Genomic DNA, 67257 nt, shown 5'->3' on the forward strand with positions numbered 1-67257 from the left:
CAATGGACTTTGGCAAGGAATAATCCCTGGGAAAAGCAGGAGTTTTTCCCTTTAACCCGTTTATACCAGCAGAAAAGAGCCACGTGCCGGGGGTAGAAGGGGCAGAAACCCCCACTGGGTGTGATGTTCCCATGATATCTGATGATGTGTTGCCCCAAAACGTGTCAGAGGCAGAAGGAAGCTCTTCAAACCCCACTTGCCTCTCATAAGGCTGGGATGAGGGTGATGATTTCTGCAGAGCCAAATGACCTTTTGCTTTCTTCTACGCCAGTTACTGGCAGTGATCCCAAGCAGCAGCTCTCCTGGTCCCTGTTTCGGGCTGTAGCCTGGTCGGAGCCAGCGCTGAAGGGCAGTAACTCGCTTTGGGATGATGGATGGTACCACTGGGGTGCTCTGCTCTGTGCTTTGCAGCTCCTTTGCACGCCGCCGCAGGGCTCCGGCTGCCTCCCGGATCCCGGAATCTCACCGGAAAATTCAATACTGAAGTTCTGTGGCAGCTCCTGCTTCCACCTCCGCTCTGGAGCAGGAGCTGGGCACGCTGCCCGTTAGTGAGTGTCATTTATGGACAGAGCGAAGGCTCTGGATGCTGTACCCGTGTGCTCTTCTGCAGCACTGGGATTCGCAGTGAGGCTGCCCGGGGGGATCCAAAGGGGTTGTGGATGTTGGGATCACGTTGGAATCCATCAGAACCCAGGTGAACTGCGCAGGAGGCGGCGTTTCCTGTGCATGGGTCAGTCAGCATCATGTTCAGTGGTTGCACCAGAAGCCAAACGTGGGTTTACACTGGAAAACAAGAGCTACGAGTAAATATTTGGGCTGTTCTGGCAGCAGGGATTGGGGAAAACCCTCCTTAGGATGGCAATGATCCAAATGAGCCGATGTTTAACCCACGGCACTAGGCATCCCTCCCAGCTCATGATGAATACATGGGATATCCGGGGCGCGTTTGAGGAAGGTGATGCCATCAGCCTGGGCTGGTTGTTCCCCTGATCACACCAAACCCAACAAACAAGCTCATACCAACATTAATAGCAGTGGGGAGTGAGGTTTGGCTTTGAGCGTCCCCTTTAGCCCAGGAGCCAACATGTCTGTTTGCTCCCTGCTGGAGTTAATCAGTAGCTGGGGAGCACAGAGAGCCTGGCCCCGGTCCCATGGGAAGAGCCTGTTCCACCCGGGAACATCCTTCTCCTGCTTTCTCCTGTGGTCATTTACTTCCCACCATTAACAGCAGAATTAGCCCCTGATTCCGGCTTGCTCATAGCTTCTGGGGAGCTGCCTGGCGAGGCTCCTGCTCGCGTCTGGAGGCCCCAGGACCATTATCTGCTATTGATGGCAATAGGCTTTGATTTATAGACACTTCTCAAGCTGCAAAGGTGGGTGCTGAGGGGTGAATTACTGCCTCAGCACCTACAGAGGAAGCACCTCTCCCTGCCCCCCGCCTCAGCTGAGCTTCAACTCCAATTTTGAAGGGATTTAGCACCCAGTGTTCCCAGATTAAAGCTCAACAGCCCCTGGAGAAAGGGACTTTCCCCCCAGTATGCTGGTTATGCCAAGCCTCTGCTTCAGGGGGGTGTTTGGAAAGGACCCTGGGGTGGGATCTGGGGTGTTCTGCAGGGTGCAGGGCTCCTGCCTGGCCCCTGGTCCATCATCTCCCAGCCTTCATGTCCCTCTCCATCATTTCCCAGTCCTTTATCTCCCTGTCATTCATTTCCCAGTCCTCCGTGTCCATTGTCCATTATTTCCCTGTTCGCTGCCGTCTGGTCCTTTGTCTCCCTGTCCACCCTCTCCTGCCCATCATCTTGTCCATCATCTCCTGTCCTCCACCTCCCTGTCAGTTGTCTTCCAGTCCGTTATCTTGTGACCCATCACCTTCCTGTCCATCATCACCTGCCCCGTTTCCCTGCCCATCACCTCTGGTCCCGTCCCCGTGTCCATCACCCCCTGCCCATCACCTCTGGTCCCGTCCCCGTGTCCATCACCATCTGCCCATCACCTCCCGGCTGCTCTCCCCTCCCACCCCCGACGGTACCATAAAGGGGTCCCCAAGCCCCTTGAGCCCTCGGGGGGAGGCTCCGCCACGCCCGGGCCCCGCTTTAACCATGCCCGGGGGCGGTGGCTCTGCGGGGCGGGACGCTGGGGGCGGCCCCGGGCACGGCCCCCCCCGGGGCGGCGGCGGGAGCAGCGGGAGCAGCGGCAGGATGCCGTACGTCCTCATCAGCACGCAGATCCGCTTGGTGAGTGCGGGCCCCGCACGGGACGGGGCGGCCGCGCTGAGCCCCCCGAGAGCGGCGGGGACCGCAGCCCCGGGGTGCCGGGGGGTGATGCCCCGACCCCGGTGCCCGCAGGACCAGGGTGCCCCAACCGCCCCCCCCCCCCCCCCGTGCTCGTGAAGGGTGCGGGGCGATGCGGAGCGCCCGGTGCCCGCCGCCGCGGAAGCCCCGTCCGTGCTGCGCAGCGAGATCGCACCTCGGGAACTCGGTGCAGGGGCCCGGGAGCGGCCGCGGAGCTCCGGTCCGAGCGCTGCGCTGAGGGCGCAGCCCTTCAGCCTCTGTGATCCGTATAAAGGAACCGCTCCTGGGTGGTGGGTGCCGCCGGGATGTCCTGCAGGGCTGCGGGAGCCGACAGCCGCCCCTTGCCCGGGGGGGTCCCGAGAGCCCAACGCGAAGGGGCTGAAAGCTGAACGCGGGTGATGTGGTTTTGTGGGAGGAAGGGGGTAACGGTGGGCAAAGCAAACGGACTGGAGAGTGGGAGCTGGGTGAGGGACGGGGTGGGGAGAGAGGGAAGATGTTCTGTTACACAGCTCAAAGAGCAGGGACTTGGGTGCGAGGGGGATGCTGCAGCACTGAAGCATCCATTGGCAGCAGTGTTTGGCACCATACACGTCCATGAAGTGACTACAGAGACAGAGGAAGCTCCGCTTGGTTGGGGGCCATCGAACCTTAGGGAAGAGTGTGCAGGAGGGTAGCTGGGCCAGCAGAGCTCAGCATGATCCCCACTGGAGGCTTTGGAAGCTGCGCTTCAGCCGGGCACAGCAAATATCCCCAGCAGAGCCTTGGATTGGAGCCATGGCTTCAAAAAGCACAAAGGGCTTGGCAGGGGCTGGGCTGGGCTGCCTTGCCCCGGCAGCACCACATGGCACCTCTGCCGGGGGTTCGCAGCCTCTTCCTCTGCTCCAGGGCCTTTTCCAGTGCTCCCAGCAGTGGAACGCACCTGGGCTTGTGCAGCTCCAGAGAGCCACAGGGGTGCTGCGAGGGCTGGAGCAGCTCTGCCATGGAGCCAGGCTGAGAGAGCTGGGCTGGGGCAGCCTGGACAAGAGAAGGCTCCTGAAGGGGAGACCTGAGAGCAGCTCCAGTGCCTGAAGGGGCTGCAGGAAAGCTGGAGAGGGGCTTGGGACAAGGGATGTAGGGACAGGCCAAGGGGAATGGCTTGAACCTGCCTGAGGGGAGACTGAGCTGAGCTCTTAGGCAGAAGCTCTTCCCTGGGAGGGTGCTGAGGCGCTGGCACAGGGTGCCCAGAGAAGCTGTGGCTGCCCCATCCCTGGCAGTGTTAAGGCCAGGTTGGACACAGGGCTTGGAGCAAGCTGCTCCGGTGGAAGGGGCTGGGGTTGGAGCTGGAGGAGCTTTGAGGTCCCTCCCAACCCAAAGCAGGCTGGGTTCCGTGGCAATCCCTAACCGGGGCTGTCACAGCAGCGGATTTGCCGATTTTGTCCCTTGTTGCTGTCCCATGGACTGTCCCCAGTGGGTTCCCTCAGGGGTCAAAGCCACCCCAGGCCCTCTCCTGGGGCAGGAAGGTGGCCCCAGCAATCCCCGTCCCAGTAAAGCTCCTCCCGGCACTGTCCTGGGGAGCAGTGGGGAGCTCCCTGACCCGCACGTCGCTCACCAGCTCTGCTGCTTTCCTGCAGGAGGTGGGCCCCACCATGGTGGGCGATGAGCATTCGGATCCCGACCTGATGAGCTTCCTGGGGGCCACGAAGAGGAACATGCTGGGGAACCACTTGTAAGTCCCCCTCTGCCACGTTCCACACTCCCTGCTCCTTATTGCCCCTGAGAACACCCCCCATGGCACACTGAATCCCAAACTGATTCGATGCTGATGGGGCACACTGAATCCCGAACTGATTCGATGCTGATGGGGCACACTGAATCCCAAACTGATTTGATGCTGATGGGGCACACTGAATCCCAAACTGATTCGATGCTGATGGGGCACACTGAATCCCAAACTGATTTGATGCTGATGGGGCACACTGAATCCCAAACTGATTCGATGCTGATGGGACACACTGAATCCCAAACTAATTCGATGCTGATGGGGCACACTGAATCCCGAACTGATTCGATGCTGATGGGGCACACTGAATCCCGAACTGATTCGATGCTGATGGGGCACACTGAATCCCAAACTGATTCGATGCTGATGGGGCACACTGAATCCCGAACTGATTCGATGCTGATGGGACACACTGAATCCCAAACTGATTCGATGCTGATGGGGCACACTGAATCCCAAACTGATTCGATGCTGATGGGGCACACTGAATCCCAAACTGATTCGATGCTGATGGGGCACACTGAATCCCAAACTGATTCGATGCTGATGGGGCCCAGACGTGTCCCTGCTCCTGCCTGTTAACGCTCGCCCAAGGAAACCCTGATATTTCATTTATTCTCTCTTTTCCCTTGCTCTGACCCCGTTTCAGGGCCTCCCTGCCTCCCTCCCCCTCACACCCTGGGATGCAGTCAAGCAGCTGCAGGGAGCACCTGAATCTTCCTGGGTAACTTCATCTGGTCCCTGAAACACAGACATCCACAGGCTCATTCCCAGCCCGAGGCGCTCAGAGGCCAGCAGTGCCCACCCCAGCCTTGCTCTGGCCGTGGCTGTTTTGCTGCCAGCCACCTGCCACCCTTCCCTGCATCCCATCCTACCCCATCCCATCCCATCCCATCCCATCCCGCTCCCCAGGGCCGTTTTGGGTTTCTCCCCATTACAAAGCATCTGAGCCAGTCCCCATCAGATCCCCCCATCAGATCCGACCCTTTGGCCTGTGTGGTCCCAACGGCGCTGGCGCAGGGCCTGGAGCCCAAGTGTGATGGGGAAGGGCTGAGGGAGCTGGGGGGTTCAGTGTGGAGAAGAGAAGGCTCAGGGGGGACCTGATGGCTGCCTCCAAGTGCCTGAGAGGAGGATGGAGCCAGGAGGGGCTGGGCTCTGCTCCCAAGGAACAAGGCTCTCGCTCTCGGTGTTCCTGGAGCTGGGAAAGCCCAGCCGAGGTGGGATCCTTGGGTCCTGCAACACTGAAAGCAGTGTTGGGGGGGGGGGTCAGAGGAAGAGGAGATAATAAATAACAGCCAAAGGCCTCGGTTAGAGAGACCCCTTCCAAAGGCAGCCCCGGGCTCATCCACTCCCCATGGAAGGGCTCGGGATGGGTTCCTGGCCTGAGCCATCCCCACGCTCCTATTCCCAACCCTGCGTGTGGCCGGAGATCGGGAGCGGTGGCAGCTTCGTGCTGCTGCCTGCCCAGGGCTGGGAGGCTGCCAATGGGAGAAGGGAGACCTGGGGCAGGAAAAGAGGCTCCAAGAGGGAAGAAGTGGTGCTGGCTCCTGGGAGAGGGCAGGAAGCCTGGGGCTGGGATGGAAAAGAAAGGCCAAGACGGATGAAACGCTTCCAGCTGAACGCCGCGATTTGCTTGTCTGGGAGACAGGACCCGAGCTTCCCCCGGTGCACTCTGCTCCTTCCCGAGCTCCCTCCCGCCCCGGAGCATCCCGAGCTCGCTCCCGCCCCGGCTGTGCTGTCCAGGGTAACTGCAGCATCCCCACTGCGCGTCTCGCATCCAGTGCTTGGGCAACGGAGGGGGGAGGAAGCAACGCGGCTGGAATGCGGCTGCTGCCGCCTCCCTGCTGCGGGTCCCAGCTCCTGCTCCTGCTCCGGGGCCACATCCCAGCGGGATTCCCCATCCCCTGCCTGCGGCGCTGCACTCACAGCGCACCCGGCTACGGGACGCTGCGGAGCTCGCCCCGCCTGCAGCACCCTGAGCCCCAGAGCCCCGAACCTGACCTCGGAGGGAGCCGGAAGGAAAAGCCCGCAGCAGCGAGGCCCCGCTGGGGCCCCGCAGTGCAGGAGCGAGGCCCGTGATTGCCTCTACCAAGGGGGAGCTTCCCTCTAATGGGCGGGATCCGGTTGTGCGGCTCTGCCCCAGCAAGTGGCACTTGGTCACCCTGAGGGCAGCCGGGCTTCAGCACGGGGCAGCCGGGCTCTGCCCCAGCCTGCCCAGGGCCAGGGATCGAGTACCTGAGCCCCGGCTGCTGCAGGGAAGGGGATGGATCCAGGCACCATCCCCAGCATCTCACAGAACCCCAGCCTGGTTTGTGTTGGAAGGGACCTTAAAGCTCCTCCAGCTCCAACCCCTGCCACGGGCAGGGACCCCTTCCACTGGAGCAGCTTGCTCCAAGCCCCTGTGTCCAACCTGGCCTTGAGCACTGCCAGGGATGGGGCAGCCACAGCTTCTCTGGGCACCCTGTGCCAGCGCCTCAGCACCCTCCCAGGGAAGAGCTTCTGCCTAAGAGCTCAGCTCAGTCTCCCCTCGGGCAGGTTCAAGCCATTCCCCTTGGCCTGTCCCTCCATCCCTTGTCCCAAGCCCCTCTCCAGGTTTCCTGCAGCCCCTTTAGGCACTGAAGCTGCTCTCAGGTCTCCCCTTTCCATCTTTCATACACACTCAGTCAACCATCCTGCACTTAGACTGAATTTACCACTCAGTCTGCTGTGATTAGAAACGTTACGGGTGCTGTTTGATCTTAGATGAAAGGCAGCTCCTTATTCATTACCTGCATCTGGGAGTTGAGGTCTAAAGCACCTAGTGGTGCTTCAGTGTAGCACGGAGGATGCTCCTGCCCATCAATCCCACCCCGTGCACACTCATCCTGTCTCCGGTTCTGGCACATCTGGAGGGCAGGGGGGCAACATGCTCAAGGATGGATGGACTTGAACATCTTGGAGGTCGTTCCCAACCCGGTTGATGCTATGATTCCAGGGATGTGCAGGGGCTGAGTCCTCTCCAAGCTGGGGTGACTCCTCCCTTCCCTGCTGGCATTCAGCTGGGGTGAAGGGCTCTGCAGATGTTCCCAGCTGCTCCATCCCCAGCCACATGGAGACGGCAGCACGCACGATGCTCACCACGTGCAGTCCTTGTGTCCCTCATTGCAGAGCTGTGCTTAAAGCCCTGAGCAGCTCTGCTTCCTTCTGCTTTTAGCTCAGTCACCCCCTTCTGTAGCTCCCACAGGTACCAAACAACCCGGCCCCGTGCCTGCCTCTGCATAATGGGGATCATATTTACCACGTGAATCCGAAGGGTATGTGGCAAGGCTGCTGGAGAAAGCACTGACTTCAAAGGCACTTGTAATAATACCCATTATCTCTTCACCACATCTGTAATTACAGCAAAGTACAGTCTGTCCCGAGAGGCTAAAAAAGAAACCTCTCACATCTTGGTGCTATTTCATGCTTTAAAAGGACTCGGCACCGTCCTTAATGTTTTTTAATCCCAGCAGCAGCCACTTTGGGAATGCTTTTGGGTCTTTTTGTGTTGTTATTGGTATGAAAATTGGTGGAGGGCTTTAAGGTGCCCAAACAAGCTCTCCAATGCTGCTGCAGCCCATCATTATCAGCTTATCTGGCACAGTGAGTCAGGGAAGAGCTACATTATCCTGAACCTTACCCCATCTGCTCGAATCCCGCACCCAGCCATGGTTGGAGGAGCAGGAAGGCTGCCGGCTCCAGCCCTGAAGGTCACACTGGCTGCTTCGGCTCTGCCGCTTCTTCCCCACCGCAGCCTGGTTTGTGCCCATGCTCTGCTCTCCTGCAGTCCCACTTGCTGGATGGTGCAGCCCCAGTGCCCTCAAACCTGTGGAGCAGCGGCCTCGGGAGCAGGCAGAGGGGAAGGCAGCTCCTGCTCCAAACACCTGGAGCCAGCACAACCCCAGAGAAGCAAAACCTGGACAAGGATCCTGAGCGCTGCTTCCTCCTTGCTCCGAACTGCAGGGGCTGAGCAGCTCCAGCTCCTCCTATCTGGCAGCTCAGCGGAGGGCTGAGGATTCCTGCTTTTCAAAGGCCTGGCTGAAGGCAGCACTCCTCCCCAGTCATAGAATAGTCAGGGTTGGAAAGGACCTTAAGATCATCCAGTTCCAACCCCCCTGCCATGGGCAGGGACACCTCACACTAAACCATGGCACCCAAGGCCTCATCCAACCTGGCCTTGAACACTGCCAGGGATGGAGCATTCACAACCTCCCTGGGCAACCCATTCCAGTGCCTCAGCACCCTCACAGGAAAGAATTTCCTCCTTAGATCCAATCTAAACTTCCCCTGTTTCAGTTTGAACCCGTTACCCCTTGTCCTGTCACTGCAGTCCCTAATGAAGAGTCCCTCCCCAGCATCCCTATAGGCCCCCTTCAGACACTGGAAGCTGCTCTGAGGTCTCCCCGCAGCCTTCTCTTCTCCAGGCTGAACAGCCCCAACTTTCTCAGCCTGTCTTCATACAGGAGGTGCTCCAGCCCCTGAGCATCCTCGTGGCCTCCTCTGGACTTGTTCCAACAGTTCCATGTCCTTTTTATGTTGAGGACCCCAGAACTGCATACAATGCTCCAGGTGAGGTCTCAGGAGAGCAGAGCAGAGGGGCAGGATCACCTCCTTGGACCTGCTGGTCACGCTGCTTTGGATGCAGCCCAGGACACGGTTGGTTTCTGGGCTGTGAGCGCACACTGAAGCCGGCTCATGTTCATTTTCTCATCAACCAACACCCCCAAGTCCTTCTCCTTGGGCTGCTCTGAATCTCTTCTCTGCCCAACCTGTAGCTGGGCCTGGGATTGCTCCGACCCAGTCCTCAAATTTCAGGCACAGGCTCTCAAAACCACCCAAGTCGCAGGCAGAACACTGGGGTTTCTTTCCCACTTTGCCAAGTTTATCCTCTTTTTCCATGAATTCCTCGCTGTGAACACTCGTGAACCCTCTCTGGTGCACTTCCAGCCCACTTAACGGAGCAGTGCAAGGCTTTGGTCTCCAAAATACATCTCAGTTTAACGTCACCCTTCCACCTCGGACACGCTTTCCCCTTGGGTGGCAGCCTCAGGGGGCTGACCTTCCCCATCGGGTTAACCCCAACACTGCATCGTGCAGATGATGGGCAGCTCAGTCCTACAGCTGGCCGTGGGTTTGGCAGTCCCTGCCACAAGGGAAGCCTCCCCTGATGTGGTTTCTCCCCCTCCCCTGCTGCAGCTGGGAGTACTACGTGAACGATGCACCGCGCGTCGTCCTCAACAAGCTGGAGAGCCGCGGCTACCGCGTGGTGAGCATGACCGGCGTGGGGCAGACCCTGGTCTGGTGCCTCCACAAGGACTAGCGGGGAAGACTCCGGCGCTGCTCCTGGGGCACAGCCTGCTGGGGCTCATCTCGCCCAGGACTGACGGCAAACATTCCCCTTCATTCCCTTCTGTCCCAGACTCCAGGCACTCGGGCGCAGGGGAGGAGCAGTGAGAGGCAAAACGAGACCCAAGGGGACCTTGCCACCCCTGCCATTAGGCAAGGCGAGGGGCAGGTGAGCCCAGCCCAGTGCAATCAGCCCACAGAGCTGGCTCCATCTCTGCATTGAGCTCAATGGCAGCCTGGCTAACACCATCATCTTTTCACATTTTAATCATGCCCTCTTTAGCATGCACTGGAGGGAGCTTAATACAGACCTGTCTGCTCCTCAGGGCTGAGCTGAGGTCAGGGCATGTCTTCTCCCAGGCCATAGATGCAGCCAAACCTGGGTAGCAAACCAGCTCATCCCCAAAACATGAGCAGGAACAGCAGAACCTACACAGTGCTCCCTGAGCATCCCTTCTTGGGGAGCAGGGCGGTTTCCGTCCCACGTGGGGTTGTGGTCAGGAGCACCATCAAGTGCATCGATGGCCATCTGAGTGTTACACATCATTCCTGAAATAGCCTTAGAGCAGCACAGAAAGGTCTCATGAACACTTCAGGTACAGGTCTGTCTCCCTAGCAGCAGTGCTGGATGGTTTGGGACTGTATCAATCCTGCCGAAGGGGTACCACCAATAAACCATTTCTCTGAAGAGGCCAATGTCTTCCTGTGGGTTGTTTCAAACAGTTGTTGCCAAAGGCTCCTGCAGGAGAGCTCCACTTACACACAGCCATCTCCATCCCACCTCTGGCTCGGCTGCAGTGACTGAGTTTCTGTCCATAGAATCCCAGCCTGGTTTGGGTTGGAAGGGTCCCTAAAGCTCCTCCAGCTCCAACCCCAACCCCTTCCACTGGAGCAGCTTGCTCCAAGCCCCTGTGTCCAACCTGGCCTTGAGCACTGCCAGGGATGGGGCAGCCACAGCTTCTCTGGGCACCCTGTGCCAGCGCCTCAGCACCCTCCCAGGGAAGAGCTTCTGCCTAAGAGCTCATCTCAGTCTCCCCTCGGGCAGGTTAAAGCCATTCCCCTTGGCCTGTCCCTACAGGCCCTTGTCCCAAGCCCCTCTCCAGGTTCCCTGCAGCCCCTTTAGGCACTGGAGCTGCTCTCAGGTCTCCCCTTCAGGAGCCTTCTCTTCTCCAGGCTGCCCCAGCCCAGCTCTCTCAGCCTGTCACCAAGCCCTATTTCTACAACAGCTTTAAAAAAAGGAGGTTTATTGACTTTAAATTAAGCAGCAGCTTTGGAAATGCAGAATGATGGGGTGGGAGAACCCATCCTCTCTCACGTTAGGTGTGAGACTCCTCCTCCTCTTCCCGCTTGAGCCGCTCAATAATCTGCTGCCTCTCTGCTGCTTGGCGCATCCTCATCATCACCAGGCTCTCGTAGTCCCGCTCGGACACCACTGATTCCTGGGGGCAGAAACCAAACACAGACTGTTGAGAACAGCTCCCACGCAGCCCCCCTCCATGAACCACACTCACACCATGAACGTTCGGGGCAGGGGGTCACACTCCTATGAACCACCCCAGAGAAATGGGGCAAGGTGTGAAAGCCACCTGGTCTATAGGAAACAGCCCGAGTCTTAACAGTGCTGCACTGAGGCAGGGAGTGGGACAGATTGAGAGCCCCAGTTACCTGCTTGCAACTGGAGGTACTCCCTGCTCACAACAGGCTTAGAATCATTGAATCCCAGCCTGGTTTGGGTTGAAGGGACCTTAAAGCTCCTCCAGCTCCAACCCCTGCCACGGGCAGGGACCCCTTCCACTGGAGCAGCTTGCTCCAAGCCCCTGTGTCCAACCTGGCCTTGAACACTGCCAGGGATGGGGCAGCCACAGCTTCCCTGGGCACCCTGTGCCAGCGCCTCAGCACCCTCCCAGGGAAGAGCTTCTGCCTTATCTCCAACCTGAACTGCCCATTTCAGTTTAAACCCATCACCCCTTGTCCTGTCACTCCAGTCTGTGATGAAGAGTCCCTCTCCAGCATCCTTGCAGGCCTCTTTAGGCACTGGAAGCTGCTCTGAGGTCTGGAAAGCTGCTCTGAGGCTGGATGGGAAGCATGGCTTTCCCTCACTGGGGCTGGTTATTTTGGATGACGAGCTTGCTCTGCAGGCCCAACACCCGGGCACAAAGTCCAGTGTACACTTCACCCGTTACAAAGGCTAATGCCATAAAAACATCATCATCAAAGCCTTCTGTGGTTTCAGTCATTGCAGTGGCTGCAGCAGGAAAACCAGCAGGGATGCTCCCAAACCTGACCCAAGTGTGGCCGAGTTCTCAAAAGCTCTTGGAGCCTTTTCTTCTGTGTGTGGTGGCAACTGTCATATCAAGCAAGCTGATTGCAGACTCTACCTAATCAATGTAGGCAGCAGATGACAGCAGCTCCTGCAGAGCAAAGCGGTGGGTTTGGCTCTCTGCTTTCAGAAGCCGCTGAACATCAGTAGGTGGCCTGACTACTCTGGATGTATTCAAAGCTCTGCAATGCTTGGAAACATGCAGCTCATTTGCTTGACAGCTCAGGTAGAAATGAAAGCATCTTCAGAGAAGGTGAATGAAAAGAAGTAAATCTCATGTTCATTTTACTACATCTACTGGTGTCTTAGGGACATTTAAACAGCACAGAGAAGGAATGAAAAGGCAATAGAACAGCTCAGTAAGATTCTGCATGAAAATGGGGCAAGTGCAAATTTGCTGTCATGTGCCAGCAAAGCGGCTCCTCCAGCTGCAGTGTCTGGCTGGGAGGAGAAAACAGAAGCCCACAACAGATGAGAAGCTCAGACTGGGAAATGAAGAGACTAGTATGCTGTAATTGGTATCTTAGGAGCTGCATGAATGAAATAACCCCTCAGGACTGCTCAGCACAGGTCTTCAGAGTGTCTGAGCAAGCAGCAGACTCTATCAGCCCTCAGTGGCAGGACTGGGCTGCTTCAAAGTTCCTGGCCACTAACCACAAACACTGTCGCTTGCTGGGCTCAGTGAAGTAACCCGCATGAGGCTCCTGCAGATGAATCACCATCCAAACCTGAACCACCACCTCACACTCTGGATTTACATTTAAAACAGACAAGAGATGATTTCCAGGCTCCTTTGGGAGCTCTGCTCAGACAAGAAGCCAGCAGAAGCGGCAGGAGGGACAGCACCAAGAGAAGGAAGAGTCTGATGCAAGATGGGCTCCGAGTCCATGGTGCCAGCTCTCCAGCAGCCTGGGTGCCGCGGAGGGAGCTCGTGTTCTCCTCGGGAGCGCGTGGGCTGATGCTTTGCCACTCCACACACCTACTTCCTGCAATCCTGGCAATTACCAATAGTGTAAAACCCAGCTTCTGACGTGGCTGACTCAGCAAGGGCTTGGCTCAAAACAAATCCATACGCACAAGGAACTGCAGCCTGGAAGCAGTGACAGGAGGCACATGAAGAGAAAGAGGCGCTGGGGATTTTCGGCGTTCCGGGTCCAATCTGGCTGAACTGTTCCTGGACTTGCTTCTTCCAGCGTCCCGGTGCTGGTGAACGTGGCAGCCTCAGCTCTCCGAGGGCTTCAGCAGTCTCTCCTCTCCGCCTGTTGGACTGAGGTGCTGCTCCACCACAGCGTAAGTCTGGTTTACATTCCATTTTCCTGATGTTTCCCTTTTACACCTGGGTTTTGTCGTGGTTCAGATTCCTCCTGGACTGTTGCTTTGGTTTCCTTCAGCAGGACTGAGTCACCGTCTCCCTTCCCAACCACCCACTGAGATTCTTATACTGTGCCCTGCATGGAGAAGGTGCCTGGTTACCATGGTACCCCAGTGCCCTTCTGTTCTAGATGCTAGATTAAATCTGTTCTCATGGTGACTGTGTGCCTTTGCTATTCTTCACCACTTGTTCCTGCAGCTCAGATTTAGTAAGCTCAGACATCACCATTCCTTCTCCACTGAAGAAGGAGACTCCACTGAAGGAGACTCCTCCATAGCCAAGGCAGGCCAACTGCTCCTTAGCACAGGGAGATAGTGGGAAGTTTGCATTTCCTGCAATACCAGCCTCTCTGTTTTCCTTCCAGCTACAGGAACAGGGACGGAAGAGGTTGTTCCTGTCGTGCCGCCTGCTGCTGATCCTGCGACACAAGTCCAGCACCTGCCTGTGAAGAGTCATCAGTTTCCTCCTGCTCCTCTCATCAGCATGGATACTTGGCGGAGAGGGTCCATTAAATCCACAACGTTCTTCAGACGGTTCTCACTCAGGAGACACAAAAAGCTGGGCAACCAAGTCATCCTCCTTAACCAGAACAGCCACACGCTGGACAGTGATGGACAGTGCCAGAAGAGGGAATGCTTGAGGGATCTGAAGGACAAGTCTGACTACCTGTCATGTCAGAGTGAGCAAAACCTAGCCAAGGCACAAGCTCCCCCCAAGCCTCCCCGGCTGTACCTGGACAGTTCTAGCTGCCCCAACATCATCGACCACACAGATTCTCACTCCAACATCTCCTTTTCTGATGCTACTCAATACCATAAAGCCACTCAAACTCAATTCCACAAGGACCAGGCTACAGACTATGGGACCTCAGAGTCAGGTTCCCAGAACGGCACCACTCTTTCTGACCTGTCTGACCCCTTCCTGTCCTTCAAAGTGGATTTGGGGCTATCGCTTCTCGAGGATGTTCTGCAGACCCTCAGGAAACAGAACCCAAGAGATTATGCCATTTGAAGGTATTTATCATTTAACATATCCCATTTCTTTACTGCTGCTGCCAGTTTCTCCAGTCCTAGCAGGAGGACGCATGCAGCATTCCTGTTGTGTGGCCTGTTTTGTTGTTCTCACCTTACCCATCATAGACTGTCCCTGTTCCTGTCCTTGCCACAGAGTTCTTCGGAGCAGAGCTTGCAGGCTCCTTGCTCAGATGACAGCACTGTCTGCTGGAACCTTGTGGGCAAGGTCCCGTTCTCCACACTGGGAATTCCCTGTTCCTGACTGTGCACCTCCTCCTTGTGGAAGAATGGCATCGTTTGGCAAATGACTCGTTTTGGGGATACGGCTGTGACACTGCAGAGCACGGACAGAAAGGGATATGGCACCATCATCATCTCTGGATAAGCAGGCGGCTTGCAAGGAGACAGTAGCATTGCGTCTCAAAGCCATAGTTACGGCAAGGGTCAGAGACACAAACTGGTCTTTCTTCTCCCACCGCGTTTGGATGTGAATGAAATCAAAGCTGTTCTTCCTTTTTTTCTTCCTTGTGGGTTTCTTTCCCCCTAACTCAAGTGCAGTCGGCCCTCCCAGCCTGGAAACAGGTAAGCATCCACACAGGCTCGTAATACAGCAACAGCAGTTTATTTATCCTACTAGCAGGAGAAGAACTTTCTCTAGCTACTGCTGCTTGAAGCATGCACTGATCTATCAGCTGTACAGATATGGAAGAATAAATGTATCTGTGACTGGAAGCGTCCTGTTGCCTCATTTCATTGGTAGCAAGCCACAAAGAGCTCAGGCACAGAGAGCTCAGGCCCCTTATCTGTAGCCACCAAGATGCACCCTCTGTGGCATTCGAGGCTCTTCTGAGGGTGGGGAAGCAGCATGGCTCTGCTCTCCTGGGCTGGGACTTTATCTTCCCAGGGGATAGGATGGGAAGGGCTCTGCCAAGCTAAAAGCATTTAAGTCAGCATTGGGGCAAACTGTTAAAATGGAATCACTGGGTCACCAATTCTGACCTTTTTCATAGCTAGATTAGATACCAGGGCTCTTAAAGCCTCCAGGCCCCCAGATAACCACAAGCTTTGGAAGCCACCTACAGCAAAGTGCCCAGAGGCATAGCAGAGAATGCACAGATGGCTCTTACATTCCAGATTTACATCAGCCTGTAAAGTCAGATAGCATGAAACCAACTCTATGAAACCTCAAAGGAGCTAGGAGAGATGCAAGAGTGCCAGACAGAGGCTTTCCTCAGCACTTTAATCCAGCTGAATGGGAAGTGCTTCATGCTGTGTGGTGGCAAAACATGCTCTTCACAGCACTGTAGAGCTGCTGTGTGCCTTGAACCTGCTGCAGCAATCAACCAGTCATGGCTCTTAGTAGCCTGGAGTAACGGTGGCCAATCCACAGTGTTTGTAATTCAAGCATAACTCACCTCTTTGGCTCCAGCAGCTCCCCAGGAACTGCTGGACAATGTGAACCCACTGCTGCAGAAGAAAACAAGCCAGTCAAGACCGTGGAGGCCAGTATCTTGTCTCTTACTGGCTCCCCACAGCAGGGCTTCTCAACAGCCAGCCTGGTTTTGACCTGGAAACTGCTTCCAGAGCCCCCCTGCTCCCTGTTAGTGTGTGGCTGCCCTGTAGCTGAGGGCTTTGGGGCTCAGCTCCTGGCTGATTACCCCAGGCAGGGAGCAGACACAGCTCGGAAGCGGATGAGTAGCGAGCGTGTTGCCATGAGAACTGTAGGTCTCCGGCTGGTTTGCGAAGCAGAGCAGGGAGGGAGTTGCACAGAGTGGGAACAAACACGGGGGTGGATTCAGACAAAAATAGGAGCAACCCAGAGGGAGCAGAGGATAGGAAGCGAGGGCAGCTTAAATCAGAATGAGATTAGTGCAGCTTCCACACAAGAGCGTGGCCCCGGTGCCTGGGAAGCCAGGCTGTGTACGAGAGGATGAGGCAGGGAGTATGCTGAGGCAGTGGCAAGAGGTATGAGAGAGCTCATTTTGTATGGTCTAGAATTGAAGAGCTGAGGACAGAGAATCAGTCAACTGGAAGTCCTGGGGTAACGGTTGGACTTGATTTTAAAGGTCTTTTCCAACCTAGCTGATTCTATCATTCTGTGGAAGCACTGCAGCCAAGAGAAGCTCTCACCACATTACAGACTTCAGAAGCATCCCAGTGGAAACAGCAGCAGGATCTGGGGAGGGTCTGGAGTAGGAACCAGGAAAAGGAACCAGAGCAGCTTGGAGATCTCAGTGTGGACAGCAAGACTGCAATGTAACCAGAGGATCTGCAGCTGCCTACAGAAAGCAGCAGCGAAGACAGACAAGTATCAGCAGTGCAATGCCTGGGGAAGGATGCAAGTCACCGGCCACAGCTCCTCACCATTTTGAGAGCTGTATGGGATTGTCAAGGCTGTGTTGGGCAGAAGTGAGTCACCAGCTCCAAGCAGCATGGACACCTTTTGCTGCTGTAGCCTGCTCTCCCTTGTGCTCCACCAAGCTAATCCTCCACAGCAGCAGACGCTGCACTTCCACACTAACAAGCTTTGGTCATGGAAAGAAGCCAAGATCAACCCAGTTAAAACCAGTGCTTTTGAACCTATGGAGGCAAGAATCCACCAGAAGTTCCAATTGTAGCAGCAGCTCTCTTAGGTAGGAACAAGCCAGTTCTCATTCTGAACAATCTAATAAGCTGCTAAAATATTTAGGTAATGAACACACACAAAGCTGATTGAGACACAGGGTAAGGGCACCTGTACAGCATGAGGCAAGAGTCCTCTCTGCAATTAGATCATTCTGATCTTTACACCACAGGGAAGAATGCAGTAAGTATCACGTGGAGTTTGAACTGGAACTCAAATAACCAGCAAAGGATCTCAGGTCCCTTCACAGCCAAAGAATTGCTAACTAGATCAGAAGACACAGAGAGCACAAGGTCAGTTCTGTGCTACAGAGCAAAGTGTGACATAACCTGCTTCAAAAGAAGCAGACACACCTCCCACTCCAGAAAGCCACCAAGAGCAAGGGGTAACAGAGTCAACAAGCTGCTGCAACACCTTCTCAGCCTGGTTTCTACCTTTCAACGACCACGTTATTGCCTTCCATGTGTTTTGTGATTGGAATACATTCACTACTCAAGAGCAACAGCTTCAGAGGGATTTCTTGTGAAATAAAGAAGCAGCAGCTAAGAGTTAACACACACCTTGCACTCAAAGTAGCCACATGAATAAAGAGGACCAAAACCAGGCAATGAGGTCTCTATGTAGGTATATAACTGCTTTCTCTTCCATCTTGTAGACCCTGAGAATAGATATTTCCTTTCAGCACTGAAATTTCATCCTCTTGGGAATGCAGTGAGTAACCAAGCCTCCCTAAAGAAGCCTTCTAGAAGACCCATTTCAACCAGCTGTCAGCCAAAGAATTCCCACAAATGACATTGGTAAAAATTCCCCAAGAACAGCATTAGAGGCTTTGGCTGAGCAAGGAACCTCCTTGGGCATCACTTTGAAGAGAGACTGTGTGAAGATCGAGGTATCCAAATACTCGTGTTCTCAGTGTGCTGCTTACTCAGGCAAGAGGTCCTCCAAAAATGCCACTGCTTCAGCACAAAAGGGTCAGAGGTACCAGAGAAGGGGGCTTTGCATTAAGAGTTTCTTATCAGCTCTGCTGGGAATCAACATCTCGCCACCAATGCAAAGCACACTGTGAAGTGTAGGCTGCTATAGAAACAGGTTTAGGTAACAGCAGCCTGTGCTGTGTCTCCTTACCTGGGAAGTCGTGGGGTCACCACTGCTGTCAGGGATGGTGCTGGGACTGTTCTGGGGCTGGCCCTCCAGCCAGGAAAGCTTGAGAGGATTATTTATCAGGCCAACTTCATTCTTCACAGCCATCTCCTGACAATGAAAACAGCCATTGAGGATAGCCACCCCCACCTGAATTTCAGACCCCACTCCCTCCCGGGTCACCAACAACCATTAAATTCCATCTCAGCCTGGCAGCAAGGGCAAGCAGGGCACAACCAGCACTGATTTCCCAGCCGCCCTACATGAGGGACACCCTTTAGGGTCTGTATTTGCATTAAATATAGAACATATCGCTGCTGGTACTTTTGATAAACAGGTCACAGGGTCAGAGACAACCCTGAGGGGTTGCCTTAATTATATGGATATATGAGTGAAAGAAAGGTGACAAGGGATAGACACTCTTGTACAGTGAAGTTTAAGTTAAGGGTAACTGATGACTTCTGTTTCCACAGCCACATGAATTATTGTAACTCCCAGTGAATCAAGACATTTTCCTTTCTTTGAAACAAATGCCTGATATAACCTCTAAAACTCCTGAAGCCCGTTCCCACAATAGGTAGTTCACCTTCAGTGAGAGCTGGTTGAACAGCTCAGTGCCTGCTTTTTGAAGCAGTGCTTCTTCCCTCAGCCTTTTCCACACACAACCTGCTTGTTTATGTGCATGACCCGCTCTGGGTTTGTGCCTCCAGCTTTGCCACTCCCTTCAGGCATCTGTACCTTTAGACTCTCATTACTCTTCCTCAGTGCCTTAATGACAAGGCAGCGTCTGGAGGCTGTCAGCTCGCCAAGCCTTCCCTCCTGCAGCACCCCTTCTTGCCCACTGTCAGCCACACACATCCGGGGGCTCTGCCAGACTTACAGCAGCCTTAACCGTAGCAAATTCCACAACTGCACTCCCAGTCTTCCTGCTGGAGATCACCAAGTTGAGCACATCACCATACTGGTAAGACAAAGACAGAAAGACAGGTTAATTGCAGACCCAAGAGATGAAAGCAAAGGGAAAACGTGTTTTCTCAGACATGAGGCTTGAGCTGTCACCATTTCTGTCTTGCAGGATGCTCCCACAGATCCCAAGCTGTCATAATTTCTGCCCCTCCAGGAAATAGTTCTGGGGAGGAATGGAGCTCCACACTTTGCTTCCAGCAAGCCCCAGTGCAAGAGGGCTGCTTTGCTCAGAATCAGGGCTACAGGAGACACTTGCATGAAGGGAAAATAAAGATCACCTGCTGGGATTCCTCACATCAAAGGCTTGTCTATGCCTGTCCCTGCACTTCCCACAGCAGCAGATGTCTAGTGCTTTTAAGTGAAGGCAAAAGTGCACCATAACCACACAGCCAGGCTGACTGCTATGCAGGGCATGAACCACACAGTGGGAAGAGTTTCAGGAGGAGTCCCTGCTGGGAGTGAGCCATTGGTGCTCCCTGGGGAACAGATCACAGCCGATGGGTCATGCTGAAGGCCTCTGAAAATTGTCTGAGAAAGCTGGACAGAGAACTGACCCACTCCAGTTTTTATGTAACTTCCTAGAATCCAACAGCCTTTCTTATACCTTTTGCAGGATCTGGAGCAGAACGTCTTTTGAGTAACCCCCTCTCGTCTCATCTTCCTTCCTGCATTTCCATTTGAGCTGGGAAATAAAGATAAGTTAGTTTTGTCCATGTGAATAGCTCCTGCCACCTGCATGTTAATCTAATCTGCTATTTACAGTTACACCCCCAGAACAGTGACCTCAACATCAGAATGTCCAAAGGGAACAAATTATTTGGGGAACAGGGAGAAGCACTGCTCACTGGAATAAAAAGACTGTACTTGAAAGCATAATAATGGCTCTATCAGGGTAATAAGCAGATGTTTCCCTGTGCTGAAAGCAGAGACAACTCAATTTCAGGCTCAAAAATCTAAACCAGACAGTAGAGAAAAGGGAGAGGGAGAGAGGATGTTTTAAAGGCAATAACAGGAGCTGTTCATATGCATAATGCACAATAGGTAGAGGAACTTCACCTCCACTGTACAGAGGGACACAGCAGTTCAGCAGTCTTGAAGTGTCCCTTCTGTTTTCTGAAGCTGTGTTATGTTCCATCAGTTTTCACCAAACCCCTGCTTTATAAGGATGTCTTACTTTGAGTTTAGGGGTTATTTTCCCTTCAGCTTCTTTTCTTTCTTGCTTGCCTAAAGAGAGGAAAGGAAAAAACAGACAGAAAGGACATGAATGAAGAGCTCTTGGTTAAAGATCAATTAGCACAAAATTCACCCTGAGAACACACATATGGCAATAACAAACAGTCCTGGGCTTTCACTGGATCATTTAATCCCCAAAACTCTCATGCAACACTATCATCAGGAAGCATAGCACAGACTGGATCCTGGATGTCAGCATTTCTTCCTTCTATGATGACCAGACTTGCCACAAGCAAGGCTGGAACAAGCTAAGTAAAAATACAGGCAGGAGATCTGCTTGATTCTAGAACATTTTCCCAGTAAGAGGGTTGTGGTGGTGGGAACAAGTGTGGAAAAATAAAGGGTAGACAAAAAAAGGCAGGACAGCATAACCTGAGACAGCATAATCTGGCCCTGCAAAGAAATACCTTATAGTAGTGTGCTCTCACTGCAAGGATCTCAGAGTGGTTTACAATTAGCAAATGCTTAACATCCTCCCCAGTTCCTGAGATGTGAAATCAAGTTAAGAAAGTCTGAATGAGGGACTGCTGAGGGAGCTGGGGGGTTCAGTGTGGAGAAGAGAAGGCTCAGGGGGGACCTGATGGCTCCCTACAAGTGCCTGAGAGGAGGATGGAGCCAGGAGGGGCTGGGCTCTGCTCCCAAGGAACAAGGGATGGGACAAGAGGAAACGGCCTCAAGCTGCACCAGGGCAGGTTTAGATGGAGCTGAGGAACAATTCCTGCCCCAGAGGGTGCTCAGGCATTGGAACAGGCTGCCCAGGGCAGGGCTGCAGGCTCCGGCCCTGCAAGTGCTCACGCACCGAGGAGACGAGGCCTCAGTGCCATGGGTTGGGGGTGGCCTTGGCAGTGCTGGGGTAAGGGTTGGACTGGATGAGCTTGAAGCTCTTTTCCAACCTGGTTGCTTCCGTGATTTTACGAATGACTGCATACAGCCAGTGGTGTCTGACTGTGCCCGCGTGACTCCCAAAAGAACTCCTACATCTGGACCCCTTGGGTTACTTTTTTACTCATTACATCGATGTTTTTCCTGAGAGAAAGGAACAGATCCTATGCTGCTTCCTCTGCTGGAATGAAAGGAGTAGGAAGCAGGAGACAATAAATCCTCCCATTGAACTGAAACCCTGAGCAGCACTGTAATTAGTTTTGAAAAGAGAACTTTCTGAAACCCAGAACCGTATTTTAAGCCTACACAGACACAGGATACTAGAAAAGGCAATTCACTACAGAACGGTGTGGATGGGCATGAGGTTTAGGTATGCCAAAGGGTGAGGTTCTAGGATTCTGGAAAACTCTCACCCCCTCCTGTATGAGGAAAACTAACTGCTCTGTGCAAGGCTGGGATGGAGACTGTGCATACTCAAGGAACAGGACTTCCAGAAAGTAAACCTCAGCAACCATACCACACTTTGTTCTCCACACTGAGTCTCTTTTGGGTGATGAGTACTGGGACCTGGCAAGGGAATACCAGAGCAGTAAACCAACAACAATCATTAGTTTTTGCAAACTTGAATCATTCCCTGAGTCTGCAACACTGACTGCTTCCACTGAGAGATGAGCAGGACTTCAGGCTCACTCCAGCATAACTGTGGGGCTCCACAGACCACCTGGATTCAATACTCCAAAGTATTTACTGGAAAGGAGCAGCAGCCTGTTGAAGAGCAGCATGAAACTTATAAGGAAGCAACTTCACAGAGATACCAGTCTTTTGACTTCGCCATGAAGAAGGTGCAAGTCCTACACAGAAGGTGACCAAGTGATAAGGCTGCACCAGTGCCCGAGCTCTGTCTGCAGAAGAGCTGGAGTCCCCCACACACATACTTTGGCCGAGGGCTCCAATCTCTGCTCTCACCTTGGAAGTGCTGCTCTCTCTCACGCCAGATCTGCTCCTGAATGAGTCTCTGCTGCTCCCTGAGCTGCCGGGAGCCTTCTTCACGCAGGCGGATTATCTACAGCAGAGGGGAGATGGCACAGGCATGAGGGCTCAGTTCCATGGCTGGCTCAAGGCTGACGAAGGGAGTTCTTATCTTACACCCACCTCCTGTGGCAACCCTCCTGCTAGTTCACCTGCTAGAGCTCCAGCACTCATAATCAGACCACTCATGTTCCTAGTGCCTGTTGGCCAGCACATAACCCATTAGCTGTTGTTATTGTCTGCTATGGCAAAGGAGGCTGGACAAACAGATAACATCCCAAGAGTGGCACACGCCAGACTGCTACAAGATCTCTTCTCCATGCCCCTTTCGGAGAGTCCATTAATCCAAAAGGCTGGAGATCTGCTACACAGATTTGGTGCATCACATCCCATGGATTTCATTATGAAACCAAAGATTTTCAGCTATTCTTTGTAAAAGAAGCAGAGAAAACTCTTCAGAATTTATCATTACTTCTTGTTCTAATGATCTCGTTGTCCTGATTTCCTCCTCTTCAGTCTCATAGGCCTGAGCTTCCCGTTCTCTGGCTTCAAGATCTGCAGAGAAAGCAACCAAATGAGAACAATCCAAAGGGAATTTTCACTGCTGACCAGAGCTGGATGCAAAGAAATAAACTTGGCACCTACACCAATTTCAGGGTAGAGCCCTGACAGCCCTGCTACCTCCCCTCTGCCAGTGTATCACCAGTATTCCAGTCCTCCAACCCCCTGATCCCAGAGCAGAACCATCCCACCTATGGCTCTGGGAGGAGATTTCAGATGGCTACAGCATTGTACTGGGCACAAAGAGGCCACAGCCATGGCAGACGAGCAGCAGATTAACCCGTGGTCAGTTCCAGCAGCAGCAGAAATGCAGACACCCAGCTAAGGAAGGCTTCAAGCCCAGAGCAAATGAAGGTTTGATGTCATTACCAAGCTTCACTTTCTTTCTCTTCTCATCAAGTGCCTGTGTCCTCTCTGCAGCCTGTTTCTTGGCTTTTCGCACCTTGTCATACGCCGCCTGTCAGAGAACAACACAACAGTGTGAAACTGTGTAAAGTGGGAGGGAGAAATGGAAAGCAGTGAATAAAGGTCACATCAGACACTGAAACACTGTAAGCAGAGGGAAAGATCTGCTGCTTCCTGCTGACACTGCTCCTGAAAGTGTTGGAAGCTCACACAAATACCCCGGGAACATGAGAAGAGGCCCACGGATCTCCAGATGGAGCCTGAAGGGGCACGGGAGTCTGTAAGTAACTGCAAAGAGTACTGGAGAGAAGGTCTGCCCCTTCTTCAGAGATGGCAACAGTACTTTGGGTTCCTGAACATGCCCAAAGCAGCTTTAGGGGCACTGGTAACAGATCAGGGTTGGTTTAGAGCAAAGGTTTACAGTTAAGGAGGTCTGTTTTACATGAAAGATTCATACAAGATGGGCATCAGACTCACATGCGTGTGTGAGATCAAAGAGCACCAGAAGTCTTGAGCAGCAGTAGCACATCAACATTCATTTAGCACTACAAAGACCTCAGAACTGGGGGAAACCAGCTATTTCACTGGCACCTGCTTAAACCAGTTGGTAATCTCTTCATCAGCCTACACAGAACCTGTCTGTACTATCTAAAGCACAGTGCTCACATCTTACTTGTAGAGTAGCTGTACAGGAAAGCACTGCTCTTGCTTTACAGACTACAGAAGCTGGTGTTTTCCCTTCCTGCATGGGAGGGGTTTGCTAAATACTTTCTCCTTTTCAAAATGTAGAAGCCAAAGAGCTCCTGGATGCCAAATCTAAATTGCCCCTTGTCAGGGAGATCACAAACCTTGCCAATGTTTGAACAGAGGAGAGTTATCTCACGTCTTTCAATCTTATAACCTGAAGTTTCAACATTCCTTCTCTCCTCAGTTTATCTGGGTATAGTCACCTGCTCAGTTTTATCTGGGTTTATTCCTCCCCATCACACATTCAGATTACTTTCAGGCCTCAAGCAGTGGGCACTCAACCACTTCCTCACAGCAAGAGAGCCCAAACTACACCTGGCAGCAAAGCTCTTGCAGCAGAAGGAAAGAGACTGTGATTCTGATTCAGCTTTGCTGTTCACAAGTCTCCTTTGTGCCCTCTGGAAAGGCTTTGAGCCTTGGCAACCACAGCTAGATAGTATTTATTTGTCAGACCTTGTCTTCAAGGGAACTGCAGATGCACTGTTGCCATGGGAATCCCATGTGGCCCTGCATCGTGTAGTGGTTATCAGATTTTAAATGGGATATGCTCCAGTCTAACACATTATTAAAGACAGTATCTCACCCCTGAATGAAGGGACAGAGCTAGTACCAGCACATCAAGCCACAAAAAGAACATTTGTCTAAGCTCTTATCTGTCATCTACAATATGACCTCATGGAGAACTACAGGGAGGAAGAGATGAGACTTGCATTCATGAGGGCACACTGGAGGTGAGCAGGACAGAGAGGCAGAGTTGCCAGTACCTCTTCAGCGTACCTGCAGCACCACACAAGCCCAGCACCACTGAGGGATGGGTGTCATAGAACCAACCAGGTTGGAAAAGAGCTTCAAGCTCATCCAGTCCAGCCCTTTCCCCAGCACTGCCAAGGCCACCCCCAACCCATGGCACTGAGGCCTTGTCTCCACAGTGTGTGAACACTTGCAGGGCCGGTGCCTGCAGCCCTGCCCTGGGCAGCCTGTTCCAATGCCTGAGCACCCTCTGGGGCAGGAATTGTTCCTCAGCTCCATCTAAACCTGCCCTGGTGCAGCTTGAGGCCGGTTCCTCTTGTCCCATCCCTTGTTCCTGGGGAGCAGAGCCCATCCCCTCCTGGCTCCATCCTCCTCTCAGGCAGTTGTAGGCAGCCATCAGGTCCCCCCTGAGCCTTCTCTTCTCCACACTGAACCCCCCAGGTCCCTCAGCCCTTCCCCATCACACTTGGGCTCCAGGGCCTGCACCAGCTCCATTGCCCTTCTCTGGCCCCGCTCCAGCACCTCAAGGTCTCTCTTGGAGTGAGGAGCCCAGAACTGAACACAGGACTCAAGCTGCAGCCCCACCAGCGCCCAGCACAGGGGAGGATCCTTACCCTCGCTGCTGCATCTGTGAGCACCGCTAAGGCCTGAGACAGTTGGTGGAAGACTTCCGCTGGGGATTAGAAGAAAAAAGGGTGAGATGCAGAGAAGCATGCTAGCAGCCTGGGGGTGAACCAGGAATGACATTCCCTTATAGGTGACACCTGCAGAACAGCAGAAAGAATAATCTTTCCAAACCATTTGTAACGCTATAGCCAGGATCACCTCAACACACAGCACTGGTTATATAAATCAGTGTGAATTAGGAAACCAAAACTGGGACTCTTTCATTGGAACAGAAACCTAGAAAACATGAATTCCACAGAACCAACCTACAGCAGCTTATCACTCAACCTGCAGCCAGCCTGAAACCCAGTGTTGTAACCAAATCTTCCCTTTCACATCAACAGCTTTGCAGCCTAGCATTCAAGCTTTGCATTTTACAGTAATGTTGACAACCCTCTTCCTGGAAGAGTTGCACTTACAGGCTGGAGGCTTCCACACACACTTCACTTCTCAGCATTCTGCACACCTCAAAACCCGCAGCTTTCCTCTCACTGCTTCTAGAAGCTTGTTTCTCTGTTGTGATATTTTAACCTGTATTCCAGCTGTAAGCTTCCAATCTATTGGACTGTAGCCCATTGAACTGGGAAATGCAAAGCACAGAGCCATGTTTATTTTGAGGTGTCCCGATGAACGGCCTCCTTCGTCCTTACCACTGCTGTTCACTGCCACCTGCAGCTATAAACTGAAACAGAGAAGCTGCAAAAGCCAGACCCTGCTAACAGTTCAGGTATGCTCAGCTCTGCAGAGTCAGGGCCTTGTCTCTAACAGATAAAAACACACACTGCCCATAGATATGACTTATAAACTATCATATACTCATATGATTTATAAATTTGCTGTTGAGGTTTTCACTAAGAGGTATGAATTAAAGCAGTGACCAGCCAGTGAACACTGGGACAGCATGGCCAAAGGACTGGGCGTCAAGTACTATCGGGGAAGGTTTGGGAGGTGCAAATACAATTGCAGCACTGCCTTAACACTGATGGTCCCCAAGCAAACATGACTGCATTCAACCTCAAAACCAGAGCTCTCTGGCAGTGACAAAATAACTCTTAGTCCTGCCTGTGTGTACTTTACATCACACGTACCCAGGTCCCTTACTTACACACACAGGCAGACCTGAAGCAAGGCAGAGCTGCTTCCAGGAATGTGCACACGTGAAAACAAACATGAGCTGCTGTTTATGTCTGCACAGCCCCATCTCACCTGCCCTGGGGTTGTCCGGGTTCTTATCGGGGTGGCACGTCAGGGCCTTCTGCCGGTACGCCTTCTTCACCTGCAAAGAGCCAGGGGGGAGAGTTACTTATTGCTCTGTGTTGAGAAAAGCAACCTGAGGATAAGAACCAACAGCACAACACTACAGAGAGAAAAGGACTGTTCAGAGGGTTTCTTTTGTTGTGGGTTTTGCTGCACTGAAAGCACACCTCTCTAAGTAAGCAGAAGGCCGTGGTTGAAGCAGCATTCATGTGCATGACTTGACATCCTCCAGGCCTGACCAGAAATAAAGACCTTTGTAGAGTACCAATAGCTCACCCCCCCACCCCCCCACGTTGAAGGGTAAAGCAGGCTACTGTGACAGCAAGAGACCTCCGAAATGCTCGCTTTTCAACCTCAGTGCAGTGACTTGTCCTTTTTAATCACACTGCACCATGAGGACAAGCGCTGGAGCCCAGGACACTCCGTCGGCACCGGTATCTTGAATGGGTCTCAGCTTCTCAAAGCCAGAGGTTTCACTTGTAGGTGCATTGGGCTGCAGCAGTCAAACCTCAGGATCACCCCAGCCAAGTCTGGTTCACCGAGGCAGAGGGATAGCATGCTCTTTGCAGCTGCAGCTTTGGGACACAGCAAGCACCATTTACTGTACAACTGGCTTTGGAGAGGTGAGGGGTTTTTGACCAAAGACTGTTTAATGCCTTCTACACTTCAAAGAAAGCCTGACACCTTTGAGCTTAGTCATTGTTATCAACCTAAGTCCCCTTTGTTAGTGAACAAGAAAGGTTGGGAAGAAAAGCTGCTTGCTCTGTTCCATAGCCAAAGCACATTCCTCTGCTAAAACAAGTGAAGTTCTCAGTGCCCAGCACCACCCTGTGGACAAAGCTCTTGTAAGGGGAATGTGCACTAAAGCCTTGCAGGCTAATCCCATCTCCTGAATAAGCAGGACTGCACTTAAGAGCCAGGTAACTCTCCTTTGCATCAGTCACAACTATTCCAATAACAGAAATATTCCACAGGCCAGCACAGATAAGGCTTCTCTGAACAGAGAAGGCTGCGTGGAAACCTCATAGCAGCCTTCCAGTATCTGAAGGGGGCCTACGGGGATGCTGGGGAGGGACTCTTCATTAGGGACTGCAGTGACAGGACAAGGGGTAACGGGTTCAAACTGAAACAGGGGAAGTTTAGATTGGATCTAAGGAGGAAATTCTTTCCTGTGAGGGTGCTGAGGCACTGGAATGGGTTGCCCAGGGACGTTGTGAATGCTCCATCCCTGGCAGTGTTCAAGGCCAGGTTGGACAAGGCCTTGGGTGCCATGGTTTAGTGTGAGGTGTCCCTGGCCATGGCAGGGGGCTGGAACTGGATGATCTTAAGGTCCTTTCCAACCCTGACTGCTCTATGAAATCTTGTGTTTCCCTTTAATTCAATCGGTAAATCACGTGGACAGGGGTAACTCCAAACCTCCAAAGCCAACACCATGGATTACGGGAACCGGCAGTACCCAGCGCAGCCTCCAACAACCGGCAGCGGGCTCAACGCGGCAGCTTCCCTCCCGGGCGCACACGAGCAGTCAAACCCAGCCCGAGCCCAGCTCCGCAGCTCTCCCCAGCCGATCCCTTCCTCCTCCGAAGCCAGGCCTCGCTCCACGGGCCTGAGCTGGGATAAACGGGAGGGTAAACTGCGCGCAGCAAAGCCACCGCCGCTAAACCCGGCTTCCCCGCTGAGGGGCACCGAAAGGAGGCCCCGGCCCGGGACTCCCCGTGGCGGCTCCCGGCCGCTGCCCTCACCTCCTTCTCCGACGCCTTCTCGCCGACCCCGAGCAGCCCATACAGGTCCAGCTGCAGCAGGTCCTTACCCACCGCCATCCCGGCGCTCTCCGCCTGCTGCCGGGCCGGGCCCGCCCCGCCCGCGGGGAACCGCAACCTCCACTACCACAACGGCCGCTGCAGCGGCGGCACCGCGACTACAGAGACCAGAATGCACCGCGACTACATAGACCAGGGTGCACCGCGCCCCCGCTGCCGCCGCCGCGGTGCTTGCTGGGGATGGAGTTCCGTGGCGGCGGCTGCCAGCGAGGAGGGGCGGGCGAGGGACTACAACTCCCGTGGTGCTTTGCGGAGGGCAGGCGGAGCGCGGGGCCGTCGGGGGCCGCGGCGGTGCGGGGGGAACGGGAGCTGCGAAGCGGAGCCCAGCGATGCGCTGGCCCCGGGAGGAGCGGGTGTCCCCCGGCAGCGCGTCCTGGGGGCAGGTCGCTGGTGCTGTGAGCCCCACTGCGGTCCCTTCCGAGCCATCCCGACCGGGGAAAGCGCTCATCCTTGCTGACGGATGGCTTTCAGACAGCTGGTGATGGGTGGGAGCAGTGGGAAGGGTTTGACAGAGTGTATTCCGTGATACTGATGCGCACTGTGACTCTTGGTTGGCAAGAGGCAGGAGAACAGGAGGGTGCTGCTGTCCCGGGACCTTCACGTTGACCATTCGCACCTGCCCAGCGCTCTCAGCATGGACAGCAGTGACACCACGAGGAAGTGCATGGGCACACGAGTGAACGCTGGCAGAGCTGCCACTGTAAGCGGCGAGGAGAAGCAAGACAGGCCAACCCAGTGTGGGTGATAAGCAAACTTCTCCTTTATTTGTGGCGCACTTCGCTTGTATCCGCGTGGTGTTTAGCCACGCCTCGAGTCACAACAGTCTTGGTCAGTTCTACACAGCTTCCTCCACGTTCTCCTCCCACATCCGGTATCCGGTTACCTGTGAGGCCTGCCCCTTGCCTTGCTCGCACAAGGCCTCTAAGGCTCCGTGGCCTTGCTCTTGGAGCCATTCTGCAACACTCCTGCCATAGAATCATAGAGTGGTTTCGGTTGGAAAGGACCTTAAGATCATCCAGTTCCACCCCCCTGCCATGGGCAGGGACACCTCACACTAAACCATGGCACCCAAGGCTCTGGCCTTGAACACTGCCAGGGATGGAGCATTCACAACCTCCCTGGCCATGCTAGGCCCCTGCTCCTGTGGAACCTGTGCTGGGATCGGCTCCCTGGTGCATGCCGCTGCCCGGAGCTCCAGCCTGGCTGCCGCTGCTGGTTTCTCCCCCTCTGTCCCCCGAGCGCACCGTCCTGGGCGAGTCGAGGAGGAGAAGCCGGCTGCAGCCTGGGGCGAGGCACAGGCTCCGCAGGCGCAGGAGCCAAGCCCGGTGGCAGAGGAGGAGGGACCGGTACGAGCAGCAGGCTCCGCACCCCTCGCTCGACGCCCCGGTCCCCCCCGGGAGAGGAGAGCGCCGGCAGCGGAGAGGCCCCTCCAGGAACCGGAGGCGGTCCCGACAGAGCCAGCGCAGCCGTGCCCGGCGCGGGACCGTGTGAGCCCAACAGCGGCTGCTGGAGCCGGCTGCATCCCGCCGGGATTCGGTGATGTCCAAGGATGGAGCCTCCGCCTCCCCTTGTTATCAATACTGTAGCGAATTTTGGTTTAAAGTATAAATTTTATCAAAGTGAGTTAGAGATAGCACATAAATCAGCGCTGGGTCCGCCGAGGACTCCTCCGCCCCGCCCAAGACGCGCCCAGGGGGTCCCTGGGAGGCGGTCCTTTACCTTTTTCGGTTCAAGGTCCCAGCCAATCCTGTCGCCCCTCCTCACTCGGATGTTGACATCGCTCTTCCCCATTGGTTCCCTTTGTTGCAGGGGGTCTCATCACCGAGAAGTTTCGGGAAGTTTCGAGAAGCTCCCAGAGGCTTCGAGAAGCGTCCTCTGCCAGCCTCCAGCCTCCTCAGCGCCGCAGCCCCCGCCCCTCAAGCGTTGCAACGAGACACCACTTGGAGCCAGCCAGCCCCCTTTTCTCCCACAATCCTGTGCAACAACTGACCTCCCCCCATTACCTACAGAGTACAACAGGTACAGAGTCAAAAAGGAGAATTGTTTCACGTAACGACAGCCACGGAGAGCCTCCCTCCCCCTTGATGAACAAACCCCACACATTACACCCTCTGAAGAGCTGGTTCCAGCGCTTGACTCCTCCCCAAATAAACTCTCTATCAGAGGTGGCAAGAGGTTCCTGTTGGTACAGAGAAAACACCAGGAACAAACTCGCTAACAAAGTTTTCAAGCTGACCAGCAGGTATTTTTTATTGCGGCGCCGGCAGACCCGGGCGAGAGCTCCTCCTAACGTGTGTCCCCATTGCCACACAAGCCGTCCTTTATAGCCTCTGGGCATACATACATATTCATGAGGCTGCGTATGGATTACATCGTTTTCCAGAAAGTTCCCCCATGCGAACAGAATTGCGGGGGTGGTCTCTGAGGTCGCTCACTTCTTCCAACGATCTTCATCACTTCTGGCAGCCTTTGAAGCACGCACAGTAGATGCTCATACCAGTTAATCGCTTGTTAGCACCACAGACAAAATTATCCTCCTGCTTATCAGGCAGTTTAACTGTAGCCCGTCCTGGACACCTGCGGTTCCCGGATGCTCCTTATCCCTGGGTCCTGTTCTTCTAGGCTGTTTTTCTTAGAATACGTCACAACTATAACAACGATAACAATTTATCTTCTGAGAACTCTCACTATGTTCTCTAGCTGTACTCTATTTTTTTTTCTCTATGTATCATGCACCTCAGTAATTTTCCATTGCTACTGTTGATGCAAAGGGTTGACCAATGTACAGGGGGGTATTGATGCAAAGGGTGGACCAATGTACAGGGGGGTAGTGCAGGGGGGGTAGTACAGGGGTTGTGGTACAGGGGGGTTGAACGGGGAATTGTGCAAGGGGGTTAGAGGAATTTGTTTGCTAGAGGAATCTGTTTAAACAAATAGACTACCTGTTGTAAATGCCTGCTAAGCAAAACAGAGGCCTCCGGTCCTGTTAATGAGCAGATGCCTGAAACCTCCGGTCCTGTTAATGAGCAGATGCCTGAATCTACTGATAAAGGGAAAAGCAGAAGGTTTACGGCTGGAACACTGATCAAACTCTACTGATAAGGGGAAGGAGCAGAGAATTTATGGCTGGGAAACTGACCAAACTCTACTGATAAAGGGGAGAAGCAGAGAATTAACGGCTGGGATAATGACCAAACTCGAAGGCCACATGTAATGACTAGAAAAGGTGAAAAGTGCAAGAAGAGGAAGACTCATTTACTTCATCTTGAAGACCCCTGCCCAGAGGAGGAAGACTCATTTACTTCATCTTGAGACCCCTGCCCACGACCGGAGGGGGGCACTGAGCAGGCGCAGAGGACTTTCTGACTCATTATAATACGAAGCGGGGATAGGACATGAATATGTATAGGCGTATTGTGTAACCTCATGAATATATATAACTTTAGAGATGTCCTGGGTTCAGCAGTAGCAGTCATGTTTTTTCCTTTGTGTTAACTGGTGCAGTGCTGTGTTTTGACTTCTAGTTTTGAGAACAGCGTTGGTGAAGCCGATGTTTTCGGTTGTTGCTAAGTGATGTTTACCCTGACCAAGGACTCTGTGAGGCTCATGCTCTGCCAGGGAGGAGGGGAAGCTGTGAGGAAGCAGAGACGGGGCGCCTGACCCGGGCTAGCCGGGGAGGTATTCCATACCACAGCACGTCATGCCCGGGGTGGGGGGTAACTGGGAGTTACCCGGAAGGACAGGGGCTTCCGGGTGGAACTCGTCTTCTTGGCCGGTGGTATCGTATTCTCTTCCCTTGTTATTTTCCCTTATCATTGTTTTAGCTGATAGTAGCGGTGGTGATTTGTTGCTGGACTGTTCTTGTCTCAACCCGTAGGAGTTGCACTCTCTCGATCCTCCTCCCCGTTCCTCCGGGAGCGGGGAAGGGGAGAGCCCCGGGGCGGGGCGGGGGGGGGGGGGAGACGGACACGGACTTCGATTGTTGTCAGCTCGGCACCACTCACTGGGAGTGAGCGAACAAGTTACCTGACTGGGTTTAAACCACGACAGTTCTTTTTGGCGCCCAACGTGGGGCACGAGGGGTTGAGATAAGAACAGATCTGACTGGACTGATAGTCACTCGTCACAATGCTGATTTATTGGCTCTCAAGGTTTTTCCTCTTGATCTCACAGTTTCAGTATATCATATCTTACGTAGAGCCGGTATTCGCTGTGTTAGTGTTTATTAAGTGTGGGGCTTGGGCTAAGGTTTTTATCCCATTGTACTTTATGGTAATGACTTGTAATACAATAGAATCATTGATCATGAAACTGATCTGGCTTATGTTCCCAGTGTGGTCACCACCTTTATACTTTGGGAGGTATATGATGGAGGTGCTTAGCAATTACACATCTTTTTTCTCCTTCTCAGGTGCTCAACCTGTGAAGGAGACATCCTTTTACCCTCCTAGTCGTCCCCCCAGACCATTTACATTTGAGAGTTTTGAATTTTTTGAATGGCCTTTTAATGCTGTTGAGACTTGTTTGCTGATGGTGATGGGAATCACCATGCTAACACGCATACAGAGTGTGTTTTGCCCACTACTGATTTCAAGAGTTAAGCAGATTCAGGTTTGGGTCTTGTCTGGGGTCAAACGACGATGTAGGAGGACCGAGAGATTTTCCCAGAGGCTGGACAGCCATGAGTGGCAGGGTGTGTGGGATAGTATGGGCAAGTATCTAGGTCAGTGGGCCCCTCCAGTACTTTGGAATTTCACTACCGAACAACTGCAAAATCCAGAAGAATTAGTAAAACACTTAAATGAGGTGTGTGGTCATTCTGGCCATACCAGAGATGGACAAATCACGGCAACGTGCTGGGGCTTGGCCTATGCTTACAGGGCCTTGTTCAACACTATCCAGCACCTTCAAAAGGAAAAGAATGTCAGCAGATTTGAGGGCAAAGCAACAGTCGCTACTCAAACTTTGGCTGCAATGAACTGCGCAGCTACCCCAGTGGCAAGTACAGCAGCTGCTCAAACTTCAACTGCAACAGACAGCGCGGTTACCCCAGCTGCAAGCACGGTAGCTACACCACCCCCAGCAACAAGTACAGTCGCTACTCAAACCACAGTGATAATCACTGCAGCCAAACCAATCATTGGTGGTAGCAGTAGTGATTTGTGTTATACCTTAGTTACTAAACTGTTCTTATCTCAACCCGTGGGAGTTGCATTCTTTTGATTCTCCTCTCCGTCCCTCCGAGAGCAGGGGGAGGGCAAGAAAGGGGGGGGAGGTGAGTGAACGAATTACCTGACTGGGTTTAAACCACGACAAGAGAATAAATGTAGAGGGAAACAACACTGAGATACGCATATCTTTGAGGAATTATCCCTATGCGTCTCAGCGCTGAATAAAAAAGCATACCTACTTTACAACTTTTAACGAGTTGTGGAGTTTATCCGCGCATCACTGTTACAAAGCCATCAAACTTAACATTACTTAAATCTAATTCAAAACGTTTCTATATTCCATTTGGCGATTTTGTGCCCCCTTGATTCAGGTGTCAAGGGGACTCTTGTGACATCACGGGTGACATCACAGGTGTCACAGGGACTCTGGTGACATCACAGGTGACATCACGGGGCTCCATGGACCGCGGGGCAGGGTGGGCAATGGGGAGAGGCAGGAGGGGGAGCTGAGGCTCTGTGCTCTCGTGCTGGGGTGCTGAGACCTCCGGCTTCGTGTGACGGGAGGAGCGCGAGGGAGACTCCTCCGCAAAGCCCTTCCTCCCCAGAGCCCCGCGCAGGGCAGAGGCCGCACCATAAGGGCACCAGCAGCACTTCCCTCAGGCTGGGCAAGGAGATGAGCTCAGGACACGCTTCTGTCTCCAAAGCAGAGGAATAAACGTGAGCAGAGGGTTCAGCATCACAGGAAAGGAGCCTTGTCCTGGAGCCAAGGAGCGGGGCCTCCACTCTCTTATCCCCAAGCACATCCTGACCTCGGACTCCTGGCAAGGCCTCGGTCCTTGGCCCTGGCTGAGCCGCCTGCTGAGGCAAGATCAAGGGGTGACTGCTAACAGGGGCCAGTTTCCATGCGGTGCTTCCCAATGAAGCCGTTGGAGATGGGTCTCTTCAGTGCCTGTCCCCGCCGAGACGCGTGCTTGGGGACACGAATGTGCCGCAGGTCACAGGAAGCGAAGGAAGATGAAGGGGCTGGAGCATCTCTCCTACGAGGAAGAGCTGAGAGGGCCCCTTCCTCTCCCCCCTTCCCAGCCCACAGCCACATCCCGCTCAGAGGTCACAGAAAGCAAGTCCCGCATTCACGTTAGAACGAGGATTTATTTGGACTTATGCTGGCCCTGGGCACCGTGCTTTGAGGCAGGCGCCGGCGTCACGAGTCCTGTTGCAAAGGCGTCAGGGCAGGAACCGCCGCATGCCCGTGGAGTCCCGCACAGGTGCCATGGGCCAGAGCTGTGCCAGCTCCCGGCATTTCCCGGCAATGTGTGCGTCCAGTTTGTTGTACACCTCCTGGCTCAGCTGCAGCCTGGGCACGGGAGCAGGCACCGAAGCAGGAGGCTGGCTCGTGTCCGCAGGGCTGGCCTCCCATCTGCACTGGGGAATGGGGAGGTCCGTCTGGAGGCCGACATCTGTCTTCTGCGGGACCGAAGACGATGCTGGTCCTTTTGCCGCTTCTTCTGCCTTGTGGTCTGGCTCGGGAAGGGCTGGCTGGGCTGAGGATGAGCCAAGACGCCACGGGAACGGCTCCCGCTGCAGCAGCTGCCCATGCGGCTGAAGGAGGCTCTCACTGATGCCGGTCCCTGGCGCTGGTGCTGCGCTGGAGAAGCAGACGGCCCCACCCGCGGCCTTCGAGTTGTGCCGGCTGGGCAGCTCCTGCCCTCCCTCCATGGGCTGCCCCATGGCTCTGGCCTGAGCCAGGGCCCGGGCTCCCCGTGTGCGGTGTTTCCTGGCCACGTAAATCTTCAGTGCTGACCGGGCCCCCCCGGCACGCAAGGACTCCGGGGAGGAGGCAGATCCCAGCCGCACGGGGGTCCCTGCGTCCCGGCTCTCGCAGGCGTCCGTCAGGCTCCCAGGGCTGCCGAGGCTCGTGGAGGAGCTGCGGCTGCGGCAGGAGAGGCAGCCCCGCTTCCGCAGCGCCCGCAGGTCCCCCCCTGCTCCCTGCCGGGTCCCGTGGTCCTGTGCAGGCACTGAGCCCATCCCCAGCGGCGGTGACAGCATCACTTGCTGCAGCTCCTGGGCAGCCCAGGGGCAGTGCAGGCAGTTGAGGCACATCCCACACTTGCCACGGGCGAAAGAGGGAGGGGGGCCTGAGCCGTGGGGCTGGGGACAGCAGGGCCTCAAGGGGCTGCCCCAAGGGGCCCCGCTCTGCCCTCTCCCGCCGTGGGGACAGGCCCAGCTATCCCCTGCGGCACACGGAGGACCCACGGGGCTCTTTGGGCTCTCCAGTGCTGCCGCTGGCTGCCACCACGCGCAGCATCGCCAGCTCCATTTGTCACCCTGTGGGAACAGAGCAGAGCACAGAGACCTGCTGGGGAGGACCTCATCAGCACCCACCCCGAGGGACCCCTGGCTCTGAGCAGCCCCTACTTTTGGCCGCCGGGTGGTGGTGAACAGGATGGTCCCCACAGCCACGATCAGGATGCTGAGGCCGAGGATGCAGCTGGAGTCAGTCGTCGTGCAGGGCCCGACAGGGGCGCACTGCGGGGCGCAGCAGGGTGCTTGCATGACGGGGACGCTGCTTCCCTGCTCCCAGTTCCTGCCTGCCTGTTCCGCACGGATCAGGCACCGTCCTGCCCTGGGAAGAGCAAAGGTTTGACCAGGAGCGTCACGTACAGGGGAAAGAGCTGCAACGGAATTTGCTTTCACTTCTGGACAAACCCTGACGTGCTGGGGTGTTGGACACGGGGATTGCTGCAAGCCCCTCCCAATGGAGCTGCTCTACAGTTCTGGGGCTCTCCCTTTTCTCCTCCTCTCCCCCTTCTCTTCCTCTTTCCCCTTCCCCATCAGCCCGGCCATAAGGAGACCCGAGGAAACCTGGGCAAGGTTTCGCGCCCCTGTGCAGCCTCCCAGCCTTTACTCACAGGGAGCAGCTCCAGTCGGCGCCGTCGGCATCCTGGCTCTGTGCCACGGGTCCGATCCGCTCCCTCTGCCAAGTCCGCATCTCTCCCCGAGGTGCCCGGCTCAGGACGCTCGGCCAAATGAGCCTTCACCCCTGGAGCCTGCGTCTGCTTTTGTGCCCAGAGCCCGGTGATGTCACCGGGGTCACTGTGACGCTTCTGACATCGCCCCTTGGGAGCCGCGCTCGGCAGCGCCGGGGGCCCCAGCGCTGTCCCCGTGCATGGGGACAGCGGCTGCGGGGGGACGAAGGAGCCCGGCCCCTGCGCTGCCCTCGCGGCCAGGCCGGGAGCCGCTTTGCTGCCGGAGAGGTCAGTCCCGGCAGCGGGAGCGCTCGGAGATGCCCCCGGTGCCGCTCGCCTGCCCCAGGACGGGCCCTGGCTCGCCCCCGGCAGCGCGGGCACCTCCTGGGGCTTCCCTGCCTCGGGCCGGTGGTGCCCGCAGGGCAGGGCTGAGCTCCGCATGGCTTTGGGTTGCAGGGACCTGGCGGACGGGGAGCGCTTGGGCAGGGGCAGCTCTGCCCTGCCAACAGCAGGCGGGGGGCCCGGGCGGCGCCGATGGAGGCGTCTGAGGAGCCGAGGGGCCAGGAACCCCCCAACGACGGAGTCTGCCTGGGCTCCTGCAGGCACTGCTTCTGCTTGCCCTGCATCCAGCAGTGACCAGCCAGTGAACACTGGGACAGCATGGCCAAAGGACTGGGCGTCAAGTACTATCAGGGAAGGTTTGGGAGGTGCAAATACAATTGCAGCACTGCCTTAACACTGATGGTCCCCAAGCAAACATGACTGCATTCAACCTCAAAACCAGAGCTCTCTGGCAGTGACAAAATAACTCTTAGTCCTGCCTGTGTGTACTTTACATCACACGTACCCAGGTCCCTTACTTACACACACAGGCAGACCTGAAGCAAGGCAGAGCTGCTTCCAGGAATGCGCACACGTGAAAACAAACATGAGCTGCTGTTTATGTCTGCACAGCCCCATCTCACCTGCCCTGGGGTTGTCCGGGTTCTTATCGGGGTGGCACGTCAGGGCCTTCTGCCGGTACGCCTTCTTCACCTGCAAAGAGCCAGGGGGGAGAGTTACTTATTGCTCTGTGTTGAGAAAAGCAACCTGAGGATAAGAACCAACAGCACAACACTACAGAGAGAAAAGGACTGTTCAGAGGGTTTCTTTTGTTGTGGGTTTTGCTGCACTGAAAGCACACCTCTCTAAGTAAGCAGAAGGCCGTGGTTGAAGCAGCATTCATGTGCATGACTTGACATCCTCCAGGCCTGACCAGAACTAAAGACCTTTGTAGAGTACCAATAGCTCACCCCCCCACGTTGAAGGGTAAAGCAGGCTACTGTGACAGCAAGAGACCTCCGAAATGCTCGCTTTTCAACCTCAGTGCAGTGACTTGTCCTTTTTAATCACACTGCACCATGAGGACAAGCGCTGGAGCCCAGGACACTCCGTCGGCACCGGTATCTTGAATGGGTCTCAGCTTCTCAAAGCCAGAGGTTTCACTTGTAGGTGCATTGGGCTGCAGCAGTCAAACCTCAGGATCACCCCAGCCAAGTCTGGTTCACCGAGGCAGAGGGATAGCATGCTCTTTGCAGCTGCAGCTTTGGGACACAGCAAGCACCATTTACTGTACAACTGGCTTTGGAGAGGTGAGGGGTTTTTGACCAAAGACTGTTTAATGCCTTCTACACTTCAAAGAAAGCCTGACACCTTTGAGCTTAGTCATTGTTATCAACCTAAGTCCCCTTTGTTAGTGAACAAGAAAGGTTGGGAAGAAAAGCTGCTTGCTCTGTTCCATAGCCAAAGCACATTCCTCTGCTAAAACAAGTGAAGTTCTCAGTGCCCAGCACCACCCTGTGGACAAAGCTCTTGTAAGGGGAATGTGCACTAAAGCCTTGCATGCTAATCCCATCTCCTGAATAAGCAGGACTGCACTTAAGAGCCAGGTAACTCTCCTTTGCATCAGTCACAACTATTCCAATAACAGAAATATTCCACAGGCCAGCACAGATAAGGCTTCTCTGAACAGAGAAGGCTGCGTGGAAACCTCATAGCAGCCTTCCAGTATCTGAAGGGGGCCTACGGGGATGCTGGGGAGGGACTCTTCATTAGGGACTGCAGTGACAGGACAAGGGGTAACGGGTTCAAACTGAAACAGGGGAAGTTTAGATTGGATCTAAGGAGGAAATTCTTTCCTGTGAGGGTGCTGAGGCACTGGAATGGGTTGCCCAGGGACGTTGTGAATGCTCCATCCCTGGCAGTGTTCAAGGCCAGGTTGGACAAGGCCTTGGGTGAGATGGTTTAGTGTGAGGTGTCCCTGGCCATGGCAGGGGGCTGGAACTGGATGATCTTAAGGTCCTTTCCAACCCTGACTGCTCTATGAAATCTTGTGTTTCCCTTTAATTCAATCGGTAAATCACGTGGACAGGGGTAACTCCAAACCTCCAAAGCCAACACCATGGATTACGGGAACCGGCAGTACCCAGCGCAGCCTCCAACAACCGGCAGCGGGCTCAACGCGGCAGCTTCCCTCCCGGGCGCACACGAGCAGTCAAACCCAGCCCGAGCCCAGCTCCGCAGCTCTCCCCAGCCGATCCCTTCCTCCTCCGAAGCCAGGCCTCGCTCCACGGGCCTGAGCTGGGATAAACGGGAGGGTAAACTGCGCGCAGCAAAGCCACCGCCGCTAAACCCGGCTTCCCCGCTGAGGGGCACCGAAAGGAGGCCCCGGCCCGGGACTCCCCGTGGCGGCTCCCGGCCGCTGCCCTCACCTCCTTCTCCGACGCCTTCTCGCCGACCCCGAGCAGCCCATACAGGTCCAGCTGCAGCAGGTCCTTACCCACCGCCATCCCGGCGCTCTCCGCCTGCTGCCGGGCCCGCCCCGCCCGCGGGGAACCGCAACCTCCACTACCACAACGGCCGCTGCAGCGGCGGCACCGCGACTACAGAGACCAGAATGCACCGCGACTACATAGACCAGGGTGCACCGCGCCCCCGCTGCCGCCGCCGCGGTGCTTGCTGGGGATGGAGTTCCGTGGCGGCGGCTGCCAGCGAGGAGGGGCGGGCGAGGGACTACAACTCCCGTGGTGCTTTGCGGAGGGCAGGCGGAGCGCGGGGCCGTCGGGGGCCGCGGCGGTGCGGGGGGAACGGGAGCTGCGAAGCGGAGCCCAGCGATGCGCTGGCCCCGGGAGGAGCGGGTGTCCCCCGGCAGCGCGTCCTGGGGGCAGGTCGCTGGTGCTGTGAGCCCCACTGCGGTCCCTTCCGAGCCATCCCGACCGGGGAAAGCGCTCATCCTTGCTGACGGATGGCTTTCAGACAGCTGGTGATGGGTGGGAGCAGTGGGAAAGGTTTGACAGAGTGTATTCCGTGATACTGATGCGCACTGTGACTCTTGGTTGGCAAGAGGCAGGAGAACAGGAGGGTGCTGCTGTCCCGGGACCTTCACGTTGACCATTCGCACCTGCCCAGCGCTCTCAGCATGGACAGCAGTGACACCACGAGGAAGTGCATGGGCACACGAGTGAACGCTGGCAGAGCTGCCACTGTAAGCGGCGAGGAGAAGCAAGACAGGCCAACCCAGTGTGGGTGATAAGCAAACTTCTCCTTTATTTGTGGCGCACTTCGCTTGTATCCGCGTGTGTTTAGCCACGCCTCGAGTCACAACAGTCTTGGTCAGTTCTACACAGCTTCCTCCACGTTCTCCTCCCACATCCGGTATCCGGTTACCTGTGAGGCCTGCCCCTTGCCTTGCTCGCACAAGGCCTCTAAGGCTCCGTGGCCTTGCTCTTGGAGCCATTCTGCAACACTCCTGCCATAGAATCATAGAGTGGTTTCGGTTGGAAAGGACCTTAAGATCATCCAGTTCCACCCCCCTGCCATGGGCAGGGACACCTCACACTAAACCATGGCACCCAAGGCTCTGGCCTTGAACACTGCCAGGGATGGAGCATTCACAACCTCCCTGGCCATGCTAGGCCCCTGCTCCTGTGGAACCTGTGCTGGGATCGGCTCCCTGGTGCATGCCGCTGCCCGGAGCTCCAGCCTGGCTGCCGCTGCTGGTTTCTCCCCCTCAAAGAGCCTGGGACGCCCCATTCCGTCCTCACTGTAATCAACATCCCAAGCCCTGCTCCGGTGCTGTATCCCCGGCCATCCTCAGGCCATCGCTGCCCATCATGGTACCACCTCCAGGACCCGCTCCGGCCCCTCGCTGCGGCCCCACTGTGACCACGGGCAGGGACTCTTCTTCTTCTGCCCTGCTCTGCTGAGCGCTCCTCCAGCGCCATCTCCCCCTGCAAACCAAAGGCCCACGGAGCTCAGCCCCTGCCCTGGAGACCCAATGGGCCCGAGGCAGCAGAGCGGGGCCGGGCAGCCCCAGGAGGTGCCTGCGCTGCCACAGCGGAGCCGGAGCCCGTCCCGGCGCACACAGCGGGCACCGGGGGCATCCCTGGGTGCTGCGGGTGCAGGGCTGGGACCGAGCCCTGCGGTACGGGCCTGGGGGAGCAGGGGGGCAGGAAAGCGGCTCCCGGCCTGGCCATGAGGGCAGCGCAGGGGCGGGGGGCAGGTGGGGAGCGGTGCCCCTGCCCCTGTCCCCAGGGATAGCGCTGGGGCCCTTCGGGGCTGCCTTGTGCCTCAGGGAGTGAGGTCATGGGTGGTACAGGGACTGGTGACATCACGGGTGGCACAGAGACTCAGGTGACATCACACGTGTCACGGGGTCTCTGGCGACATCACGGGTGACATCACAGGGACTCTGGTGACATCACGGGTGACATCACAGGTGTCACAGGGACTCTGGTGACATCACAGGTGACATCACGGGGCTCCATGGACCGCGGGGCAGGGTGGGCAATGGGGAGAGGCAGGAGGGGGAGCTGAGGCTCTGTGCTCTCGTGCTGGGGTGCTGAGACCTCCGGCTTCGTGTGACGGGAGGAGCGCGAGGGAGACTCCTCCGCAAAGCCCTTCCTCCCCAGAGCCCCGCGCAGGGCAGAGGCCGCACCATAAGGGCACCAGCAGCACTTCCCTCAGGCTGGGCAAGGAGATGAGCTCAGGACACGCTTCTGTCTCCAAAGCGGAGGAATAAACGTGAGCAGAGGGTTCAGCATCACAGGAAAGGAGCCTTGTCCTGGAGCCAAGGAGCGGGGCCTCCACTCTCTTATCCCCAAGCACATCCTGACCTCGGACTCCTGGCAAGGCCTCGGTCCTTGGCCCTGGCTGAGCCGCCTGCTGAGGCAAGATCAAGGGGTGACTGCTAACAGGGGCCAGTTTCCATGCGGTGCTTCCCAATGAAGCCGTTGGAGATGGGTCTCTTCAGTGCCTGTCCCCGCCGAGACGCGTGCTTGGGGACACGAATGTGCCGCAGGTCACAGGAAGCGAAGGAAGATGAAGGGGCTGGAGCATCTCTCCTACGAGGAAGAGCTGAGAGGGCCCCTTCCTCTCCCCCCTTCCCAGCCCACAGCCACATCCCGCTCAGAGGTCACAGAAAGCAAGTCCCGCATTCACGTTAGAACGAGGATTTATTTGGACTTATGCTGGCCCTGGGCACCGTGCTTTGAGGCAGGCGCCGGCGTCACGAGTCCTGTTGCAAAGGCGTCAGGGCAGGAACCGCCGCATGCCCGTGGAGTCCCGCACAGGTGCCATGGGCCAGAGCTGTGCCAGCTCCCGGCATTTCCCGGCAATGTGTGCGTCCAGTTTGTTGTACACCTCCTGGCTCAGCTGCAGCCTGGGCACGGGAGCAGGCACCGAAGCAGGAGGCTGGCTCGTGTCCGCAGGGCTGGCCTCCCATCTGCACTGGGGAATGGGGAGGTCCGTCTGGAGGCCGACATCTGTCTTCTGCGGGACCGAAGACGATGCTGGTCCTTTTGCCGCTTCTTCTGCCTTGTGGTCTGGCTCGGGAAGGGCTGGCTGGGCTGAGGATGAGCCAAGACGCCACGGGAACGGCTCCCGCTGCAGCAGCTGCCCATGCGGCTGAAGGAGGCTCTCACTGATGCCGGTCCCTGGCGCTGGTGCTGCGCTGGAGAAGCAGACGGCCCCACCCGCGGCCTTCGAGTTGTGCCGGCTGGGCAGCTCCTGCCCTCCCTCCATGGGCTGCCCCATGGCTCTGGCCTGAGCCAGGGCCCGGGCTCCCCGTGTGCGGTGTTTCCTGGCCACGTAAATCTTCAGTGCTGACCGGGCCCCCCCGGCACGCAAGGACTCCGGGGAGGAGGCAGATCCCAGCCGCACGGGGGTCCCTGCGTCCCGGCTCTCGCAGGCGTCCGTCAGGCTCCCAGGGCTGCCGAGGCTCGTGGAGGAGCTGCGGCTGCGGCAGGAGAGGCAGCCCCGCTTCCGCAGCGCCCGCAGGTCCCCCCCTGCTCCCTGCCGGGTCCCGTGGTCCTGTGCAGGCACTGAGCCCATCCCCAGCGGCGGTGACAGCATCACTTGCTGCAGCTCCTGGGCAGCCCAGGGGCAGTGCAGGCAGTTGAGGCACATCCCACACTTGCCACGGGCGAAAGAGGGAGGGGGGCCTGAGCCGTGGGGCTGGGGACAGCAGGGCCTCAAGGGGCTGCCCCAAGGGGCCCCGCTCTGCCCTCTCCCGCCGTGGGGACAGGCCCAGCTATCCCCTGCGGCACACGGAGGACCCACGGGGCTCTTTGGGCTCTCCAGTGCTGCCGCTGGCTGCCACCACGCGCAGCATCGCCAGCTCCATTTGTCACCCTGTGGGAACAGAGCAGAGCACAGAGACCTGCTGGGGAGGACCTCATCAGCACCCACCCCGAGGGACCCCTGGCTCTGAGCAGCCCCTACCTTTGGCCGCCGGGTGGTGGTGAACAGGATGGTCCCCACAGCCACGATCAGGATGCTGAGGCCGAGGATGCAGCTGGAGTCAGTCGTCGTGCAGGGCCCGACAGGGGCGCACTGCGGGGCGCAGCAGGGTGCTTGCATGACGGGGACGCTGCTTCCCTGCTCCCAGTTCCTGCCTGCCTGTTCCGCACGGATCAGGCACCGTCCTGCCCTGGGAAGAGCAAAGGTTTGACCAGGAGCGTCACGTACAGGGGAAAGAGCTGCAACGGAATTTGCTTTCACTTCTGGACAAACCCTGACGTGCTGGGGTGTTGGACACGGGGATTGCTGCAAGCCCCTCCCAATGGAGCTGCTCTACAGTTCTGGGGCTCTCCCTTTTCTCCTCCTCTCCCCCTTCTCTTCCTCTTTCCCCTTCCCCATCAGCCCGGCCATAAGGAGACCCGAGGAAACCTGGGCAAGGTTTCGCGCCCCTGTGCAGCCTCCCAGCCTTTACTCACAGGGAGCAGCTCCAGTCGGCGCCGTCGGCATCCTGGCTCTGTGCCACGGGTCCGATCCGCTCCCTCTGCCAAGTCCGCATCTCTCCCCGAGGTGCCCGGCTCAGGACGCTCGGCCAAATGAGCCTTCACCCCTGGAGCCTGCGTCTGCTTTTGTGCCCAGAGCCCGGTGATGTCACCGGGGTCACTGTGACGCTTCTGACATCGCCCCTTGGGAGCCGCGCTCGGCAGCGCCGGGGGCCCCAGCGCTGTCCCCGTGCATGGGGACAGCGGCTGCGGGGGGACGAAGGAGCCCGGCCCCTGCGCTGCCCTCGCGGCCAGGCCGGGAGCCGCTTTGCTGCCGGAGAGGTCAGTCCCGGCAGCGAGAGCGCTCGGAGATGCCCCCGGTGCCGCTCGCCTGCCCCGGGACGGGCCCTGGCTCGCCCCCGGCAGCGCGGGCACCTCCTGGGGCTTCCCTGCCTCGGGCCGGTGGTGCCCGCAGGGCAGGGCTGAGCTCCGCATGGCTTTGGGTTGCAGGGACCTGGCGGACGGGGAGCGCTTGGGCAGGGGCAGCTCTGCCCTGCCAACAGCAGGCGGGGGGCCCGGGCGGCGCCGATGGAGGCGTCTGAGGAGCCGAGGGGCCAGGAACCCCCCAACGACGGAGTCTGCCTGGGCTCCTGCAGGCACTGCTTCTGCTTGCCCTGCATCCAGCAGTGACCAGCCAGTGAACACTGGGACAGCATGGCCAAAGGACTGGGCGTCAAGTACTATCAGGGAAGGTTTGGGAGGTGCAAATACAATTGCAGCACTGCCTTAACACTGATGGTCCCCAAGCAAACATGACTGCATTCAACCTCAAAACCAGAGCTCTCTGGCAGTGACAAAATAACTCTTAGTCCTGCCTGTGTGTACTTTACATCACACGTACCCAGGTCCCTTACTTACACACACAGGCAGACCTGAAGCAAGGCAGAGCTGCTTCCAGGAATGCGCACACGTGAAAACAAACATGAGCTGCTGTTTATGTCTGCACAGCCCCATCTCACCTGCCCTGGGGTTGTCCGGGTTCTTATCGGGGTGGCACGTCAGGGCCTTCTGCCGGTACGCCTTCTTCACCTGCAAAGAGCCAGGGGGGAGAGTTACTTATTGCTCTGTGTTGAGAAAAGCAACCTGAGGATAAGAACCAACAGCACAACACTACAGAGAGAAAAGGACTGTTCAGAGGGTTTCTTTTGTTGTGGTTTTGCTGCACTGAAAGCACACCTCTCTAAGTAAGCAGAAGGCCGTGGTTGAAGCAGCATTCATGTGCATGACTTGACATCCTCCAGGCCTGACCAGAAATAAAGACCTTTGTAGAGTACCAATAGCTCACCCCCCCACCCCCCCACGTTGAAGGGTAAAGCAGGGCTACTGTGACAGCAAGAGACCTCCGAAATGCTCGCTTTTCAACCTCAGTGCAGTGACTTGTCCTTTTTAATCACACTGCACCATGAGGACAAGCGCTGGAGCCCAGGACACTCCGTCGGCACCGGTATCTTGAATGGGTCTCAGCTTCTCAAAGCCAGAGGTTTCACTTGTAGGTGCATTGGGCTGCAGCAGTCAAACCTCAGGATCACCCCAGCCAAGTCTGGTTCACCGAGGCAGAGGGATAGCATGCTCTTTGCAGCTGCAGCTTTGGGACACAGCAAGCACCATTTACTGTACAACTGGCTTTGGAGAGGTGAGGGGTTTTTGACCAAAGACTGTTTAATGCCTTCTACACTTCAAAGAAAGCCTGACACCTTTGAGCTTAGTCATTGTTATCAACCTAAGTCCCCTTTGTTAGTGAACAAGAAAGGTTGGGAAGAAAAGCTGCTTGCTCTGTTCCATAGCCAAAGCACATTCCTCTGCTAAAACAAGTGAAGTTCTCAGTGCCCAGCACCACCCTGTGGACAAAGCTCTTGTAAGGGGAATGTGCACTAAAGCCTTGCAGGCTAATCCCATCTCCTGAATAAGCAGGACTGCACTTAAGAGCCAGGTAACTCTCCTTTGCATCAGTCACAACTATTCCAATAACAGAAATATTCCACAGGCCAGCACAGATAAGGCTTCTCTGAACAGAGAAGGCTGCGTGGAAACCTCATAGCAGCCTTCCAGTATCTGAAGGGGGCCTACGGGGATGCTGGGGAGGGACTCTTCATTAGGGACTGCAGTGACAGGACAAGGGGTAACGGGTTCAAACTGAAACAGGGGAAGTTTAGATTGGATCTAAGGAGGAAATTCTTTCCTGTGAGGGTGCTGAGGCACTGGAATGGGTTGCCCAGGGACGTTGTGAATGCTCCATCCCTGGCAGTGTTCAAGGCCAGGTTGGACAAGGCCTTGGGTGAGATGGTTTAGTGTGAGGTGTCCCTGGCCATGGCAGGGGGCTGGAACTGGATGATCTTAAGGTCCTTTCCAACCCTGACTGCTCTATGAAATCTTGTGTTTCCCTTTAATTCAATCGGTAAATCACGTGGACAGGGGTAACTCCAAACCTCCAAAGCCAACACCATGGATTACGGGAACCGGCAGTACCCAGCGCAGCCTCCAACAACCGGCAGCGGGCTCAACGCGGCAGCTTCCCTCCCGGGCGCACACGAGCAGTCAAACCCAGCCCGAGCCCAGCTCCGCAGCTCTCCCCAGCCGATCCCTTCCTCCTCCGAAGCCAGGCCTCGCTCCACGGGCCTGAGCTGGGATAAACGGGAGGGTAAACTGCGCGCAGCAAAGCCACCGCCGCTAAACCCGGCTTCCCCGCTGAGGGGCACCGAAAGGAGGCCCCGGCCCGGGACTCCCCGTGGCGGCTCCCGGCCGCTGCCCTCACCTCCTTCTCCGACGCCTTCTCGCCGACCCCGAGCAGCCCATACAGGTCCAGCTGCAGCAGGTCCTTACCCACCGCCATCCCGGCGCTCTCCGCCTGCTGCCGGGCCCGCCCCGCCCGCGGGGAACCGCAACCTCCACTACCACAACGGCCGCTGCAGCGGCGGCACCGCGACTACAGAGACCAGAATGCACCGCGACTACATAGACCAGGGTGCACCGCGCCCCCGCTGCCGCCGCCGCGGTGCTTGCTGGGGATGGAGTTCCGTGGCGGCGGCTGCCAGCGAGGAGGGGCGGGCGAGGGACTACAACTCCCGTGGTGCTTTGCGGAGGGCAGGCGGAGCGCGGGGCCGTCGGGGGCCGCGGCGGTGCGGGGGGAACGGGAGCTGCGAAGCGGAGCCCAGCGATGCGCTGGCCCCGGGAGGAGCGGGTGTCCCCCGGCAGCGCGTCCTGGGGGCAGGTCGCTGGTGCTGTGAGCCCCACTGCGGTCCCTTCCGAGCCATCCCGACCGGGGAAAGCGCTCATCCTTGCTGACGGATGGCTTTCAGACAGCTGGTGATGGGTGGGAGCAGTGGGAAAGGTTTGACAGAGTGTATTCCGTGATACTGATGCGCACTGTGACTCTTGGTTGGCAAGAGGCAGGAGAACAGGAGGGTGCTGCTGTCCCGGGACCTTCACGTTGACCATTCGCACCTGCCCAGCGCTCTCAGCATGGACAGCAGTGACACCACGAGGAAGTGCATGGGCACACGAGTGAACGCTGGCAGAGCTGCCACTGTAAGCGGCGAGGAGAAGCAAGACAGGCCAACCCAGTGTGGGTGATAAGCAAACTTCTCCTTTATTTGTGGCGCACTTCGCTTGTATCCGCGTGGTGTTTAGCCACGCCTCGAGTCACAACAGTCTTGGTCAGTTCTACACAGCTTCCTCCACGTTCTCCTCCCACATCCGGTATCCGGTTACCTGTGAGGCCTGCCCCTTGCCTTGCTCGCACAAGGCCTCTAAGGCTCCGTGGCCTTGCTCTTGGAGCCATTCTGCAACACTCCTGCCATAGAATCATAGAGTGGTTTCGGTTGGAAAGGACCTTAAGATCATCCAGTTCCACCCCCCTGCCATGGGCAGGGACACCTCACACTAAACCATGGCACCCAAGGCTCTGGCCTTGAACACTGCCAGGGATGGAGCATTCACAACCTCCCTGGCCATGCTAGGCCCCTGCTCCTGTGGAACCTGTGCTGGGATCGGCTCCCTGGTGCATGCCGCTGCCCGGAGCTCCAGCCTGGCTGCCGCTGCTGGTTTCTCCCCCTCAAAGAGCCTGGGACGCCCCATTCCGTCCTCACTGTAATCAACATCCCAAGCCCTGCTCCGGTGCTGTATCCCCGGCCATCCTCAGGCCATCGCTGCCCATCATGGTACCACCTCCAGGACCCGCTCCGGCCCCTCGCTGCGGCCCCACTGTGACCACGGGCAGGGACTCTTCTTCTTCTGCCCTGCTCTGCTGAGCGCTCCTCCAGCGCCATCTCCCCCTGCAAACCAAAGGCCCACGGAGCTCAGCCCCTGCCCTGGAGACCCAATGGGCCCGAGGCAGCAGAGCGGGGCCGGGCAGCCCCAGGAGGTGCCTGCGCTGCCACAGCGGAGCCGGAGCCCGTCCCGGCGCACACAGCGGGCACCGGGGGCATCCCTGGGTGCTGCGGGTGCAGGGCTGGGACCGAGCCCTGCGGTACGGGCCTGGGGGAGCAGGGGGGCAGGAAAGCGGCTCCCGGCCTGGCCATGAGGGCAGCGCAGGGGCGGGGGGCAGGTGGGGAGCGGTGCCCCTGCCCCTGTCCCCAAGGATAGCGCTGGGGCCCTTCGGGGCTGCCTTGTGCCTCAGGGAGTGAGGTCATGGGTGGTACAGGGACTGGTGACATCACGGGTGGCACAGAGACTCAGGTGACATCACAGGTGTCACGGGGTCTCTGGTGACATCACGGGTGACATCACAGGTATCACAGGGACTCTGGTGACATCACGGGTGACATCACAGGTGTCACAGGGACTCTGGTGACATCACAGGTGACATCACGGGGCTCCATGGACCGCGGGGCAGGGTGGGCAATGGGGAGAGGCAGGAGGGGGAGCTGAGGCTCTGTGCTCTCGTGCTGGGGTGCTGAGACCTCCGGCTTCGTGTGACGGGAGGAGCGCGAGGGAGACTCCTCCGCAAAGCCCTTCCTCCCCAGAGCCCCGCGCAGGGCAGAGGCCGCACCATAAGGGCACCAGCAGCACTTCCCTCAGGCTGGGCAAGGAGATGAGCTCAGGACACGCTTCTGTCTCCAAAGCGGAGGAATAAACGTGAGCAGAGGGTTCAGCATCACAGGAAAGGAGCCTTGTCCTGGAGCCAAGGAGCGGGGCCTCCACTCTCTTATCCCCAAGCACATCCTGACCTCGGACTCCTGGCAAGGCCTCGGTCCTTGGCCCTGGCTGAGCCGCCTGCTGAGGCAAGATCAAGGGGTGACTGCTAACAGGGGCCAGTTTCCATGCGGTGCTTCCCAATGAAGCCGTTGGAGATGGGTCTCTTCAGTGCCTGTCCCCGCCGAGACGCGTGCTTGGGGACACGAATGTGCCGCAGGTCACAGGAAGCGAAGGAAGATGAAGGGGCTGGAGCATCTCTCCTACGAGGAAGAGCTGAGAGGGCCCCTTCCTCTCCCCCCTTCCCAGCCCACAGCCACATCCCGCTCAGAGGTCACAGAAAGCAAGTCCCGCATTCACGTTAGAACGAGGATTTATTTGGACTTATGCTGGCCCTGGGCACCGTGCTTTGAGGCAGGCGCCGGCGTCACGAGTCCTGTTGCAAAGGCGTCAGGGCAGGAACCGCCGCATGCCCGTGGAGTCCCGCACAGGTGCCACGGGCCAGAGCTGTGCCAGCTCCCGGCATTTCCCGGCAATGTGTGCGTCCAGTTTGTTGTACACCTCCTGGCTCAGCTGCAGCCTGGGCACGGGAGCAGGCACCGAAGCAGGAGGCTGGCTCGTGTCCGCAGGGCTGGCCTCCCATCTGCACTGGGGAATGGGGAGGTCCGTCTGGAGGCCGACATCTGTCTTCTGCGGGACCGAAGACGATGCTGGTCCTTTTGCCGCTTCTTCTGCCTTGTGGTCTGGCTCGGGAAGGGCTGGCTGGGCTGAGGATGAGCCAAGACGCCACGGGAACGGCTCCCGCTGCAGCAGCTGCCCATGCGGCTGAAGGAGGCTCTCACTGATGCCGGTCCCTGGCGCTGGTGCTGCGCTGGAGAAGCAGACGGCCCCACCCGCGGCCTTCGAGTTGTGCCGGCTGGGCAGCTCCTGCCCTCCCTCCATGGGCTGCCCCATGGCTCTGGCCTGAGCCAGGGCCCGGGCTCCCCGTGTGCGGTGTTTCCTGGCCACGTGAATCTTCAGTGCTGACCGGGCCCCCCCGGCACGCAAGGACTCCGGGGAGGAGGCAGATCCCAGCCGCACGGGGGTCCCTGCGTCCCGGCTCTCGCAGGCGTCCGTCAGGCTCCCAGGGCTGCCGAGGCTCGTGGAGGAGCTGCGGCTGCGGCAGGAGAGGCAGCCCCGCTTCCGCAGCGCCCGCAGGTCCCCCCCTGCTCCCTGCCGGGTCCCGTGGTCCTGTGCAGGCACTGAGCCCATCCCCAGCGGCGGTGACAGCATCACTTGCTGCAGCTCCTGGGCAGCCCAGGGGCAGTGCAGGCAGTTGAGGCACATCCCACACTTGCCACGGGCGAAAGAGGGAGGGGGGCCTGAGCCGTGGGGCTGGGGACAGCAGGGCCTCAAGGGGCTGCCCCAAGGGGCCCCGCTCTGCCCTCTCCCGCCGTGGGGACAGGCCCAGCTATCCCCTGCGGCACACGGAGGACCCACGGGGCTCTTTGGGCTCTCCAGTGCTGCCGCTGGCTGCCACCACGCGCAGCATCGCCAGCTCCATTTGTCACCCTGTGGGAACAGAGCAGAGCACAGAGACCTGCTGGGGAGGACCTCATCAGCACCCACCCCGAGGGACCCCTGGCTCTGAGCAGCCCCTACCTTTGGCCGCCGGGTGGTGGTGAACAGGATGGTCCCCACAGCCACGATCAGGATGCTGAGGCCGAGGATGCAGCTGGAGTCAGTCGTCGTGCAGGGCCCGACAGGGGCGCACTGCGGGGCGCAGCAGGGTGCTTGCATGACGGGGACGCTGCTTCCCTGCTCCCAGTTCCTGCCTGCCTGTTCCGCACGGATCAGGCACCGTCCTGCCCTGGGAAGAGCAAAGGTTTGACCAGGAGCGTCACGTACAGGGGAAAGAGCTGCAACGGAATTTGCTTTCACTTCTGGACAAACCCTGACGTGCTGGGGTGTTGGACACGGGGATTGCTGCAAGCCCCTCCCAATGGAGCTGCTCTACAGTTCTGGGGCTCTCCCTTTTCTCCTCCTCTCCCCCTTCTCTTCCTCTTTCCCCTTCCCCATCAGCCCGGCCATAAGGAGACCCGAGGAAACCTGGGCAAGGTTTCGCGCCCCTGTGCAGCCTCCCAGCCTTTACTCACAGGGAGCAGCTCCAGTCGGCGCCGTCGGCATCCTGGCTCTGTGCCACGGGTCCGATCCGCTCCCTCTGCCAAGTCCGCATCTCTCCCCGAGGTGCCCGGCTCAGGACGCTCGGCCAAATGAGCCTTCACCCCTGGAGCCTGCGTCTGCTTTTGTGCCCAGAGCCCGGTGATGTCACCGGGGTCACTGTGACGCTTCTGACATCGCCCCTTGGGAGCCGCGCTCGGCAGCGCCGGGGGCCCCAGCGCTGTCCCCGTGCATGGGGACAGCGGCTGCGGGGGGACGAAGGAGCCCGGCCCCTGCGCTGCCCTCGCGGCCAGGCCGGGAGCCGCTTTGCTGCCGGAGAGGTCAGTCCCGGCAGCGAGAGCGCTCGGAGATGCCCCCGGTGCCGCTCGCCTGCCCCGGGACGGGCCCTGGCTCGCCCCCGGCAGCGCGGGCACCTCCTGGGGCTTCCCTGCCTCGGGCCGGTGGTGCCCGCAGGGCAGGGCTGAGCTCCGCATGGCTTTGGGTTGCAGGGACCTGGCGGACGGGGAGCGCTTGGGCAGGGGCAGCTCTGCCCTGCCAACAGCAGGCGGGGGGCCCGGGCGGCGCCGATGGAGGCGTCTGAGGAGCCGAGGGGCCAGGAACCCCCCAACGACGGAGTCTGCCTGGGCTCCTGCAGGCACTGCTTCTGCTTGCCCTGCATCCAGCAGTGACCAGCCAGTGAACACTGGGACAGCATGGCCAAAGGACTGGGCGTCAAGTACTATCAGGGAAGGTTTGGGAGGTGCAAATACAATTGCAGCACTGCCTTAACACTGATGGTCCCCAAGCAAACATGACTGCATTCAACCTCAAAACCAGAGCTCTCTGGCAGTGACAAAATAACTCTTAGTCCTGCCTGTGTGTACTTTACATCACACGTACCCAGGTCCCTTACTTACACACACAGGCAGACCTGAAGCAAGGCAGAGCTGCTTCCAGGAATGCGCACACGTGAAAACAAACATGAGCTGCTGTTTATGTCTGCACAGCCCCATCTCACCTGCCCTGGGGTTGTCCGGGTTCTTATCGGGGTGGCACGTCAGGGCCTTCTGCCGGTACGCCTTCTTCACCTGCAAAGAGCCAGGGGGGAGAGTTACTTATTGCTCTGTGTTGAGAAAAGCAACCTGAGGATAAGAACCAACAGCACAACACTACAGAGAGAAAAGGACTGTTCAGAGGGTTTCTTTTGTTGTGGGTTTTGCTGCACTGAAAGCACACCTCTCTAAGTAAGCAGAAGGCCGTGGTTGAAGCAGCATTCATGTGCATGACTTGACATCCTCCAGGCCTGACCAGAAATAAAGACCTTTGTAGAGTACCAATAGCTCACCCCCCCACCCCCCCACGTTGAAGGGTAAAGCAGGCTACTGTGACAGCAAGAGACCTCCGAAATGCTCGCTTTTCAACCTCAGTGCAGTGACTTGTCCTTTTTAATCACACTGCACCATGAGGACAAGCGCTGGAGCCCAGGACACTCCGTCGGCACCGGTATCTTGAATGGGTCTCAGCTTCTCAAAGCCAGAGGTTTCACTTGTAGGTGCATTGGGCTGCAGCAGTCAAACCTCAGGATCACCCCAGCCAAGTCTGGTTCACCGAGGCAGAGGGATAGCATGCTCTTTGCAGCTGCAGCTTTGGGACACAGCAAGCACCATTTACTGTACAACTGGCTTTGGAGAGGTGAGGGGTTTTTGACCAAAGACTGTTTAATGCCTTCTACACTTCAAAGAAAGCCTGACACCTTTGAGCTTAGTCATTGTTATCAACCTAAGTCCCCTTTGTTAGTGAACAAGAAAGGTTGGGAAGAAAAGCTGCTTGCTCTGTTCCATAGCCAAAGCACATTCCTCTGCTAAAACAAGTGAAGTTCTCAGTGCCCAGCACCACCCTGTGGACAAAGCTCTTGTAAGGGGAATGTGCACTAAAGCCTTGCAGGCTAATCCCATCTCCTGAATAAGCAGGACTGCACTTAAGAGCCAGGTAACTCTCCTTTGCATCAGTCACAACTATTCCAATAACAGAAATATTCCACAGGCCAGCACAGATAAGGCTTCTCTGAACAGAGAAGGCTGCGTGGAAACCTCATAGCAGCCTTCCAGTATCTGAAGGGGGCCTACGGGGATGCTGGGGAGGGACTCTTCATTAGGGACTGCAGTGACAGGACAAGGGGTAACGGGTTCAAACTGAAACAGGGGAAGTTTAGATTGGATCTAAGGAGGAAATTCTTTCCTGTGAGGGTGCTGAGGCACTGGAATGGGTTGCCCAGGGACGTTGTGAATGCTCCATCCCTGGCAGTGTTCAAGGCCAGGTTGGACAAGGCCTTGGGTGAGATGGTTTAGTGTGAGGTGTCCCTGGCCATGGCAGGGGGCTGGAACTGGATGATCTTAAGGTCCTTTCCAACCCTGACTGCTCTATGAAATCTTGTGTTTCCCTTTAATTCAATCGGTAAATCACGTGGACAGGGGTAACTCCAAACCTCCAAAGCCAACACCATGGATTACGGGAACCGGCAGTACCCAGCGCAGCCTCCAACAACCGGCAGCGGGCTCAACGCGGCAGCTTCCCTCCCGGGCGCACACGAGCAGTCAAACCCAGCCCGAGCCCAGCTCCGCAGCTCTCCCCAGCCGATCCCTTCCTCCTCCGAAGCCAGGCCTCGCTCCACGGGCCTGAGCTGGGATAAACGGGAGGGTAAACTGCGCGCAGCAAAGCCACCGCCGCTAAACCCGGCTTCCCCGCTGAGGGGCACCGAAAGGAGGCCCCGGCCCGGGACTCCCCGTGGCGGCTCCCGGCCGCTGCCCTCACCTCCTTCTCCGACGCCTTCTCGCCGACCCCGAGCAGCCCATACAGGTCCAGCTGCAGCAGGTCCTTACCCACCGCCATCCCGGCGCTCTCCGCCTGCTGCCGGGCCCGCCCCGCCCGCGGGGAACCGCAACCTCCACTACCACAACGGCCGCTGCAGCGGCGGCACCGCGACTACAGAGACCAGAATGCACCGCGACTACATAGACCAGGGTGCACCGCGCCCCCGCTGCCGCCGCCGCGGTGCTTGCTGGGGATGGAGTTCCGTGGCGGCGGCTGCCAGCGAGGAGGGGCGGGCGAGGGACTACAACTCCCGTGGTGCTTTGCGGAGGGCAGGCGGAGCGCGGGGCCGTCGGGGGCCGCGGCGGTGCGGGGGGAACGGGAGCTGCGAAGCGGAGCCCAGCGATGCGCTGGCCCCGGGAGGAGCGGGTGTCCCCCGGCAGCGCGTCCTGGGGGCAGGTCGCTGGTGCTGTGAGCCCCACTGCGGTCCCTTCCGAGCCATCCCGACCGGGGAAAGCGCTCATCCTTGCTGACGGATGGCTTTCAGACAGCTGGTGATGGGTGGGAGCAGTGGGAAAGGTTTGACAGAGTGTATTCCGTGATACTGATGCGCACTGTGACTCTTGGTTGGCAAGAGGCAGGAGAACAGGAGGGTGCTGCTGTCCCGGGACCTTCACGTTGACCATTCGCACCTGCCCAGCGCTCTCAGCATGGACAGCAGTGACACCACGAGGAAGTGCATGGGCACACGAGTGAACGCTGGCAGAGCTGCCACTGTAAGCGGCGAGGAGAAGCAAGACAGGCCAACCCAGTGTGGGTGATAAGCAAACTTCTCCTTTATTTGTGGCGCACTTCGCTTGTATCCGCGTGGTGTTTAGCCACGCCTCGAGTCACAACAGTCTTGGTCAGTTCTACACAGCTTCCTCCACGTTCTCCTCCCACATCCGGTATCCGGTTACCTGTGAGGCCTGCCCCTTGCCTTGCTCGCACAAGGCCTCTAAGGCTCCGTGGCCTTGCTCTTGGAGCCATTCTGCAACACTCCTGCCATAGAATCATAGAGTGGTTTCGGTTGGAAAGGACCTTAAGATCATCCAGTTCCACCCCCCTGCCATGGGCAGGGACACCTCACACTAAACCATGGCACCCAAGGCTCTGGCCTTGAACACTGCCAGGGATGGAGCATTCACAACCTCCCTGGCCATGCTAGGCCCCTGCTCCTGTGGAACCTGTGCTGGGATCGGCTCCCTGGTGCATGCCGCTGCCCGGAGCTCCAGCCTGGCTGCCGCTGCTGGTTTCTCCCCCTCTGTCCCCCGAGCGCGCCGTCCTGGGCGAGTCGAGGAGGAGAAGCCGGCTGCAGCCTGGGGCGAGGCACAGGCTCCGCAGGCGCAGGAGCCAAGCCCGGTGGCAGAGGAGGAGGGACCGGTACGAGCAGCAGGCTCCGCACCCCTCGCTCGACGCCCCGGTCCCCCCCGGGAGAGGAGAGCGCCGGCAGCGGAGAGGCCTCTCCAGGAACCGGAGGCGGTCCCGACAGAGCCAGCGCAGCCGTGCCCGGCGCGGGACCGTGTGAGCCCAGCAGCGGCTGCTGGAGCCGGCTGCATCCCGCCGCGATTCGGTGATGTCCAAGGATGGCGCCTCCGCCTCCCCTTGTCATCAATACTGTAGCGAATTTTGGTTTAAAGTATAAATTTTATCAAAGTGAGTTAGCGATAGCACATAAACCAGCGCTGGGTCCGCCGAGGACTCCTCCGCCCCGCCCAAGACGCGCCCAGGGGGTCCCTGGGAGGCGGTCCTTTACCTTTTTCGGTTCAAGGTCCCAGCCAATCCTGTCGCCCCTCCTCACTCGGATGTTGACATCGCTCTTCCCCATTGGTTCCCTTTGTTGCAGGGGGTCTCATCACCGAGAAGTTTCGGGAAGTTTCGAGAAGCTCCCAGAGGCTTCGAGAAGCGTCCGCTGCCAGCCTCCAGCCTCCTCAGCGCCGCAGCCCCCGCCCCTCAAGCGTTGCAACGAGACACCACTTGGAGCCAGCCAGCCCCCTTTTCTCCCACAATCCTGTGCAACAACTGACCTCCCCCCATTACCTACAGAGTACAACAGGTACAGAGTCAAAAAGGAGAATTGTTTCACGTAACGACAGCCACGGAGAGCCTCCCTCCCCCTTGATGAACAAACCCCACACATTACACCCTCTGAAGAGCTGGTTCCAGCGCTTGACTCCTCCCCAAATAAACTCTCTATCAGAGGTGGCAAGAGGTTCCTGTTGGTACAGAGAAAACACCAGGAACAAACTCGCTAACAAAGTTTTCAAGCTGACCAGCAGGTATTTTTTATTGCGGCGCCGGCAGACCCGGGCGAGAGCTCCTCCTAACGTGTGTCCCCATTGCCACACAAGCCGTCCTTTATAGCCTCTGGGCATACATACATATTCATGAGGCTGCGTATGGATTACATCGTTTTCCAGAAAGTTCCCCCATGCGAACAGAATTGCGGGGGTGGTCTCTGAGGTCGCTCACTTCTTCCAACGATCTTCATCACTTCTGGCAGCCTTTGAAGCACGCACAGTAGATGCTCATACCAGTTTAATCGCTTGTTAGCACCACAGACATAATTATCCTCCTGCTTATCAGGCAGTTTAACTGTAGCCCGTCCTGGACATCTGCGGTTCCCGGATGCTCCTTGTCCCTGGGTCCTGTTCTTCTAGGCTGTTTTTCTTAGAATACGTCACAACTATAACAACGATAACAATTTATCTTCTGAGAACTCTCACTATGTTCTCTAGCTGTACTCTATTTTTTTTTCTCTATGTATCATGCACCTCAGTAATTTTCCATTGCTACTGTTGATGCAAAGGGTTGACCAATGTACAGGGGGGTATTGATGCAAAGGGTGGACCAATGTACAGGGGGGTAGTGCAGGGGGGGTAGTACAGGGGTTGTGGTACAGGGGGGTTGAACGGGGAATTGTGCAAGGGGGTTAGAGGAATTTGTTTGCTAGAGGAATCTGTTTAAACAAATAGACTACCTGTTGTAAATGCCTGCTAAGCAAAACAGAGGCCTCCGGTCCTGTTAATGAGCAGATGCCTGAAACCTCCGGTCCTGTTAATGAGCAGATGCCTGAATCTACTGATAAAGGGAAAAGCAGAAGGTTTACGGCTGGAACACTGATCAAACTCTACTGATAAGGGGAAGGAGCAGAGAATTTATGGCTGGGAAACTGACCAAACTCTACTGATAAAGGGGAGAAGCAGAGAATTAACGGCTGGGATAATGACCAAACTCGAAGGCCACATGTAATGACTAGAAAAGGTGAAAAGTGCAAGAAGAGGAAGACTCATTTACTTCATCTTGAAGACCCCTGCCCAGAGGAGGAAGACTCATTTACTTCATCTTGAGACCCCTGCCCACGACCGGAGGGGGGCACTGAGCAGGCGCAGAGGACTTTCTGACTCATTATAATACGAAGCGGGGATAGGACATGAATATGTATAGGCGTATTGTGTAACCTCATGAATATATATAACTTTAGAGATGTCCTGGGTTCAGCAGTAGCAGTCATGTTTTTTCCTTTGTGTTAACTGGTGCAGTGCTGTGTTTTGACTTCTAGTTTTGAGAACAGCGTTGGTGAAGCCGATGTTTTCGGTTGTTGCTAAGTGATGTTTACCCTGACCAAGGACTCTGTGAGGCTCATGCTCTGCCAGGGAGGAGGGGAAGCTGTGAGGAAGCAGAGACGGGGCGCCTGACCCGGGCTAGCCGGGGAGGTATTCCATACCACAGCACGTCATGCCCGGGGTGGGGGGTAACTGGGAGTTACCCGGAAGGACAGGAGCTTCCGGGTGGAACTCGTCTTCTTGGCCGGTGGTATCGTATTCTCTTCCCTTGTTATTTTCCCTTATCATTGTTTTAGCTGATAGTAGCGGTGGTGATTTGTTGCTGGACTGTTCTTGTCTCAACCCGTAGGAGTTGCACTCTCTCGATCCTCCTCCCCGTTCCTCCGGGAGCGGGGAAGGGGAGAGCCCCGGGGCGGGGCGGGGGGGGGGGGGAGACGGACACGGACTTCGATTGTTGTCAGCTCGGCACCACTCACTGGGAGTGAGCGAACAAGTTACCTGACTGGGTTTAAACCACGACAGTTCTTTTTGGCGCCCAACGTGGGGCACGAGGGGTTGAGATAAGAACAGATCTGACTGGACTGATAGTCACTCGTCACAATGCTGATTTATTGGCTCTCAAGGTTTTTCCTCTTGATCTCACAGTTTCAGTATATCATATCTTACGTAGAGCCGGTATTCGCTGTGTTAGTGTTTATTAAGTGTGGGGCTTGGGCTAAGGTTTTTATCCCATTGTACTTTATGGTAATGACTTGTAATACAATAGAATCATTGATCATGAAACTGATCTGGCTTATGTTCCCAGTGTGGTCACCACCTTTATACTTTGGGAGGTATATGATGGAGGTGCTTAGCAATTACACATCTTTTTTCTCCTTCTCAGGTGCTCAACCTGTGAAGGAGACATCCTTTTACCCTCCTAGTCGTCCCCCCAGACCATTTACATTTGAGAGTTTTGAATTTTTTGAATGGCCTTTTAATGCTGTTGAGACTTGTTTGCTGATGGTGATGGGAATCACCATGCTAACACGCATACAGAGTGTGTTTTGCCCACTACTGATTTCAAGAGTTAAGCAGATTCAGGTTTGGGTCTTGTCTGGGGTCAAACGACGATGTAGGAGGACCGAGAGATTTTCCCAGAGGCTGGACAGCCATGAGTGGCAGGGTGTGTGGGATAGTATGGGCAAGTATCTAGGTCAGTGGGCCCCTCCAGTACTTTGGAATTTCACTACCGAACAACTGCAAAATCCAGAAGAATTAGTAAAACACTTAAATGAGGTGTGTGGTCATTCTGGCCATACCAGAGATGGACAAATCACGGCAACGTGCTGGGGCTTGGCCTATGCTTACAGGGCCTTGTTCAACACTATCCAGCACCTTCAAAAGGAAAAGAATGTCAGCAGATTTGAGGGCAAAGCAACAGTCGCTACTCAAACTTTGGCTGCAATGAACTGCGCAGCTACCCCAGTGGCAAGTACAGCAGCTGCTCAAACTTCAACTGCAACAGACAGCGCGGTTACCCCAGCTGCAAGCACGGTAGCTACACCACCCCCAGCAACAAGTACAGTCGCTACTCAAACCACAGTGATAATCACTGCAGCCAAACCAATCATTGGTGGTAGCAGTAGTGATTTGTGTTATACCTTAGTTACTAAACTGTTCTTATCTCAACCCGTGGGAGTTGCATTCTTTTGATTCTCCTCTCCGTCCCTCCGAGAGCAGGGGGAGGGCAAGAAAGGGGGGGGAGGTGAGTGAACGAATTACCTGACTGGGTTTAAACCACGACAAGAGAATAAATGTAGAGGGAAACAACACTGAGATACGCATATCTTTGAGGAATTATCCCTATGCGTCTCAGCGCTGAATAAAAAAGCATACCTACTTTACAACTTTTAACGAGTTGTGGAGTTTATCCGCGCATCACTGTTACAAAGCCATCAAACTTAACATTACTTAAATCTAATTCAAAACGTTTCTATATTCCATTTGGCGATTTTGTGCCCCCTTGATTCAGGTGTCAAGGGGACTCTTGTGACATCACGGGTGACATCACAGGTGTCACAGGGACTCTGGTGACATCACAGGTGACATCACGGGGCTCCATGGACCGCGGGGCAGGGTGGGCAATGGGGAGAGGCAGGAGGGGGAGCTGAGGCTCTGTGCTCTCGTGCTGGGGTGCTGAGACCTCCGGCTTCGTGTGACGGGAGGAGCGCGAGGGAGACTCCTCCGCAAAGCCCTTCCTCCCCAGAGCCCCGCGCAGGGCAGAGGCCGCACCATAAGGGCACCAGCAGCACTTCCCTCAGGCTGGGCAAGGAGATGAGCTCAGGACACGCTTCTGTCTCCAAAGCAGAGGAATAAACGTGAGCAGAGGGTTCAGCATCACAGGAAAGGAGCCTTGTCCTGGAGCCAAGGAGCGGGGCCTCCACTCTCTTATCCCCAAGCACATCCTGACCTCGGACTCCTGGCAAGGCCTCGGTCCTTGGCCCTGGCTGAGCCGCCTGCTGAGGCAAGATCAAGGGGTGACTGCTAACAGGGGCCAGTTTCCATGCGGTGCTTCCCAATGAAGCCGTTGGAGATGGGTCTCTTCAGTGCCTGTCCCCGCCGAGACGCGTGCTTGGGGACACGAATGTGCCGCAGGTCACAGGAAGCGAAGGAAGATGAAGGGGCTGGAGCATCTCTCCTACGAGGAAGAGCTGAGAGGGCCCCTTCCTCTCCCCCCTTCCCAGCCCACAGCCACATCCCGCTCAGAGGTCACAGAAAGCAAGTCCCGCATTCACGTTAGAACGAGGATTTATTTGGACTTATGCTGGCCCTGGGCACCGTGCTTTGAGGCAGGCGCCGGCGTCACGAGTCCTGTTGCAAAGGCGTCAGGGCAGGAACCGCCGCATGCCCGTGGAGTCCCGCACAGGTGCCACGGGCCAGAGCTGTGCCAGCTCCCGGCATTTCCCGGCAATGTGTGCGTCCAGTTTGTTGTACACCTCCTGGCTCAGCTGCAGCCTGGGCACGGGAGCAGGCACCGAAGCAGGAGGCTGGCTCGTGTCCGCAGGGCTGGCCTCCCATCTGCACTGGGGAATGGGGAGGTCCGTCTGGAGGCCGACATCTGTCTTCTGCGGGACCGAAGACGATGCTGGTCCTTTTGCCGCTTCTTCTGCCTTGTGGTCTGGCTCGGGAAGGGCTGGCTGGGCTGAGGATGAGCCAAGACGCCACGGGAACGGCTCCCGCTGCAGCAGCTGCCCATGCGGCTGAAGGAGGCTCTCACTGATGCCGGTCCCTGGCGCTGGTGCTGCGCTGGAGAAGCAGACGGCCCCACCCGCGGCCTTCGAGTTGTGCCGGCTGGGCAGCTCCTGCCCTCCCTCCATGGGCTGCCCCATGGCTCTGGCCTGAGCCAGGGCCCGGGCTCCCCGTGTGCGGTGTTTCCTGGCCACGTGAATCTTCAGTGCTGATCGGGCCCCCCCGGCACGCAAGGACTCCGGGGAGGAGGCAGATCCCAGCCGCACGGGGGTCCCTGCGTCCCGGCTCTCGCAGGCGTCCGTCAGGCTCCCAGGGCTGCCGAGGCTCGTGGAGGAGCTGCGGCTGCGGCAGGAGAGGCAGCCCCGCTTCCGCAGCGCCCGCAGGTCCCCCCCTGCTCCCTGCCGGGTCCCGTGGTCCTGTGCAGGCACTGAGCCCATCCCCAGCGGCGGTGACAGCATCACTTGCTGCAGCTCCTGGGCAGCCCAGGGGCAGTGCAGGCAGTTGAGGCACATCCCACACTTGCCACGGGCGAAAGAGGGAGGGGGGCCTGAGCCGTGGGGCTGGGGACAGCAGGGCCTCAAGGGGCTGCCCCAAGGGGCCCCGCTCTGCCCTCTCCCGCCGTGGGGACAGGCCCAGCTATCCCCTGCGGCACACGGAGGACCCACGGGGCTCTTTGGGCTCTCCAGTGCTGCCGCTGGCTGCCACCACGCGCAGCATCGCCAGCTCCATTTGTCACCCTGTGGGAACAGAGCAGAGCACAGAGACCTGCTGGGGAGGACCTCATCAGCACCCACCCCGAGGGACCCCTGGCTCTGAGCAGCCCCTACTTTTGGCCGCCGGGTGGTGGTGAACAGGATGGTCCCCACAGCCACGATCAGGATGCTGAGGCCGAGGATGCAGCTGGAGTCAGTCGTCGTGCAGGGCCCGACAGGGGCGCACTGCGGGGCGCAGCAGGGTGCTTGCATGACGGGGACGCTGCTTCCCTGCTCCCAGTTCCTGCCTGCCTGTTCCGCACGGATCAGGCACCGTCCTGCCCTGGGAAGAGCAAAGGTTTGACCAGGAGCGTCACGTACAGGGGAAAGAGCTGCAACGGAATTTGCTTTCACTTCTGGACAAACCCTGACGTGCTGGGGTGTTGGACACGGGGATTGCTGCAAGCCCCTCCCAATGGAGCTGCTCTACAGTTCTGGGGCTCTCCCTTTTCTCCTCCTCTCCCCCTTCTCTTCCTCTTTCCCCTTCCCCATCAGCCCGGCCATAAGGAGACCCGAGGAAACCTGGGCAAGGTTTCGCGCCCCTGTGCAGCCTCCCAGCCTTTACTCACAGGGAGCAGCTCCAGTCGGCGCCGTCGGCATCCTGGCTCTGTGCCACGGGTCCGATCCGCTCCCTCTGCCAAGTCCGCATCTCTCCCCGAGGTGCCCGGCTCAGGACGCTCGGCCAAATGAGCCTTCACCCCTGGAGCCTGCGTCTGCTTTTGTGCCCAGAGCCCGGTGATGTCACCGGGGTCACTGTGACGCTTCTGACATCGCCCCTTGGGAGCCGCGCTCGGCAGCGCCGGGGGCCCCAGCGCTGTCCCCGTGCATGGGGACAGCGGCTGCGGGGGGACGAAGGAGCCCGGCCCCTGCGCTGCCCTCGCGGCCAGGCCGGGAGCCGCTTTGCTGCCGGAGAGGTCAGTCCCGGCAGCGGGAGCGCTCGGAGATGCCCCCGGTGCCGCTCGCCTGCCCCGGGACGGGCCCTGGCTCGCCCCCGGCAGCGCGGGCACCTCCTGGGGCTTCCCTGCCTCGGGCCGGTGGTGCCCGCAGGGCAGGGCTGAGCTCCGCATGGCTTTGGGTTGCAGGGACCTGGCGGACGGGGAGCGCTTGGGCAGGGGCAGCTCTGCCCTGCCAACAGCAGGCGGGGGGCCCGGGCGGCGCCGATGGAGGCGTCTGAGGAGCCGAGGGGCCAGGAACCCCCCAACGACGGAGTCTGCCTGGGCTCCTGCAGGCACTGCTTCTGCTTGCCCTGCATCCAGCAGTGACCAGCCAGTGAACACTGGGACAGCATGGCCAAAGGACTGGGCGTCAAGTACTATCGGGGAAGGTTTGGGAGGTGCAAATACAATTGCAGCACTGCCTTAACACTGATGGTCCCCAAGCAAACATGACTGCATTCAACCTCAAAACCAGAGCTCTCTGGCAGTGACAAAATAACTCTTAGTCCTGCCTGTGTGTACTTTACATCACACGTACCCAGGTCCCTTACTTACACACACAGGCAGACCTGAAGCAAGGCAGAGCTGCTTCCAGGAATGCGCACACGTGAAAACAAACATGAGCTGCTGTTTATGTCTGCACAGCCCCATCTCACCTGCCCTGGGGTTGTCCGGGTTCTTATCGGGGTGGCACGTCAGGGCCTTCTGCCGGTACGCCTTCTTCACCTGCAAAGAGCCAGGGGGGAGAGTTACTTATTGCTCTGTGTTGAGAAAAGCAACCTGAGGATAAGAACCAACAGCACAACACTACAGAGAGAAAAGGACTGTTCAGAGGGTTTCTTTTGTTGTGGGTTTTGCTGCACTGAAAGCACACCTCTCTAAGTAAGCAGAAGGCCGTGGTTGAAGCAGCATTCATGTGCATGACTTGACATCCTCCAGGCCTGACCAGAAATAAAGACCTTTGTAGAGTACCAATAGCTCACCCCCCCACCCCCCCACGTTGAAGGGTAAAGCAGGCTACTGTGACAGCAAGAGACCTCCGAAATGCTCGCTTTTCAACCTCAGTGCAGTGACTTGTCCTTTTTAATCACACTGCACCATGAGGACAAGCGCTGGAGCCCAGGACACTCCGTCGGCACCGGTATCTTGAATGGGTCTCAGCTTCTCAAAGCCAGAGGTTTCACTTGTAGGTGCATTGGGCTGCAGCAGTCAAACCTCAGGATCACCCCAGCCAAGTCTGGTTCACCGAGGCAGAGGGATAGCATGCTCTTTGCAGCTGCAGCTTTGGGACACAGCAAGCACCATTTACTGTACAACTGGCTTTGGAGAGGTGAGGGGTTTTTGACCAAAGACTGTTTAATGCCTTCTACACTTCAAAGAAAGCCTGACACCTTTGAGCTTAGTCATTGTTATCAACCTAAGTCCCCTTTGTTAGTGAACAAGAAAGGTTGGGAAGAAAAGCTGCTTGCTCTGTTCCATAGCCAAAGCACATTCCTCTGCTAAAACAAGTGAAGTTCTCAGTGCCCAGCACCACCCTGTGGACAAAGCTCTTGTAAGGGGAATGTGCACTAAAGCCTTGCAGGCTAATCCCATCTCCTGAATAAGCAGGACTGCACTTAAGAGCCAGGTAACTCTCCTTTGCATCAGTCACAACTATTCCAATAACAGAAATATTCCACAGGCCAGCACAGATAAGGCTTCTCTGAACAGAGAAGGCTGCGTGGAAACCTCATAGCAGCCTTCCAGTATCTGAAGGGGGCCTACGGGGATGCTGGGGAGGGACTCTTCATTAGGGACTGCAGTGACAGGACAAGGGGTAACGGGTTCAAACTGAAACAGGGGAAGTTTAGATTGGATCTAAGGAGGAAATTCTTTCCTGTGAGGGTGCTGAGGCACTGGAATGGGTTGCCCAGGGACGTTGTGAATGCTCCATCCCTGGCAGTGTTCAAGGCCAGGTTGGACAAGGCCTTGGGTGAGATGGTTTAGTGTGAGGTGTCCCTGGCCATGGCAGGGGGCTGGAACTGGATGATCTTAAGGTCCTTTCCAACCCTGACTGCTCTATGAAATCTTGTGTTTCCCTTTAATTCAATCGGTAAATCACGTGGACAGGGGTAACTCCAAACCTCCAAAGCCAACACCATGGATTACGGGAACCGGCAGTACCCAGCGCAGCCTCCAACAACCGGCAGCGGGCTCAACGCGGCAGCTTCCCTCCCGGGCGCACACGAGCAGTCAAACCCAGCCCGAGCCCAGCTCCGCAGCTCTCCCCAGCCGATCCCTTCCTCCTCCGAAGCCAGGCCTCGCTCCACGGGCCTGAGCTGGGATAAACGGGAGGGTAAACTGCGCGCAGCAAAGCCACCGCCGCTAAACCCGGCTTCCCCGCTGAGGGGCACCGAAAGGAGGCCCCGGCCCGGGACTCCCCGTGGCGGCTCCCGGCCGCTGCCCTCACCTCCTTCTCCGACGCCTTCTCGCCGACCCCGAGCAGCCCATACAGGTCCAGCTGCAGCAGGTCCTTACCCACCGCCATCCCGGCGCTCTCCGCCTGCTGCCGGGCCCGCCCCGCCCGCGGGGAACCGCAACCTCCACTACCACAACGGCCGCTGCAGCGGCGGCACCGCGACTACAGAGACCAGAATGCACCGCGACTACATAGACCAGGGTGCACCGCGCCCCCGCTGCCGCCGCCGCGGTGCTTGCTGGGGATGGAGTTCCGTGGCGGCGGCTGCCAGCGAGGAGGGGCGGGCGAGGGACTACAACTCCCGTGGTGCTTTGCGGAGGGCAGGCGGAGCGCGGGGCCGTCGGGGGCCGCGGCGGTGCGGGGGGAACGGGAGCTGCGAAGCGGAGCCCAGCGATGCGCTGGCCCCGGGAGGAGCGGGTGTCCCCCGGCAGCGCGTCCTGGGGGCAGGTCGCTGGTGCTGTGAGCCCCACTGCGGTCCCTTCCGAGCCATCCCGACCGGGGAAAGCGCTCATCCTTGCTGACGGATGGCTTTCAGACAGCTGGTGATGGGTGGGAGCAGTGGGAAAGGTTTGACAGAGTGTATTCCGTGATACTGATGCGCACTGTGACTCTTGGTTGGCAAGAGGCAGGAGAACAGGAGGGTGCTGCTGTCCCGGGACCTTCACGTTGACCATTCGCACCTGCCCAGCGCTCTCAGCATGGACAGCAGTGACACCACGAGGAAGTGCATGGGCACACGAGTGAACGCTGGCAGAGCTGCCACTGTAAGCGGCGAGGAGAAGCAAGACAGGCCAACCCAGTGTGGGTGATAAGCAAACTTCTCCTTTATTTGTGGCGCACTTCGCTTGTATCCGCGTGGTGTTTAGCCACGCCTCGAGTCACAACAGTCTTGGTCAGTTCTACACAGCTTCCTCCACGTTCTCCTCCCACATCCGGTATCCGGTTACCTGTGAGGCCTGCCCCTTGCCTTGCTCGCACAAGGCCTCTAAGGCTCCGTGGCCTTGCTCTTGGAGCCATTCTGCAACACTCCTGCCATAGAATCATAGAGTGGTTTCGGTTGGAAAGGACCTTAAGATCATCCAGTTCCACCCCCCTGCCATGGGCAGGGACACCTCACACTAAACCATGGCACCCAAGGCTCTGGCCTTGAACACTGCCAGGGATGGAGCATTCACAACCTCCCTGGCCATGCTAGGCCCCTGCTCCTGTGGAACCTGTGCTGGGATCGGCTCCCTGGTGCATGCCGCTGCCCGGAGCTCCAGCCTGGCTGCCGCTGCTGGTTTCTCCCCCTCTGTCCCCCGAGCGCGCCGTCCTGGGCGAGTCGAGGAGGAGAAGCCGGCTGCAGCCTGGGGCGAGGCACAGGCTCCGCAGGCGCAGGAGCCAAGCCCGGTGGCAGAGGAGGAGGGACCGGTACGAGCAGCAGGCTCCGCACCCCTCGCTCGACGCCCCGGTCCCCCCCGGGAGAGGAGAGCGCCGGCAGCGGAGAGGCCTCTCCAGGAACCGGAGGCGGTCCCGACAGAGCCAGCGCAGCCGTGCCCGGCGCGGGACCGTGTGAGCCCAGCAGCGGCTGCTGGAGCCGGCTGCATCCCGCCGCGATTCGGTGATGTCCAAGGATGGCGCCTCCGCCTCCCCTTGTCATCAATACTGTAGCGAATTTTGGTTTAAAGTATAAATTTTATCAAAGTGAGTTAGCGATAGCACATAAACCAGCGCTGGGTCCGCCGAGGACTCCTCCGCCCCGCCCAAGACGCGCCCAGGGGGTCCCTGGGAGGCGGTCCTTTACCTTTTTCGGTTCAAGGTCCCAGCCAATCCTGTCGCCCCTCCTCACTCGGATGTTGACATCGCTCTTCCCCATTGGTTCCCTTTGTTGCAGGGGGTCTCATCACCGAGAAGTTTCGGGAAGTTTCGAGAAGCTCCCAGAGGCTTCGAGAAGCGTCCGCTGCCAGCCTCCAGCCTCCTCAGCGCCGCAGCCCCCGCCCCTCAAGCGTTGCAACGAGACACCACTTGGAGCCAGCCAGCCCCCTTTTCTCCCACAATCCTGTGCAACAACTGACCTCCCCCCATTACCTACAGAGTACAACAGGTACAGAGTCAAAAAGGAGAATTGTTTCACGTAACGACAGCCACGGAGAGCCTCCCTCCCCCTTGATGAACAAACCCCACACATTACACCCTCTGAAGAGCTGGTTCCAGCGCTTGACTCCTCCCCAAATAAACTCTCTATCAGAGGTGGCAAGAGGTTCCTGTTGGTACAGAGAAAACACCAGGAACAAACTCGCTAACAAAGTTTTCAAGCTGACCAGCAGGTATTTTTTATTGCGGCGCCGGCAGACCCGGGCGAGAGCTCCTCCTAACGTGTGTCCCCATTGCCACACAAGCCGTCCTTTATAGCCTCTGGGCATACATACATATTCATGAGGCTGCGTATGGATTACATCGTTTTCCAGAAAGTTCCCCCATGCGAACAGAATTGCGGGGGTGGTCTCTGAGGTCGCTCACTTCTTCCAACGATCTTCATCACTTCTGGCAGCCTTTGAAGCACGCACAG

General features: G+C 57.1%; 6 protein-coding genes across 8 annotated transcripts; 2 read left to right on the forward strand and 4 right to left on the reverse strand.

Annotated features, from left to right (window-relative positions):
* Positions 1-2085: 2085 nt before the first annotated feature.
* Positions 2086-10105, forward strand: GCHFR (GTP cyclohydrolase I feedback regulator). Its single transcript, XM_061451010.1, has 3 exons — positions 2086-2234; positions 3902-3996; positions 9265-10105. The coding sequence occupies exons 1-3, from the start codon at positions 2100-2102 to the stop codon at positions 9386-9388; spliced, it is 354 nt and encodes a 117-aa protein (XP_061306994.1). The 5' UTR covers positions 2086-2099; the 3' UTR covers positions 9389-10105.
* A 536-nt stretch (positions 10106-10641) lies between these two features.
* Positions 10642-28226, reverse strand: DNAJC17 (DnaJ heat shock protein family (Hsp40) member C17). Its single transcript, XM_061450979.1, has 11 exons — positions 28121-28226; positions 26328-26397; positions 25070-25128; positions 22923-23010; positions 22465-22547; positions 21930-22026; positions 20023-20072; positions 19453-19530; positions 18763-18843; positions 17868-17993; positions 10642-10853 (listed from the first exon to the last, which is right to left on the reverse strand). The coding sequence occupies exons 1-11, from the start codon at positions 28196-28198 to the stop codon at positions 10731-10733; spliced, it is 933 nt and encodes a 310-aa protein (XP_061306963.1). The 5' UTR covers positions 28199-28226; the 3' UTR covers positions 10642-10730.
* Positions 11992-14851, forward strand: CUNH15orf62 (chromosome unknown C15orf62 homolog). Of its 3 annotated transcripts, none has more exons than XM_061450982.1 (3): positions 11992-13024; positions 13471-14119; positions 14246-14851. In XM_061450982.1, exon 2 carries the CDS (start codon positions 13590-13592, stop codon positions 14115-14117), a length of 528 nt encoding a protein of 175 aa, XP_061306966.1. In that variant the 5' UTR covers positions 11992-13024; positions 13471-13589; the 3' UTR covers positions 14118-14119; positions 14246-14851. The 3 variants fall into 3 exon arrangements, with proteins under 3 accessions (XP_061306966.1, XP_061306965.1, XP_061306964.1); XM_061450981.1 differs by having other exon boundaries at positions 14274-14851; XM_061450980.1 differs by having other exon boundaries at positions 11994-13024; positions 13471-14851.
* Positions 28227-37040: 8814 nt separating the features above from the next.
* LOC133268050 (dnaJ homolog subfamily C member 17-like) lies at positions 37041-39198 on the reverse strand. Its single transcript, XM_061450889.1, has 2 exons — positions 39086-39198; positions 37041-37370 (listed from the first exon to the last, which is right to left on the reverse strand). The coding sequence occupies exons 1-2, from the start codon at positions 39161-39163 to the stop codon at positions 37173-37175; spliced, it is 276 nt and encodes a 91-aa protein (XP_061306873.1). The 5' UTR covers positions 39164-39198; the 3' UTR covers positions 37041-37172.
* A 5152-nt stretch (positions 39199-44350) lies between these two features.
* Positions 44351-46516, reverse strand: LOC133268051 (dnaJ homolog subfamily C member 17-like). The gene is made up of 2 exons (XM_061450890.1): positions 46404-46516; positions 44351-44680 (listed from the first exon to the last, which is right to left on the reverse strand). The coding sequence occupies exons 1-2, from the start codon at positions 46479-46481 to the stop codon at positions 44483-44485; spliced, it is 276 nt and encodes a 91-aa protein (XP_061306874.1). The 5' UTR covers positions 46482-46516; the 3' UTR covers positions 44351-44482.
* Positions 46517-51678: 5162 nt separating this feature from the next.
* On the reverse strand, positions 51679-53844 carry LOC133268052 (dnaJ homolog subfamily C member 17-like). Its single transcript, XM_061450891.1, has 2 exons — positions 53732-53844; positions 51679-52008 (listed from the first exon to the last, which is right to left on the reverse strand). The coding sequence occupies exons 1-2, from the start codon at positions 53807-53809 to the stop codon at positions 51811-51813; spliced, it is 276 nt and encodes a 91-aa protein (XP_061306875.1). The 5' UTR covers positions 53810-53844; the 3' UTR covers positions 51679-51810.
* Between the last annotated feature and the right edge of the window lie 13413 nt (positions 53845-67257).

The sequence above is a fragment of the Pezoporus flaviventris genome, unplaced genomic scaffold, assembly GCF_033815535.1.
Source record: "Pezoporus flaviventris isolate CSIRO_AGI_PZ_B2104156 unplaced genomic scaffold, CSIRO_AGI_Pfla_v1 ptg000012l, whole genome shotgun sequence".
In the NCBI taxonomy this organism is placed as follows: domain Eukaryota; kingdom Metazoa; phylum Chordata; class Aves; order Psittaciformes; family Psittacidae; genus Pezoporus; species Pezoporus flaviventris.

What these genes read in the sequence shown, in the direction of transcription:
- GCHFR (XM_061451010.1), top strand. Translation starts at nt 2,100, where the DNA reads ATGCCCGGGGGCGGTGGCTCTGCGGGGCGGGACGCTGGGGGCGGCCCC. An exon ending in TCAGCACGCAGATCCGCTTG is followed by an intron (nt 2,235 to 3,901) that starts GTGAGTGCGGGC and finishes GCTTTCCTGCAG; the next exon opens with GAGGTGGGCCCCACCATGGT. An exon ending in AACATGCTGGGGAACCACTT is followed by an intron (nt 3,997 to 9,264) that starts GTAAGTCCCCCT and finishes CCCCTGCTGCAG; the next exon opens with CTGGGAGTACTACGTGAACG.
- CUNH15orf62 (XM_061450982.1), top strand. Translation starts at nt 13,590, where the DNA reads ATGGATACTTGGCGGAGAGGGTCCATTAAATCCACAACGTTCTTCAGA.
- DNAJC17 (XM_061450979.1), bottom strand. Translation starts at nt 28,198, where the DNA reads ATGGCGGTGGGTAAGGACCTGCTGCAGCTGGACCTGTATGGGCTGCTC. An exon ending in CCCGGACAACCCCAGGGCAG is followed by an intron (nt 25,129 to 26,327) that starts GTGAGATGGGGC and finishes TCTAATCCCCAG; the next exon opens with CGGAAGTCTTCCACCAACTG. An exon ending in TCACAGATGCAGCAGCGAGG is followed by an intron (nt 23,011 to 25,069) that starts GTAAGGATCCTC and finishes GTTCTCTGACAG; the next exon opens with GCGGCGTATGACAAGGTGCG.
- LOC133268050 (XM_061450889.1), bottom strand. Translation starts at nt 39,163, where the DNA reads ATGGCGGTGGGTAAGGACCTGCTGCAGCTGGACCTGTATGGGCTGCTC. An exon ending in AGAAGGCGTCGGAGAAGGAG is followed by an intron (nt 37,371 to 39,085) that starts GTGAGGGCAGCG and finishes GGCTCTTTGCAG; the next exon opens with GTGAAGAAGGCGTACCGGCA.
- LOC133268051 (XM_061450890.1), bottom strand. Translation starts at nt 46,481, where the DNA reads ATGGCGGTGGGTAAGGACCTGCTGCAGCTGGACCTGTATGGGCTGCTC. An exon ending in AGAAGGCGTCGGAGAAGGAG is followed by an intron (nt 44,681 to 46,403) that starts GTGAGGGCAGCG and finishes GGCTCTTTGCAG; the next exon opens with GTGAAGAAGGCGTACCGGCA.
- LOC133268052 (XM_061450891.1), bottom strand. Translation starts at nt 53,809, where the DNA reads ATGGCGGTGGGTAAGGACCTGCTGCAGCTGGACCTGTATGGGCTGCTC. An exon ending in AGAAGGCGTCGGAGAAGGAG is followed by an intron (nt 52,009 to 53,731) that starts GTGAGGGCAGCG and finishes GGCTCTTTGCAG; the next exon opens with GTGAAGAAGGCGTACCGGCA.